Source organism: Schistocerca gregaria, chromosome 1 (genome assembly GCF_023897955.1).
Source record: "Schistocerca gregaria isolate iqSchGreg1 chromosome 1, iqSchGreg1.2, whole genome shotgun sequence".
Lineage (NCBI taxonomy): Eukaryota > Metazoa > Arthropoda > Insecta > Orthoptera > Acrididae > Schistocerca > Schistocerca gregaria.
The window spans coordinates 984,005,535-984,077,623 of NC_064920.1; the positions used below are offsets into that span (position 1 = coordinate 984,005,535).

Here is a 72,089-nt window from a genome sequence, read left to right on the forward strand (position 1 = left end):
GAAGGAGTCATGTTTCTTACGTTTATCTATCTACACAAATATTACTTTCTCTTCTTATTTTGTGAATTATACCCAATACAAATAAATGACTTGGATTGCAGTGAGCTAATGGGGTATAATATCCACTTCTAGCTCCAAAATAGTGGCTCGGATGTCTATTATCCAAGTGGCAAATTGTTTCATGAATATGAACTCAAATACGCTTTAAATTAATAATTTTTGTATTATTTTGTTTCACCTGCTGACCTTCTGCTGTGGTAAAACTAAACTTTTTGGATGTAACGTTATCTATTCAGTCACTATTGAATGCGAATGACCGTTCCTGTCTGATTAATCTGTGTGTTTCACTGCGACTAAAGCCTAAATAATTGTCATTCACTGTTAAAGCCCTTCCCACAGAACTAGCCGTCTTAAACATAGTACACTGCAACGTGGAACTAATTACATTAAGTTATTGCTGTTATCACATTGCGATAAGCACACTATTTGACTTATAGGCTCACAGGAGACATCGTTTCGATCAAAAACTGAGCTTTCATTACGGTAGCACTGTAGCAAAAACCGGAAACCGTTAGAAGCTCTGTTTTCTATAACTACTAATCAGTGAGTCGGATTCTCTGAAAAACGCGCAGTTCCACTTCTCCCTTACACCCGTTGACCAGGGAAAACGGCTATATGATATTTATCACTCGCTTTTTCAAACAGCATTAATTTTAACAGCGACCCCTAATTTTTAGAAGTAATTATGGTTTATTCAGCGACATTACTTCTAAAAGTAGCAGTATAACGGCGGTGGCAGTGGGCTAGATGGGGATTATAATTAGAACTTCTTCATCATAACTGAGCTCGTCACTGTATAATATTTTGGCTTCTTCTAATTTTCTAACTGCTTATTTTCTAACTGTACCATATATATGTTGTCTGAAGGGGTTACAAAAGGTTGTGAAGATATACCTCGCAGGCGGAAACTAATTTAAATAAGATTGTGGTCTTCAACTGAATTTGAGAGAGAAACGGTTTCGAAATTGTCTGCGTATGTTGTGGCTTGTGTAATATTCGCTGTCTGTAAACTAACAACAGGCTTCAACGAACGACGAATGATGTGCTTACGAGCATGTCATAGTGACGCACGATGAACAAAATGGATATTGATGTGGCTAAAGCTGAGCACCGTACAGGCTTTCTCCCTGTATAAATGCCCATTGCCCGTTTTCAGATAAGTGGACGTTATCTTAGGAGTAAACAAGTGAAAGCTGTTACTCAAAAGCACACCGCTATATGTTTTACGGCCATACCATGGAACCATTTCCCACAGGAGTAAACAAGTGAAAGCTGTTACTCAAAAGCACACCGCTATATGTTCTACGGCCATACCATGGAACCATTTCCCACCCTATTGCGGGCTTTCTGGCTACGAAATACGCATATGTCTGCTATGGGCATACTGCTGATCTCGGGATGCGAGGAGGAGCAGAAGGAAGCATTCATGGAACAATGGATTCAGCACTCTGCAAATTCTTCTGTGTCAGTCTGCTGCAGTATAGAATTAAGGAGTTAGCTAGTCTACGAAACGTAAAGGCACCAATAAGGCAGTTCTGACATAGCGATTCATAATGGAAGTAAGACTGAAGAAAGATCAAGACACTTTTACAGGACATGTCGACCCGGTAAACGCTTTGGACAGTGTAAAATGGTGCAAGATGTTCGAAATTCTAAGGATAACACGGATAAGCTACAGAGAGAGACGGCTAATGTAGAATATGTGCAAGAGGCAAGAGTGGAAGACCCATACGAAGTGCTCGGTTTAAAAAGTGTGTGACAGGTATGTAGTCTTTCGCGCGCACAGTTCAATCTATAGACAGAAGAAGCAAAGACGGAATTAAAGGAAGACTCAAGTGCGAGATTAACATTAAGGATGAAAGGATATCAGTGATAAAATTCGCTCATGACATTGCCATGTTCAGAAAAGCGAAGAATAATTACAAGATCTGTTGAACTGAATGAACAGTTTCATGGGAACGGAATTTGGACTGAGAGTAAATCGAAGACGAAAGTAATAAGAAGTATCAGAAATGAAAACAGCGAGGAACTTAACACCAGAACTAGGGATTACGATGGAGACGGAGTCAACAAATTCTGCTAGCTAAGGAGCAAAATAATCAGTGGAGGATAGAGCAAGGAGGGCGTAAAACCGGGACAAGTCGTGGTGGAAACTGACCAAGAGAAGTCTACATGTAACAATCGCAGGCTTTAATTTCGGGAAGAAGTTTCTGAGAATGCCCGTTTGGAGCACCAAATTGTGTGGTAGTGAAACAAGCAAAGTTGTAAAGCTGAAATAAAAGAGAATCGAAGCATGTCAGATGTAGTGCTACAGAAGAATCTTGAAAATTAGATGGATTGATAAGGTAAGGAATGAGGAGATTCTCTGCATAATCGACGAGGAAAGGAATATATGAGAAGCCCTCACAAGAAGGGACGGGATGATAGGACACTTGTTGAAACATTAGGGAATGACATCCATGGTACTAGAAAGAGCTGTAGAGGGTAAAAAGTGCAGGGGAAGACAAATATTGGAACGCTTCCAGCAAATAATTGAGGACGTAGGTTGCGAGTGCTGCTCTGAGATGGAAAGGTTGGACCACGAGGGAAATAAGGGAAAACATGCTGACGTCAGTGGCATCAACGAATTTCCGTTTCCTTGATGTTTCTCATAACCATTAGTACGGCTGTCGTCGCACAGGACAGATGTAATCCAACACATTTGCAAGAAGGTTGAATCTGTAAACATGTTGCTGTGCAAATTGTAAATAGCCTTTCGCTCCCTATATTTTACCCCTGCCACCTATAGAATTTGAAAGAGAGTATTCCAGTCAACATTGTCAAAAGCTGTCTCTAAGTCTACAAATGCTAGAAATGGAGGTTTGCCTTTCTTTAATCTTTTTTCTAAGGTAAGTGGTAGGGGCAGTATTGCCTCGCGTGTTCCAACATTTCTGCGGAATCGAAATTGAGTCATACTCATCATTACACTACAATACAAAAAGCGCTTCTAAAAAGAGATGAACAATTACCGTTACACGAATAAAGAGTCAACGCAAGATATAAGTATAACCTTAACTCATCATAAACGTAGCAACAAAAGTACATAATAAGCACTGCCTAATGGCCGAGCGGTTCTAGGTGCCTCAGTCTGGAACCGTGCGACCGCAACGGTCGCAAGTTCGAGTCCTGCTGATTTGCCCCCGCTGTTTACTGACTGGATAGCCACTGAATTGCTATTTATTTATTTACTGGGATAATAATAATTATTAAAAGGTGGCAATTTTATTTAAGCACCGTTATTGTTACTCTTTCAATTGTTGCGAGTCAGCGATAGCGCAATGCTTCTCGCTTTGGAGAATACACATTTTATATGAATTATTTTGTCCAGGAAACACTTTTGCGATCACTGTTGCGATTTAGACGGTATTCGCGAAATTGTACTAATTAAAAGTTATCGTTTCCGAAAGAAGCAGGTTCGATTAAAGCTGTGTGCACTTTTGCGCGTATAATGAAAATATTCATAACACGTCGCGTAACAAAAGGAAACATGCGAATCACAACCGTGATCAGACGAAGAAAATATATGATAACTTAAATGTTCTTCGCTGTTATTCAGGACAGGCTCAGATTAGACCTTGCAAATTTTAGTTTTAGGAAATGACAAGGCGTTACACTTAGGAGATATTTGTTTTGAATAGCTTGTATTTACCTTCTCTCTCTCTCTCCTTTTTACAGCCTTTATACCTTCACATCGATTAAGGAACTTTTTCTTCTCTCGCGACCAGTACCAGAACAAACTTCAGGCTCAACAAAATGTCTTACATCGAATTATTAGATGCTTAACCCTTAACAATCATACATAGTTTCGTAGTACAAACGATGCTAATTTCTTCCGTGCACTATAAAGTCTTTTAATACACTGAACACAAAAATGAAAATAATAAAATTATAATTACGTTTTTAATATCATGTATACTTCTTTAAATCATGCAATTAATGTTTAACATTGTCGTATAATTAATTTTCATCATTGTAGCGCTACACTGGCTTGGGCATTGATGTGTGTGATGTCCTTAGGCTAGTTAGGTTTAAGTAGTTCAAAGTTCTAGGGAACTGATGACCTCTGATGTTAAGTCCCATAGTGCTCAGAGTCGTTTGAAGAACTGCGTAAATACTACTTGAAGCGCGTATGCATATAAGTGGACGTTAATATACAGTTCAGAATACCAAAACCTAACAGACAAGAGTACTTCAAGGAAAATTAGTTCAATTACTCTTGGTGAAAGATCTAGCTCTCTTTAAGCACTCCAGGCAAAAAATTTTAAGTGCTAAGAAAATGTAAAAGTACTCTAGCAGCTACTGCCACACATTCATCGGAAGAGTTATGTTGTCACAACCCACAACACGACCGTCAAATTTAGAGGGGTTGGGGATAGGTTGTTTTGGGGGAGACGACCTGACAGCGAGGTCATCGGTCTCATTGGTTTAAGGAAGGACGGGGAAGGAAGTTTGCCGTACCGTTTCATAGGAATCATCCCGGCATTTGTCTGGAGGGATTTAGGGAATTCACGGAAAACGTAAATCAGGATGGCCGGACGCGGGATTGAACCGTCGTCCTCCCGAATGAGAGTCCAGTGTGCTAACCTTGCGCCACTTGGCTCGGTCGGATACAGAAATATAAAAGTGACTGAGATACAAAACTGACATTTTACCATATCATTATTTAAGGAAATAAAAAGAAGTATTCAAAGATACCAAAACAAACAGTTTTAACTTCTTGATATGCCCAGTCGTAGCACAGACTGATCTAAACGATAAAGAACATAAAACTGCGATCGAGCACTTTGTGTAACGCAAGACACGTTATTAAGAGTAACAAAAAATAGTACCTAAAGTATCAGAACGACACTAATTGCATTTCGCCTGATTCGCATACAACCCTCATAATGCAGCTGTCTAGCAGCTTCACTACACGGTACAGTCGTTTGACTATTGAAATTGGTTCCAACAAATCACCACTAGAAATCACTGCTCTGTATAGCAATAACTCAAGATGTGAAGTAGTAATACGATACTAGAAATATTAGGGAGCACCTTATCACAGATAAGACTGTTCTTAAGGCTTTTAAGCTCACATTTATTACAATAAATGACGTACCTGAAATGTTACCACACTCATTATTATATGAGATAGGCAATACACGTAATACGTTCGTCATATTCATGATTTCCATTTCCAAATAACATACCGTACTTATTATTTAACACAAAATGACATCAAAAATTTAAGTTTTTCACGAGCTGCTAGTTGAGAATATGTATTAACTTCAAAAGACACGACAAACCGTCTCGTTCTGCATATGAACTCAAACCCAGGTCATACAGACTAAGCAAAGATTTCGTAACTGACGGAAAGAAACAGTCATTCCCGACTAGGTATACAGAGAGTGATATATCTCGATTTTAAACAGTATCAGTTAGGAAATATCAACTTTAAATTACATTAAGTAAACACTTTTAACGGACGCGAATTTCCTACCCAGCATCTATTGTCCTCGTTAACGAACTACGAGAGATGTTAAATATTGCTTCTTCACAAGTAACATATATGAAATGCCGTGAGGTAAGGCTTTGTGTTGCATAGGGATTCGAACCCAGAACATAATCGGATTGTTATCGAAACACAATCAGCTGTGACATATCGGATTTTCTCGACAATAGCAAGATGTTTTAACTGAAATGACGAGACGAAACATTATTTTTTTCCTTCCCAGGACTCGAACACGGCACCTATCGCTGTTATATTCTAGAGAAAACGAACATTAAAAATGAGTTTGTTACACCAGCAGCGACATGTGAGCAAGTTTGAATTAGAAATAATATGACGAAGAGTTCAGTGCTGACTCGTAATCGAAACCCACACATATCGTTGTTGACTACACACGAAGAGACGTTAGCTACCGAATTCTTCTCCACCAGCAGGCCGGAATAAAATCCTTGAGCTTACAGTGATCTCTAAAATAGTTATGTGTCTCACTGGGAGTGAAAAACGTCAGATAGCGTTAGTGTTGACAACGAATGAAAATACATTAAAAATCAAAATTATTATTCGCCCTCAGATAGGTGTTCTCATGCTAGAGCTTGACAATACATAATGAAAGCTTTAGTGCCGGGCCAGGATTCGAACACATTCAGGCCCAATATGTGGAGATGTTAAGGAATCTGCAATTTTGAACAAACAACAAATTTCAGTCGAGCTGAATTGTAACGAAGGGATCAAATTCCGAGTTAAGGGTGGTCTGAGTAGCATTCTCAGTTCAGAACCAATTTTATCGACATTCAGAAGCTCAAATAAAAGATGGAATAAGTTTCCTGTGACCCTACAAAGCGTTTGTTTCGTCACTAGAAATAAATAACTAGTATAAGAAAAGTTACTGGTGATATAGTTTCTACATGTCACCACTCCTGATTTTGTTGTGGTTCAACCTAATGTCTACTTGGTAGAGAAAGAATATCATGTTGAATGTGAATTTCAGACCACAATGCAATTATACCTGCTTCACTTGGCGTAGCCAGAAGAGACTAGAATCTGTCTCTCCGTATCAAAAATCATCGGCAGAATTTGGAATCGAACCCAGACCGTGAGTATCTGAACCTCTCAGCTATCCAACAGACCACCAGATACGCTTCTCTGTGCCTCATGTTTCTATTATAACTCCATTGCGTCATACTGGATAAGAATTCTGACACAGAAGCTCCCTGTTGTGGTTTGCATCATGTTCAGTACATTCATTAACTTGTTTGTTCGAATCGCCATGAACTAGCTCCCTCGGCTACCCAGTGCATGCATTCGACTCTATTTTTTAATCACCGAAATAAAATAACGTAACTGCCACCTAAACAGAGCTGCCAACAGTGTAGGCTGCAGAAATTTAAACAGGAAGTGGTACTTTGCACTTGCGCTACTCTATTGCGCTTTCCGTTTGCTGAAAACGTCGTGCAGTGCAAAAGAAAAGCTGTTACTGTCTATCTCTCACAAGTCTACATCCGCCTATATACATTACCTCACAGCACTGTGGAATGCGGAAGTTCTGGAGGATTGTTGTTACCTTCTAGAGCAGGTGCAGCTACGGTTCAGCTACTAATGTAACGGTAAGTGTAGTGCACTGTAGACAAAATGTCGGAGTTCAAATACACTCCTGCAAATGGAAAAAAGAACACATTGACACCGGTGTGTCAGACCCACCATACTTGCCCCGGACACTGCGAGAGGGCTGTACAAGCAATCATCACACGCACGGCACAGCGGACACACCAGGAACCGCGGTGTTGGCCGTCGAATGGCGCTAGCTGCGCAGCATTTGTACACCGCCGCCGTCAGTGTCAGCCAGTTTGCCGTGGCATACGGAGCTCCATCGCAGTCTTTAACACTGGTAGCATGCCGCGACAGCGTGGACGTGAACCGTATGTGCAGTTGACGGACTTTGAGCGAGGGTGTATTGTGGGAATGCGGGAGGCCGGGTGGACGTACCGCCGAATTGCTCAACACGTGGAGCGTGAGGTCTCCACAGTACATCGATGTTGTCGCCACTGGTCGGCGGAAGGTGCACGTGCCCGGCGACCTGGGACCGGACCGCAGCGACACACGGATGCACGCCAAGACCGTAGGATCCTACACAGTGCCGTAGGGGACCGCACCGCCACTTCCCAGCAAATTAGGGACACTGTTGCTCCTGGGGTATCGGCGAGGACCATTCGCAACCGTCTCCATGAAGCTGCGCTACGGTCCCGCACACCGTTAGGCCGTCTTCCGCACACGCCCCAACATCGTGCAGCCCGCCTCCAGTGGTGTCGCGACAGGCGTGAATGGAGGGACGAATGGAGACGTGTCATCTTCAGCGATGAGAGTCGCTTCTGCCTTGGTGCCAATGATGGTCGTATGCGTGTTTGGCGACGTGCAGGTTAGCGCCACAATCAGGACTGCATGCGACCGAGGCACACAGGGCCAACACCCGGCATCATGGTGTGGGGAGCGATCTCCTACACTAGCCGTATACCTGTGGTGATCGTCGAGGGGACACTGAATAGTGCACGGTACATCCAAACCGTCATTGAACCCATCGTTCTACCATTCCTAGACCGGCAAGGGAACTTGCTGTTCCAACAGGAAAATGCACGTCCGCATGTATCCCGTGCCACTCAACGTGCTCCAGAAGGTGTGAGTCAACTACCCTGGCCAGCAAGATCTCCGGATCTATCGCCCATTGAGCATGTTTGGGACTGGATGAAGCGTCGTCTCACGCTGTCTGCACGTCCAGCACGAACGCTGGTCCAACTGAGGCGCCAGGTGGAAATGGCATGGCAAGCCGTTCCACAGGACTACATCCAGCATCTCTACGATCGTCTCCATGGGAGAATAGCAGCCTGCATTGCTGCGAAAGTTGGATATACACTGTACTAGTGCTGACATTGTGCATGCTCTGTTGCCTGTGTCTATGGGCCTGTGGTTCTGTCAGTGTGATCATGTGATGTATCTGACCCCAGGAATGTGTCAATAAAGTTTCCGCTTCCTGGGACAATGAATTCACGGTGTTCTTATTTCAATTTCCAGGAGTGTACATTCACCGCAACATTTTTTAAAACGCAATTCTGCTGTCTGCTGAAGTTATCAGTCTAATGGTACTTTGAACATAATTCCCTTCACTTCTCACCTCAAAATAGTCGAATGTGGAAAAAGGGCCAAATACTGCGACATTTTGTTCATTTCTGGTTTAATAGTCGGCCAGGCAGCAGATCCATCTCTAAACTTTGTTATTATGTATGGGGAGAGTGCATCGTCCCCAAATACGTCAGAAAAGTATTTTCTACATTAACTGTAGTGTGGTAGTGGCATTTTATTCTTCTTCAAACCTTGTTTTGACAGCTTTAACTTAGAAAAAGTAGAGAATTCGCATATATCGTTGATGATTAATTTCTCTCTCATGTTTACTATTGTTTTAACAACACTAAAAGAAATCTTTCGAAAACTGTGCACTGCATTATAAGAAATGAAATAAAAGTACCTACCATAACCTTACGACGAACGTCAGTTTAAATAAAGCTGAGTATTTGTACACAAGCCTGCCTCTATCTAACAGAATAAGTAAACTACTACTCACTTTGATTTCGATTGGGTCTATGTTTAATTGGTATGCTGTGTCATACTCAACACGTATGCAAATGTGGCATTTCAAAAAGAAAGTTATGTATTCCTAGAAACCCAAAATTTGCTTGTCAGCAACGGAAAGAGGCATTATCTGTTGTGCAGCATTGTAAGTTTTTCACAATTGCACTATGAGTGGAAAGTATTTTCTTGCGTTTTCCTTATCGATGTTTAATCTGACTGCTTGTAGCTCTTTCACACAAGGGATAAAAACGTCACAGTCAGCGAGACTGACACCGCGACCCAGGACTGACGCTGTTTTAGAGAGCACCATGCTACCACAGAGCTAGCGAAGAGGTATTGGTTCGGTGTTCCTATTCCAAGGCCAATAGTGACTAGAACTCGTAAATCGCTATTTAGAGGTCAAGATTAGTTGCGACTTCCACGTGTGACGACTTTCCTGGGCTGAAAACCGTACATGTACTAACTTCTGTTACACCTAAAGCGATAATAACTCAGATTATTCAATGGAAATGACAGGAAAAATCAAGTAAACTTTGAGGTTTAATTCTGTGCACACCAGGAAGTAACTCGTCGATCACTGAGTTGCCAAACATATCTTGCCTTGTTGCCAAATCTCATTTACAGTGCCAGCAGGAAGAAGACGAACCGATGTGTTCCTACAGAGGGCTGAGAAGTGACCATAGCTGGCATCTCAAAGACGCGGCGCGGCGTGGAATGCGTCTGATTCGCATTTCTGTAACTAGGTTTAGGGACTGGAGCGTAGTTACTAATAATAGTCAGACTACCTAATAAAACCACAATTCTACGTGGATGTATACCTCTATGCAGTTCAGTTTCTTTGACCTTTCGGCAATCGTTAGCTTCATTGTGTGATTTTCGTCCTATCTATCTAGTTCTCAATTCGTTCGAGCAATCAATCATTCATGATAGAAAACACAGTCATAGCTCAGTCACTCAAAATGATTCAGAAATTTTACTTCTTAGAATGAAATCAGGCGATGATTCTTCTTCTCTGCAGGCTCGTGCTTTGCGCCAGTCTGCTAATCTGTACAAATAAAATGTCTCGTAATTTTGGGAGCGTTGTATAATCAGTCGGGAAACCTCAGATCAAGCGGATATTTGGCTTTGATGAAGTTTAACCTTCCGAAGAAGTAATGGAGCTCTTGGATTATTAATTGCAGGTTCTTATCCAGTTTTCGGAAGTTCCCTTCTGATTAACAACTACGCAATACATCGATGAATATCATTAATTATCAATTGTCAAATACACACCTTTTGTTTGAAGGAACAATATATATATTTCTCGTTTAATCGTACAATTTCGTACCAGTTATCTTCGGTCATAAATCTCAATAATCAGATTAGTTTTTCAAACAAAGCTGAGGCTAATCGGCACGAAGACAATCTCAGAAGCTTTTTCTTCTAACAACCACCAGACAGAGTACTACAAAGAATAATTATGCGCTCATGGGATAGCTATTGTATGACACTATTTTGCGCATGGATTCTGCGAGTATGAAGATAGAAATTTTGTAAACGTCATTCAAGGTTAGAATTGTATCAGAATAATTCATAGAATATAAAGAGATATTACAATTGCCACCCGCAGCGAGCAAAGTTAATGATAATACACTTTGCGAGCTAACAGGAAAAGTTTGTTGGGTTGTTTATTCAAAAGAGGAATATTTTGAGTTAATAGAATTTTACTATACAGAGTATGGGTATCATGTTAAGACAGTAAGTTACGAGAATACCTAAGCTGTAGCTTTTACATGTACCGGGGTATACCCGCATCCCGAGTACATAACCAGGGTAGATGTAGATTGGTGTAATTACGAAAAAGGTCTACCCATTTGGGAACTGGCCTTCACAGGGAAACGCTGGAAAACCTGGAAGAATAGACCCCAGATCAGGTATTAAAGAAGATAGGAAAGCCTAAATCCAGTAATTTTGTAATATATAGAGGCCCCATAGATTAGATCGAAGGAAAAGTGCCTCATAGCCAAAAAAAGTTTACAATAGTGCTACAAAAAAAATTTCAAAATTCTTCTTTCGACGATGTAGCCGGCGATCTCGTTGTGAAGTCGATGGAACAGGAACACTGGGTACGGACAGCGGGTAGGCGACGCACAGTGTTTGGTGGAGGCGGTACGGAGGACAGGCGATGGCTTATGGCACAGGACAGAAGCTGGTAGCGTGCCGTAGAAACAGCAAGATGATCTCAGGAACAGATGGTCAGGGACGTGAACATGGAACAGGTTTAAAGTGGAATAAGAAAAGGTTCTGACTGAACAAAACCTTGGAAGAGAGTAGATTTAGGCAACGAAGTCCATATTTCATCGTTAAACTCAAAATCGGAGTCGATTCTTATATTCTTCCATCTCTACTAGACTGGAACATCCATCGTTCCTGACAATCGCGATTTTTTTTTATAGTCCTCAATACCAAAGTTCTTTTCCATTATAACTGCTGATTGTCCACAACATGTCCAAATAGACTGTGGGCATTTAAATTTTGTTGTAGCTCATATCAAATGTATTCCTCTCAAATTTTTTTCTAATCTTCGTTTTGTTATAGTGCAGGTGGAAGTAGAGCATTGAATCTGTCTGAGGTTTGTTTTCAATTACGAAATTATGGATATATATATGACATATGTTCATTTAACAAATCACCCACTCGCAGAATCTTCTTCATTCTCTCATGAACATTTATGGAAATATATTTCAACAACTAAGTCCATAATATGAAACACGCAAACTGCTATTCTTAAAATGTTCATTAAAATTCTTAAATCAATTCTCCTGGTAGAGAAGGCATAATGAAAAATCCAAAAATTATAATAATTTTCTCTCGCGCAACCTGAGTGTTTCTTCAATTTATTTGCAGCAGTGACATTATCGACTGTTGCTCCATTTGACAGCTCATTTGTTTTCTCGCTCGAACAGCGCACATCATAGACACAGCGTATTTACCTACATACCCCGCACTGTTCAAGTTTCACACGCAATTCTCACATAAGTGCCGTGTCTTGAGGAAATGTAGATGCACTTTCATTGTATATCACTAAGGTTTCTGCTCATAGTTCACACTTAAAACACTAGTATTTAACAATTTCTTCTATCTATTTTAAAATTTTGTGCTAAACTATCACAGGAGTAATCTCACTGTCTCTTAACCTATCACAGGAGTAATCTCACCGTCTCTTACCCTCTAGACAACATAAACTTCTTGATATTTATATACACATTCGACTCATAGTCAAATTCTACTCTAAATTCTTCTCCATATTTGGTATCACAGGTCTACGATCCTTCAAAAAATTTCTTAATATCATTATGCGGAAATAATCCCTTTATTCTTTTCGATTCGGGATATGCCAACAAGTATGATCCAGGAGTAGGTATATTTACAATAACATATGGTCCGGTATAAATAAGATTCTATTTCTTCATGTTTTTCATCAGTTTCGAGGAATGGATGTGTCGCCTCAATAAAACGTTTTATCCAGGATGAAACGTCTGAATCCGGTGAATCCGTTTGTCATATGCCAATTTCCTTTGTATTGACTTTTTAGTTAAATTGACAAGTGCGAGTCGAATCTTTTCCTCCCATTTTAAATTCTGGTCTTCATACTTTGACAGATGGTTTATCCAGAAATTCTTTTCAATCTGGCTAAACATAAGCTCTGTTGGAGTAAAGTAAGTTGAGGTATGTGTCAGATTATTAAATATTTGTTCAAATTCTGACAAATAATCAGCCCATGATGTTTGTTTACTGTGACAGTATGTACGAATCAATCGGTTTAGTTCTCGGAAAACTCGTTCTATTGGACTACCTTGTGGATGGTAACATGATGTCAAAATTTAAATCCGGTAAAAATTCTGGCATTATCTGTAATTATGGAGTTCGGTAAACCTACATGCGGAAGATATTCATGCACCAATCTCACTACAATAGCTCTGGCAGTATCACGCTTTAGTGGATATAGTTTTACACATTTTTTAAACACGTCAAAGAATCCAGCAATGAATTTGACTCCTCTTGATCGTGGGAGAGGCCCGCAGATGTCACACGAAATTAACTCCCTTGGCTCTCGTGGAATAACTGAATGCAGAACATGCTTACTACCTCTATTATCCGGTATTGCCTTTTGACAGAGTAAACAGTTTGATACTGCTTGGTGCACTTTTCTCCGAATATTCGGAAAATAACAGTATGGTCCTATTTTATTGGCACATTTAATTACACCAAAATGTCCCCATGATAAGTGGGCAAACCAAATTAATTTTTCCTCATATTCCTCCGGGATACATACACACCACCGTGGATTGTTGTCCTTCCCACATCTGAAGAATAATACTCCATTTACTAATTTATAATGATCTAAACTAGCCCTCCAATTTTGTTGTTCCTTTAGCTGAATTATCTTCTTCCATCGAGGATCTTTTCGTTGTAAATTTCTCATATCTCTACAAAGATGTACATAATAAGTCTTGTAGATATTGTCCTGCAACAGTAATACTGGAAAATCCGAAGTATTTACTGATTCTATTTCCGGCGTTAAACCTTCTCGGGATCTTGACAGTGCATCCGCAATCATATGTTCTTTGCAAGACACATGAATAATTTTAAATTGGTAGTGTTGTAGTGTCATTGTCCAACGTGACAGTCAGGGATGTAATGATTTACAGGTTTGCAAAAAGGTTAGTGATTGATGGTCACAATACACAATCGGTTTAGAATCATATAGATAATAGTTAAACTTCTTGAATGCCCAGATAACCGCAAGTGCTTCAAGTTCTGAGGTCGTATAGGCTCTTTCACAGGGCGACTAGCAAATGCTATCGGGCAGAATATTGGTACCCCCTTTTATTTTCCATATTTTGAAGAGACAGGCACCTAATCCAAGATCCGATGAATCCGTGGACAGACAGATCTCACAATTCATATCAGGGTGATATAATTAGGATGCGTTAACGAGTCGGTCTTTAATGTCTCGAAAAGCTAGTTCACATTCTTCAGTCCATTGCATGGCACATCCCTCTGTAGAAGCCGGTTTAATGCCGCATAATTCATGGCTTGAGTCTTTATGAAACGACGGAAGAACGATGCCATACCTATAAATCCCTTCAGCTGTCTTTTATTCCGTGGTGATGGAAAATTTCGAATTGCACTTATCTTCTTCTCGGTAGGCAAGATACCTTTCGCATCTATCATATGTCCTAAGAACTTAATTTGTGGTAAAGCAAAATAAGACTTTTGTAAGTTTACTGCTATTCCGGTTTTCTTGAAAACAGCAAAAGTACTTTCCAAAATATGCAAATGATCTTCCCATGTTTTCGTGGCTATTAATAAGTCGTAAACAAACAGAGTTATACGACTACGCAATTCTGGTCCAAGAACATAATCCAACGCTGAAATAAATATTCCGGCACTAATATTAAGTCCGAACGGGACAACTCTAAATTGGTAACTACTCCCAGCATAGATAAATGCGGTATATTTCCTAGAGTCTTCATCCATTTGGACCTGCCAATACGAACATCTCAAATCAACACTAGTTAAGTAAGAAACATCCTGGAAATTTTGAATTAATTCATCTATATTTTCCGGATGAGTCCTTACAGGTACTATTATTTTATTAATCTCTCTCGCATCCAGAACTAATCTAACGTTGCCTCCAAGTTTTGGAACTACTAAGAGCGGAGAACAATATGGACTAGTTGATGGCTCATTCAAGTTCCATTCTAACATTCTATTTATCTCCCATTGAACAGATTGCTTTAAACGCCAGGGGATCGGATAGTGTGGGTAACAGTAAGTCTGATGTGGCTTCACTTGTAGGTGACAAACATACCCTTTAATAATTCCTGGTTTCTCATCAAAAGTCTCTTCATATGCCTCTAACAAATAATGAAGCTGCTGCCTTTGCTCTCCGGTAAGCTGATTTGATTCACTAGCTTTTATCATTGTTGTTTGGTTAAAGTCCTCCTGTTGTACCAAATCCTTTGAAAGCTCCTTTCAACGACCGTTTGTAGTGTCAATTAACTGAATTGTGGCACCGCGACAATATTTCTCATGCACAGTTTCCTTTCTATTGAAACCCAGTGCTATCTCTTCTCCATTTAATCTAAATTTTACTATTCCTCCCAAAAAATCAATCTGACAATCGTACTCCTGCATACTCCCAATACCAAGCATACAGTCCACTAATAACTTCTCCACTACAAGGAACGTGCATTTTATCGCTACAGTTCCCATTTTCATCTCTAATTGTGTTCGTATTTTGACATTGGGAGAGCGTGCTCCAACAGCTCCGATAATTTTGCAGGTCTGTACCGGCTAAATTGGTACATTCTTCCTCCTAATAATTCTCTTAAAAAGAGCGCCTGAGATAACATTGGCGGAAACGGCGGTGTCTAATATCACATTTGTTGGAACTTCCTCAATTTCAACAAATACCGGAACACTCGATCTGTCGTTATGACACGTTATTAAATCCTTGGTTAACTCTTCAGTCAACAGCTCACCACCATTATATCTTAACAATTGTAATTTTACTGTTTCGCCCCTAACACATCCCCTGACCGCTCCTCCGGGGCACGATGCGGTCATGTTTAGTTTGACTGATTGTTGGTCCAATTGGTATTTGTCTCTTCAGCTACTTCAGTGATTATCGGTTGTTGTGGTGAATTCGGTCTGTATTGTCTTGCTTTATTCGTGTAATTATTGTTGTTGTTCTGCTGGTGTTGGTAGAACTGTCCTGTGTTGCCATGCATTGGATTATATCGATTAAAATTCCTTTTGTTACTAAAATAGCCCCTCGCTGCACCATTACTCAAGTTTCCATTATGATAATTACTGTTTGCATTTTGTCCATTTCTAAGTCTCCTCGGAGAGTGTAGTTGGTTATGATTATTGTTACTGCTACCATTACTGCCATTCCCATTCGAGTTGCAGCTCGGATTCGCTTCTATTACCCTTATTTGATATGACATTTCTCTTGCCCTTTTATTGTCCTCCTCAATTATATCAATATGATCAAGCGTAGTCATAAATGAGTCTATATCCTTATTTATATATAACAGCTGATTCCTTATACTGGTGGGTAGTCTGGACTTGAGTATCCTAAGTATATCCGGCAAAGGAATCGGTACATCCCAATACAAAGATTTATTAATGTATTTCTCAATATATCTCTTTAGAGATTCTCTAGAAAATCCGAAATGCTCAGGATATAATACTTCCTGCCTAAGTCTTTCTTGTATTCCAGCAGACCAATATTTTGCTAGAAAAGCCTGCTCAAATTCTTTATAACATTTACAAGAAGATGTTTGTTCGGATGCCCACAATGCTCCTGATCCTTGTATATATCCAGATACAAAACTAATCTTTTGCCAATCTGTCCAAGATGGTGAAAATAGACCTTCGAATAAAGACTACAGGATGAACATTCCTTTTGTCAGGGTTAATCATTTGAAACTTTCTCTGTTTCATCATCATCCCCCCAACGTTACTACGATTCCAAAAATCACCCTGTGCGTACTTTTCGCTGTGGCTATCCGTTATATCGAATCTAACTTGTGACGTTCCAGTTCTATCTACATCGGATCTTGACGTGGACGCAATGTCACGCGCAGATTGAGAATTTTGTTTCCTACTTCTCGCTGTTTCTAAATCCTCCTGCTAGAGATTTAGTGATCTTTCTATATTTTCTTTCCAACGCGAGAATTCTTCGCCAAGTTGTTCACGAACTTCCTTTAACCCTTTGTTGAAAAAAAGCTCTTTGAAACTGACTGTAAAGCTACTTTCACAGTTTCTTCTATCGTTTCCGAGGGAAAATTTTGGCGCTCTAACGTCATTTCTGAAAACTTTCCCGCAAGTACATTCATTCTATGTTCCACTGTCTCGTGTTTTTCCTTCACTTCGTCAAATTGCTTCTTTAGATTATCTTGGGATTCTATAATTTGTGGTATCATAGCTACGGAACACTGTATGTCCTCTTGAGCTTGTATTGCGTGAGGAAACAATTCTACTTGTTTTTGTATCGTGTCAATTTTGACGGATACATATTCGGTTAGTTCCGCTTTTAATTTACTACTGGTTTCTTGGCATTGTTGGCGGACCTGCTCAATTTGAGCAATAAGATTCGTTCGGTCCTTTCTGCCTGTTCTTTTATTTCCTGTGTCTGGGCATTTAATCTCTGATCTAGTTCGTTAAATGTTGCTCTTAATTGATTTTGTAATTCTGTTTGATTTTCGGCTAATTGATTTTGGAGTTCATTTTGTATGGCGGATAAGTCTCGTATTACCTCCGCTTGGCCTTCGGCTAATAGAGACAATTTGGGAGCGTTGTATAATCAGTCGGGAAACCTCAGATCAAGCGGATATTTGGCTTTGATGAAGTTTAACCTTCCGAAGAAGTAATGGAGCTCTTGGATTATTAATTGCAGGTTCTTATCCAGTTTTCGGAAGTTCCCTTCTGATTAACAACTACGCAATACATCGATGAATATCATTAATTATCAATTGTCAAATACACACCTTTTGTTTGAAGGAACAATATATATATTTCTCGTTTAATCGTACAATTTCGTACCAGTTATCTTCGGTCATAAATCTCAATAATCAGATTAGTTTTTCAAACAAAGCTGAGGCTAATCGGCACGAAGACAATCTCAGAAGCTTTTTCTTCTAACAACCACCAGACAGAGTACTACAAAGAATAATTATGCGCTCATGGGATAGCTATTGTATGACACTATTTTGCGCATGGATTCTGCGAGTATGAAGATAGAAATTTTGTAAACGTCATTCAAGGTTAGAATTGTATCAGAATAATTCATAGAATATAAAGAGATATTACAATTGACATGCACAAGTTACCATGGGATGCATTCCTCCTTTCCTCTTTGCACACGGCTATGGGCTAATAAAGGACACACATGAAAGTTTTTTGCAGTCTAGAACATTAAAAACGTTGTACATACGAGTTGAAAGCTTAAAATATGACGAACAAAAAGCAATTCTAGTAGCAAACAAGCAATGTTTTTGGTGGCCCATCTTCATTTACTATCAATACAAATATAAAAACCTCTTGAATAAAATGCACTGCGAAAGCATCCCTTTCACATTACACTCTCCTCTTCTTGTTATTCGAAATATAACACATAAAAATAGCAAGTTAGATTAACGAGTCCAAATGTGTTGCTTTTCCTGAGCAAATGCGTATTCCAGAACAGTAAAAGTTCGAGATTGCCTTCCTTGGCGCTCGCGACGTAAATACGGAGCATGAAGCAGTCGTAAACAGTGGTCTGCTAATGTTTGGGGCTACTTAAAATAGTGGAAGGGCCCACCCCCTCTGGCTTCAATACAACGTACAACATAAATCTGCGGTGCCGCCACCCTTCTTTTTTGTCCTCATGGTTGCTACGTTGAGAGGATATCTGTGATTCGTAACGTCAATTAAAAAAAAAAAAAGAGAGTTAATCATATCTCTGAAAGTGCGACACAAAATAAATATTACTGCTGTCTAGCATGCTGCGTTTACCAGGTTACACACAACTTGGTTGTGATTTTGGAATGGAAAGATATTTATGCGTTATTATCAAGCACGACGTCTCATCCTTTTTTTTATTTAATTTTTTATAAAAGACTTGAACATATCCGTTTCACCGTTGTTTAGCGAGTGCATTGTCGTGTCGCAGAGTAGTACAATGGAAGATTATATTTTGTTGCTGTGAGTTGTGAATTCTAGTATCCGATTTTCAATCCAACGTAAACTATAGTGCATAGTATTTTTCATTGACGCTGAGGTCGTCTATGCTGGCGGTTGGTACAAACCTTGCAGATATTGTGATAGTCAGATGCATTATTAATATCATACACTACTGGTCATTAAAACTGCTACACCAAGAAGAAATGCAGATGGTAAACGGGTATTCCTTGGACAAATATATTATACTAGAACTGTCATGTGATTACATTTTCATGCAATTTGGGTGCATAGATCATGAGAAATCAGTACCCAGAACAACTACCTCTTGCCGTAATAACGACCTTGATACATCTGGGCATTGAGTCAAACACAGCTTGGATGGCGTGTACAGGTACAGCTGCCCATGCAGCTTCAACACGATACCACAGTTCATAAAGAGTAGCGACTGGCGTATTGTGACGAACCAGTTGCTCGGCCACCATTGATGAGACGTTTGCAATTGGCGAGAGATCTGGAGATTGTGCTGGCCAGGGCAGCAGTCGAACATTTTCTGTATCCAGAAAGGCCCGTACAGGACCTGCAACATGCGGTCGACGATTATCCTGCTGAAATGTAGGGTTTCGCAGGGATCGAATGAAGGGTAGAGCCACGGGTTGTAACACATCTGAAATGTAACGTCCACTGCTCTAAGTGCCGTCAATGAGGACAAGAGAGGTGATCGAGACGTGTAACCAATGGCACCCCATACCATCACGCCGGGTGATACGCAAGTAGGGCGATGTTCTGTATCCAGAAAGGCCCGTACAGGACCTGCAACATGCGGTCGACCATTATCCTGCTGAAATGTAGGGTTTCGCAGGGATCGAATGAAGGGTAGAGCCACGGGTTGTAACACATCTGAAATGTAACGTCCACTGCTCTAAGTGCCGTCAATGAGGACAAGAGAGGTGACCGAGACGTGTAACCAATGGCACCCCATACCATCACGCCGGGTGATAAGCAAGTAGGGCGATGACGAATACACGCTTCCAATGTGCGATCAGCACGATGTCGCCAAACACGGATGCGACCATCATGATACTGTAAACAGAACCTGTAGTCATCCGAAAAAATGACGTTTTGCATTTCGTGCACCCAGGTTCGTCGTTGAGTACACCATCGCAGGCGCTCCTGTCTGTGATGCAGCGTTAAGGGTAACCGCAGCCATGGTGTCCGAGCTGGTAGTCCATGCTGCTGCAAACGTCGTCGATCTGTTCGTGCAGATGGTTGATGTCTTGCAAATGTCCCCATCTGTAGACTCAGGGATCGAGACGTGGGTGCACGATCCGTTACAGCCATGCGGATAAGATGCCTGTCATCTCGACTGCTAGTGATACGAGGCCGTTGGGATCCAGCACGGCGTTCCGTATTACCCTCCTGAACCCACCGATCCCACATTCTGCTAACAGTCATTGGATCTCGACGAACGCGAGCAACAATTTCGCGATACGATAAACCGCAATTGCGATAGGCTTCAATCCGACCTTTATCAAAGTCGGAAACGTGATGGTACGCATTTCTCCTCCTTACACGAGGCATCACAACGACGTTTCACCAGGCAACGCCGGTCAACTGCTGTTTGTGTATGAGAAATCGGTTGGAAACTTTCCTCATGTCAGCACGTTGTAGGTGTCGCCACCGGCACCAACCTTATGTGAATGCTGTGATAAGCTACTTATTTGCATATCACAGCATCTTCTTCCTGTCGGTTAAATTTCGGGTCTGTAGCACGTCATCTTCGTTGTGCATAAATTTTAATGGCCAGTAGTGTATCATATTCCGGTAGCTACCACTAGCCCCTGAAACCAATAATAGTATATGTGGCGATTTTACAGTGCTCAACATCATTATACTGGTACGTAGTGCGGGATATAATGAGAATGTCAACTTCCTAGTAAAGGTGTCTCGTGTGTGATCTGTACAGACGATCTTTCCAATACATGAGTCTAAACAGGCTGGTTATCTTAGGTGTAATTTTACATGTACAATCGAGTAACATACTTCCACGATATAAATGACGTAGCAGATTCTTGTCATGCGCTTCTTAAGTACAACTGAGTGAAACTAAGGTATTGATTTCAGCAGTTCGACGTTTCTCTCACTTTATTTGTGTCACTGTGCTTCTGTAGTGTCTAATCGTTTGATTTCTGAGTTTGGTCGTTTCTGCAGGCTGGCGCAGTACTGTCCCACATGTGTACATGGAATGATACATGGGATTATAACTGAAATCAAAGATTCAGCAAAACATTTTGCAATACAAGCCATAAAATTCAACATTAACAACCAAGATGCTTTCATAAACTTTACTAATTTCGAGTTCCAACCAGAAACTGATAACATTACATTTTATTTCCAAAAGCGGAAAAAGGTGGAGGCCCTTGAAGATATACCAGATGATCAGATGGACTTTTCTTTTTGGAATCTTAGGGAACGCCTGCTTTGGGGGAGGGCCAGTGAGAAGCGCACCCTGTAGGGCTGATGGTGCAACATCAGCCACCTGGAGCAATTAAGATAATTCAGTGGTCTTGACACCATCTTGGAAGATGGTGGGATTCAGTAGTTGATCATTGCCAGCTGTGTTGAAGTTGCTCGACGTGGTGGGAGGCAGTGACTCAGCAGGAATAGTGTAGTCAGTGCCCAAGGCGGTGAACAGCTTCAGATCATTAGTGGACGTGCAGTAGCCACCATCCAAGATGGAGGGACATGGTGGCTTAACATCGGCAGACGCTTCGTCGCTGCCCAAGGTGGTGGGGGGCAGCGACTCAGTGGTATTGGAGTCGCAACTTCCAGGGTTTCTGGGAGGCAGCAGCTCACTAGTGGATAAGGCATCGCAAACATCCAAGATGGTGGGATGCGGTGGTTCATCGTTGGTAGCCTTGTTGCCACTGCCCAGTATCGTGGGGGGCTGCAGTTCAGCAGTAATAATATCGTCACTGTGCAAGACAGCAATATTAGAGTCGCAACTGTCAGGGTTTCTGGGAGGCAGCAGCTCACTAGTGGATGTGGCATCGCGAACATCCAAGATGGTGGGATGCGGTGGTTCATCGTTGGTAGCCTTGTTGCCACTGCCCAGTATCGTGGGGGGCTGCAGTTCAGCAGTAATAATATCGTCACTGTGCAAGACAGCAATACTAGAGTCGCAACTGTCAGGGTTTCTCGGAGGCAGCAGCTCACTAGTGGATGTGGCATCGCGAACATCCAAGATGATGTGATTCGGTGGTTCGTTGTTGGGAGCCTTGTTGCCGCTGCCCAGTATCGTGGGGGGCTGCACTTCAGCAATAATAATATCGTCACTGTGGAAGACAGTGGGGGTCAGCAGTTCATTAGCGGCTGTAATGTCACTGCCTTCGAAAAAAGTGGGGTGAGACGGTTCACCGTCGTCAGTGTGGTCTCCATTGTAAAAGGAGGTGGGGGGCTGCAACTCAGCAGCATTACTATCTCCACTAGGCGAGGTGGTGGGGGCCAGAGAGTCATAAGCAACATTAACATCGCCACTGCCCAAGTTGGCGGTGGGCAGCAGCTCATCAGTAGTTGTGGTCTCGCCGCCTGAGGTGTTGGGAGGCGGCGTTAGCGGCGGTGAAGGCGGGCGTGGCAGCGTCGGTGGCAGCGGCTGCTGATCGGTAGTGGCAGTGTAGTCACTGTACATGGTGTCGGAGACATCATAAGCCTGGAATCAGAAGGATATTCTGTATTAGGATTGACTTCCTTGTATGCAGTACCGGTTCAGATTACGGGCTTGTAATATCTGTTTTTGTATGTTCACTGAAAAGAGAAAAGCGAAACACGAAAATATAATTATTGCTGATTAATGAAAATGCGATAATGCATTTGTGTAAGTAAAATATTTTCTGATAGATATTACAAGATCGCAGATTAATGGAAGTGTGAACAGGCCACCAGAAATTTTAATGATACATGCAAAGTGTGGCAAACGGTTCCCGTGAGATCACCGAAGTTAAGCGCTTTCGGGCGTGGCCGGCGCTTGGATGGGTGACCATCCAGTCGCCATGCGCTGTTGTCATTTTTCGGGGTGCAGTCAGCCTCGTGATGCCAATTGGGGAGCTACTCGACCTAATAGTAGCGGCTTCGGTCAAAGAAAACCAATATAACGACCGGGAGAGCGGTGTGCTGACCACACGCCCCTCCTAAGCTCATCCTCAACTCAGGATGACACGGCGGTCGGATGGTCCCGATGGGCCACTTGTGGCCTGAAGACGGAGTGCTTTTTTTTTTTTCAAAGGTGTGTGCATTGTGTTATACATATGCCACATATCAGTTTGTGGAATGGAGATCGATGCCTGTGTCGCCTGGTCAGTCAATTCAGTTAATACAGGGACCGCTACAGACAGCTTTAGATCACACTGGAGTTGTCGATGGATAATGCCCCATATGATCGATTGGAGACAGATCTGGTGTTTGGGCAGGCCAAGATATTATGTCGAAACCCTGAACATCATTTTGGGTTACAACCGCGGTATGTGGTCGAGAATTAACAATTTTTGAAACAAAGCCTTGAATGCTGTACATAAACGCCAGCTCAAAACGTCAGACCAACAGACTGATGTACAAATTTGCGTTCAGGGTGAGTGGGATAACCATGACAGTGCTCCAACTGTGACATGAAATTGCAACTCAGACGTTTGCTCTAATGGATCAAGCACACAGACAGACTGCTTGCAGGACCTCAACTCGCTCTTCCTTCTAACCAGCTCACGACCAACACTAGTATGGAGGTAGAACCAGCTTTCGTCATGAAACACTATAGTATTCCACCGTGCCATGCGATGAGCTTTCCCCTAATTCCAATGAAGTCGTATATAAATGTGTTTAAGGGTCAGTGGAATGCACGTTACATGTTGTCTGCCTCGGCGATCTCCTTGAAGTAAACGATATTGTTGCTCATACTGGTGCTGCAGAGTCAGTAGTACATGTGAGAGCCATACGCCGCACCCGATGGTCATCCCACTCTGTCGTGTCACTTGCCCATTCGGGGCCTGGTCTTCTTGCGACCATACGATTTCCTGACCATCTCTGGCACCAATCAAGTACAGTAGCTACATTCTTTCCAAATATCTCTGCAATTTTGCAGAAGGAACATCCACCTTCTCTTAGCTGTATCACATGGTCCTATTCTAACTAAGTAAGATGTTGACAACGAAGTTCTTTACTGTCATCTACTATCCATGTCTCGTCTCAAAAATAATTAACTTTAAGACCGTTACAGCCTGTATTTAAAGGAAACGTGATTGAAGACTCATAGTGGTGCTAGTAACGCCACTCTCAGGCGATGCGTGAGAAATTTAAATAGTCATCTTGTTTCAGACGTAGAAAGACGGCTACCAACTTCCGTTTATGTCATCAAACTCCTCGTTAGTGCTGTCAGTGTATTCTGGTGAAGCTACGTTAATCAGGTCATATGGGGTGCTCACCAATTTACTATTTTAAGGTGTGCGTGAAATTATACATTTGAAGTTGTGTAGTTAAAATGGGTTACTTCAAAACGAGGTCACCACAGTCGAAATGATACACAGCAAAATACTGCAGCCAATGAGGACCACTAGGCTTTCCTGTTGATTAACATGGTAGCAACCTTTTGCGCCACTTCAGGAGATGAATCAGTAACGTTTTAGGGTTTCATAGGATAACTTCCGGCAAAAGAACTAAACCTTATTCTGAAAACCACTTTGTCAAAGAGGGCAGAGGAGCAGACTGACGTTCATGGCATACTCTTGCCCTTGGGGCGGAAAGCTGCCCATAAAGGTGGAACAAAAGCAATGATCAACGGCTTGAGAGTGCAGAAGGCAATGGAAACCGCTGCATTATAGACGCATTATGTGTATCCACAGGATCTGTAAACTGTGAATTAAAAAAGTGTCATGATGCTCTCCCCACTGGCTAAAGACACCGGAGACTACGAAGATGAAGGTGACCGTGAGAAAAATATTAAGTCACGAACGAATGGATAATGTTCTGAGAGCGGGATTTGATTATGTCCGAAGTCTGAACATGGTAGAGACGCTATAAATTCTGAAACTGGAAATACAATCTAGATATAGTGGGGGTCAATGAAGTAAACGGGAGGAAGACAACAATTTATAGTCAGTTGAATATAGGATAATATCAACAGCAGCAGTGATTGGTATGATGTCAGTAGGGTTCGTTATGAATAGGAACGTTGGACAGAGAGTGTATTGCTATGAAAAGTTCACTGGTAGGGATGTTCTCATTAGAATAGACAGCAATTAAATACCGAAAATAATAGTAGATGTACACATGCCGACGTCGAAAGCTGACAATAAAGAGATGAAGTTTACGAATATAGTGAACGGGTATTTCAATAAGTAATAGGGGATGAAACACTGTTAGTAATGGGGGACACGAGTGCAGTTGTAGGGGAACGAGTAGAAGGAAGGGTTACTGGAGAATATGGACTTGGTGTTACGAATGAGAGAGAAGACAGACTCAGTGAGTTCTACCAGTAAATATCAGCTACTAACATCATTCTCCAAATTCAATATTTAACGTCGGTTACTGTCTGCCATCGATGCGCAGACGTGAGCGTTGAAATAGAAATTAGCATCGAAGCTTCACCATCATCGTGCATCCCTAATCTGAACATTTTCTTATGATATGAGTTGATTTTGTGAAGAATTGTGCCATCTGTACCGACACAGTAAAGCGATTCGCTGAACGCAGCGACAGCTCTTTTTGCGGCTTGAAAGATTTTAATAATGTGTGTCACTACAATTAGTCTGTGTTGTAAAGGATCACCATCCTAAATGGGGAAAGTTTATTTTATTCATACTCATTTCCTTCGACGTGTCTGCACGTTGCTGTAACTACGACTGTAGATTGTAGATTCCTCTCTCGAGGTCTTATAGGGTGTAGTGCCTGTTTACGTCGTCAACGACAGTGTGACCCACGGGTATGATAGCAGCTAGTCACGAAAAGTGAGCAAATGCTCAGCGTCCGGTAAGCGACATCCTAGCAGTAGCTGGTCTGCACCGTCTATAGCTCGCGCATTGTCCTTTCTACATCTGTACCCGGACAGGTCCCATTACTTCTGTTGGTTATGTCAGTCGTTCATTTATCCTTTAAGCAGTCGTACTCGGTATATGCTGACGCCAGGCAGAACACGTAGGCATTTGAGAAAGTCACTGACTCTTCTATGAAGGAGAGTCAACTGTCAGAAAACAAAGTGGAAGTTCGTATTAATTATTTACTGCCAATATACCGCTGTGTAAGCAAAGTATGAATGGTGTGAGTGAGCTGACTACTTTGAAAAATCTAAGGCTTGTTTTACTGCTTTCTAGCGTCTATCCCGCGCTAACAGCGTCGTCTTGTTGGTACATCTGACTCCATTCGGATCTGTCAGGTGCTTCTGTGTAGGTGGAATTGATGAATTCTGTTATCTTTCTTGATACGGTCCAGCCATCGTGTCATGGATCTGCCACGAGGTCGTCGGCCATTTGTGCCCAGGTGCATAGCTATTCTTGCCTCCGAGTCTGCTTTAATTCGCATGACGTGTCCGTATCATCTTAACCTGCTTTCCCGTAGTTTGTCTGAGATGGGTGTAAGTCCAAGCCGTCGACTGAAAACCCCAGGTCTTCATCAAACATAATAAGGCTGATGCTTTTCTTCTGCTATTCGCATGATATTTATTCGCATACCTACTAAATAATTATCAAAGGCATTTAGCTCCAACAACCGGAGATAATCTCGTATAATAATAGAGAATAAAAGTGTGTAGCATCCGTAGATTTACTCCGTAATCAGGTCATTGCAGTGAAAGGGTAAGATATCTGGAAGTGCACTTTTACACATCGAATTTCGCTTAGTGTCCGACTAACTTGTGCGGCTGGTCCTGGCGGAGGTTCGAGTCCTCCCTGGGGAACGGGTGTGTGTTTGTACTTAGGATAATTTAGGTTAAATAGTGTGTAAGCTTAGGGACTCATTACCTTCACAGTTAAGTCCCATAAGATTTCACACACATTTGAACATTTTTTACCACAAACGAAAGGCAGCCCTACCATATTGCCGACCTGCGTTCACCTACAGCATCAAAAATTCTCATCTACTGGGTAGTCAATCTTGCAAACACATTTGGCGTGTTGCCTGTCCGAGGGTGCAAAACGAAGGTTGGTATTGGCAATAGCCACATCGATGGACACACGCAAATCGTCATGTAAAGATGTATTTCAAGTTTTTGGTTCAAGCAACTAAGTATGACACAGGGAGAGATATCCTGCCGAGAGTAGGTTTTGTATGCTATTGGTGTGACGTAGAGAGCCACTACTCACCTGCGCCTTCTTGTTCTTCAGCTTCTTCCGCTCGTCGCGGTCAGCGGCACGCCGGCGGATGCAAGGGCACAAACGGCGTAACATCTGCGTCAGAGAAGACCCGTGTCTAGTACTATATGCCATAACATTTCTACACTAAACAGTGCCCATTACCTCCACTCAACCATATTAAACGCTCCGTCACGTGGGGTTTACTAGTTTTTGCGTCATGATTGTCCCGAAATTGAATGAGCGCAGTGAGGTGTTCAAAAGACACGATTGAGGACTTTGTGGCCGCATATTCATGACGAGGCACGGGGCGTGTCCACCGTGCCCGAATGCGTTCTGGGTGAATGTCTGCCGTGGCCTAATGGCTTATATTACAAAGACGTGAATCAGCTCGCCAGCCATGATCTGCAAATGTCGACGGCGTATACAACAGCTCTGGCGCTTTTCCTTCAATTTCTGATGAATTATTATTGACGAGGGCAACGAGTGATCGGAAGCTACCGAAATAAAGAATTTCATACTTATGTTTCACTGAAAATGACAACTGAGATACCTCGTTAGTTTACGTAATTCCCAAAAGTACAGGTAGCGCTGCATTGACTGATACCCTGTCTCTCTATTTCTGGAAGTGTTCTATATAAGTGTCGGACATTCATAGAGTACTAGCAGTATCAGAATTAGCATGATAGGCTTGAAGAATCTAGCTAAAAATTTAAGTTAGTACTAATTACAACACATCGTTAAAATAGGAGTATAGTAGATCCTACATAAAGATTCTTGAAGTGTTTAAGGAAAATTATCTATTCCTTGTTCAATCTTTAGTTACGATCTTTCAGTAGCTTGGTTACCCTCTGACACTGTTAATGAACCCTCTGTGTCTTCCAAAACGACTCCCATTTCTTCTTATATCACTTCTGTAAACAGCTCCTTCCCAGTTGAACACATTTAACAAACGCTTTCCACTTATCGAGCCCTCTTCTGGGTTCCACTGTGGAATTCCGTATGTGCTCTAAATCTTGAGGCCATTTCTCTTGCCTCTGAATTATGTACACGCTGAACCCGACATCCTGAAGACCATTTCCTTTACGATATCTTAGCATTGTTCCCGAACCTGATCGCTTTAGATTACTTGAATTCCTATTCATTTCATTGATAAGTCAATTACATAGCTATGGTTTTTTCTGAAGATTTTTGTACCTCTTTCAGTTACTTCATGTTTGGGTTCACAGCTTCGAAGTAGCTTCTAAATGATGAAACCTTTTTAAACCACCGTAGGCTGTCAGTTTTGTTATGCAAAGTGCGTTTAATGAACCAATTATATGTTTCACATTACTAACCAGTTTCAGCCCTTGGCCGTTTTCAAATGTGTAGCGATCGTTATGTGGGTGTGGGTGACACATTTCAAAATGTGGTGGGTGAGGGTGGGAGGGAGAGTCTACCCTCACACTCTCGCTCACATTCCGCTACAGAGTGAAATCTTTGGTCTGAGAAGTGTAGTAAAATAATTTATATTGCAATGTCGATAAAATACACTACAACTACAACTTAACACAGCTGTAAATGAAATTACGTGTGTGTAATTACTTTACATCATAGTTAAGTAACGGAAATGTTAGAGATTCAGTTTTATACACCTTACAGTAGTCTCCCATTGACTGACATACTACTCTCGAACTAACAAGATTCGAAACTCTATGTTGCGAACTTCCCACGGAGCTCCATGACAGGCCTGCTGCCTCCATTATCACACAGTTTCATATCTCAGCCCTCAGAGTCTAAAATAATAACTATCAGCATCATCAGATAATGGCACGAAAAGTAGTTGATAATTAAGGTAGTCTCCAATGGAATAAATTTACGTAAGTTCCAGAATGGCTCACAACGTTAACGTTTAATTCCTCAGAATGATGCTACCCAATAGCATACGTTGCCTCCAGCCACTGATTATTGCTTATGTCTTCGTAAGTCACCACTGTTTAGCAGTCAGTAATGTGAGAAAGGACACACCACTGCAGAAATTTTTAAACGTGACACATACATCACCAATGATATTTATGTTGGATAATGACAAAGAGCTAAAACTGGTAGGTAATGTGTATTATATACATGTTGGAATAAAGGAAATTCGACGCGATAAAACTGTCACGCTACGGTGGTTGTAAATAATTTCCTCTTCTTTTTCGTTCCTGAAAGTTGTCTCTTATGTTAACCATTGTTCCTTCCCACTTACCTCGCTTCCACTTGTGTTTGTTCTGTCTACCTTCCTTTAGCGTCCTTTTAAGAGATGTCCACTCTTGTTAAAGTGAACAGCCTATTGTGGTATTCTCTATCGTAGCATCTGCAGCCTCAGCTAATATCTTCCCCTACGTCAGAATTCGAGTAACTTTTTTCTATCTTTTGCTTATTCTTCATCATTGCTAATTTGTGATCTGATTCTAAATCCTTTTGTGTATGTCTTAAACCCCAGTATCTGACTTCGAAATATCTGTGTCAGTAAGTTGTAATCTACGTGCCATCTTCTTATACATTCGAGCCTGTTCCAAGTAGATCTCTTTCTGTTGTGATTCTGTAATTGTGCATAGCATTTACCAACATAAATTTATTTCACATCTCAGGGTGTCTTTATCCTCTCTATTTCTAATACCGACACCACATTCTCCCATAATTTCTTTTTAAATCTTATGGGACTTAACTGCTAAGGCCATCAGTCCGTAAGCTTACACACACCCATGCCCGAGGGAGGACTCGAACCTCCGCCGGGATCAAGCGCACAGTCCATGACTGCAGCGCCTGAGACCGCTCGGATAATCCCGCGCGGCCTCCCATAACTCTGTTGTTCCTTTCTGCACCACAGTGTTGCAATCCCTATAGTTATTAGCTTTAGATCCTCCTTTCAATGTCGTCATACTCTGTATCCATCTCTTCAACTTCTGCTCGTCACTCAACATGTATATCTGGGCTACATTCGTTGGTGATGGTTCCCTGTAGATTCTGTTGAGGTTGTCCATGTCACTGAATAGTTCATAGTAATTGAACTTTGTGTCCTACCTTCCTACTCGAAATGAGTTCCACCCTCGTTACATCATTTTCTGGTACTGTTAATACTATTCTTCATTACTCAAATGGGTCAAATGGCTCTGAGCACTATGGCACTCAACTTCTGAGGTCATCAGTCCCCTAGAACTTAGAACTACTTAAACCTAACTAACCTAAGGACATCACACACATCCATGCCCGAGGCAGGATTCGAACCTGCGACCGTAGCGGTCTCGCGGTTCCAGAATGTAGCGCCTAGAACCGCATAACCACTTCGTCCGGACATCATTAGTCAGAACAGATATCCGGGAGTTCTTTACATTTCACTTCATCTACATAACTACACTCCTGGAAATGGAAAAAAGAACACATTGACACCGGTGTGTCAGACCCACCATACTTGCTCCGGACACTGCGAGAGGGCTGCACAAGCAATGATCACACGCACGGCACAGCGGACACACCAGGAACCGCGGTGTTGGCCGTCGAATGGCGCTAGCTGCGCAGCATTTGTGCACCGCCGCCGTCAGTGTTAGCCAGTTTGCCGTGGCATACGGAGCTCCATCGCAGTCTTTAACACTGGTAGCATGCCGCGAGAACGTGGACGTGAACCGTATGTGCAGTTGACGGACTTTGAGCGAGGGCGTATAGTGGGCATGCGGGAGGCCAGGTGGACGTACCGCCGAATTGCTCAACACGTGTGGCGTGAGGTCTCCACAGTACATCGATGTTGTCGCCAGTGGTCGGCGGAAGGTGCACGTGCCCGTCGACCTGGGACCGGATCGCAGCGACGCACGGATGCACGCCAAGACCGTAGGATCCTACGCAGTGCCGTAGGGGACCGCACCGCCACTTCCCAGCAAATTAGGGACACTGTTGCTCCTGGGGTACCGGCGAGGACCATTCGCAACCGTCTCCATGAAGCTGGGCTACGGTCCCGCACACCGTTAGGCCGTCTTCCGCTCACGCCCCAACGTCGTGCAGCCCGCCTCCAGTGGTGTCGCGACAGGCGTGAATGGAGGGACGAATGGAGACGTGTCGTCTTCAGCGATGAGAGTCGCTTCTGCCTTGGTGCCAATGATGGTCGTATGCGTGTTTCGCGCCGTGCAGGTGAGCGCCACAATCAGGACTGCATACGACCGAGGCACACAGGGCCAACACCCGGCATCATGGTGTGGGGAGCGATCTCCTACACTGGCCGTACACCTCTGGTGATCGTCGAGGGGACACTGAATAGTGCACGGCACATCCAAACCGTCATCGAACCCATCGTTCTACCATTCCTAGACCGGCAAGGGAACTTGCTGTTCCAACCAGGACAATGCACGTCCGCATGTATCCCGTGCCACCCAACGTGCTCTAGAAGGTGTAAGTCAACTACCCTGGCCAGCAAGATCTCCGGATCTGTCCCCCATTGATCATGTTTGGGACTGGATGAAGCGTCGTCTCACGCGGTCTGCACGTCCAGCACGAACGCTGGTCCAACTGAGGCGCCAGGTGGAAATGGCATGGCAATCCGTTCCACAGGACTACATCCAGCATCTCTACGATCGTCTCCATGGGAGAATAGCAGCCTGCATTGCTGCGAAAGATGGATATACACTGTACTAGTGCCGACATTGTGCATGCTCTGTTGCCTGTGTCTATGTGCCTGTGGTTCTGTCAGTGTGATCATGTGATGTATCTGACCCCAGGAATGTGTCAATAAAGTTTCCCCTTCCTGGGACAATGAATTCACGGTGTTCTTATTTCAATTTCCAGGAGTGTATATCTACATTGAGCCTTTACAGTTACCTTTTTCAGATCTTTTAGTTTCATATCCGAAGTCGTAGAATATAACGGCATTGTGGTAAGTTAAATCATTTTCTCATGGTCACCTGGTTTTGGAAAGGTCCATTCCTGCATATACAAATGATAAGCTAGATCTGACTCTTTTGCCAATGGAGAGACAACCAAGACACTTTCTCAGTTAGAGGACACATTTCATGTGTACTCATGTTATGTGTTGTTAATAATATGTTTTGCACTGCAGTTTGCTCATTCATACCGTTGACCACTAATGATTATTCCTCATTACTGATAGTTCCCACACCAAGATTCAAAGGTTGCACAAAACCTCTGCCCACGTCACCAGTATAACTGTCAATCCTGTTGAAAAGCACTCGGTGCCAATGCTGATGATCTATAGATAAAATGTATGCATTTGCTGCGGTCTAGCCCGGCACCTAGAGCTTTTTGATCCTTAGTGCAAGACGCTACCGCTTTTTTTCTCCCTGAAAATCACTTATTTAAGGCAATCAATTAAAAATAAAACAACATTGGCCATTTCAGCAAAAACAAAATGGTTAAATAAGATAAACGTATATGAAGGAATGTGGCGTTAATTTTAACGTGCCCTCACCTTTTTTTCTCCGTCGCTTCGATATATAAATGGCTCTGAGTACTATGGGACTTAACATCTATGGTCATCAGTCCCCTAGAACTTAGAACTACTTAAACCTAACTAACCTAAGGACATCACACTACACCCAGTCATCACGAGTCAGAGAAAATCCCTTACACCGCCGGGAATCGAACCCGGGAACCCGGGCGTGGGAAGCGAGAACGCTACCGCACGACCACGAGTTGCGGACACTTCGATATCTTGGAACATTCAAATCCAAACAAGAGTGGCCACAAAAGGGGGGGGGGATTTCGACTCATCCAACTCCTTGTCGATGAAAAACAAGATACAGCATATAGGAAAAAAGCTCTGGATAACGTGGCATCCTAAGCCACGTCCAATGGGCTGTGGCCATACATTTATAAAAGGCAATCGGATCTGCGTGATATCCATTCGCCACCACGTAGTGAATATAATGTCCAACAGGCGGCATGATTTCACTGTTCTTCGACCGGGAAAAGAACATTGAATCGGGACACAGGAGAATCTCCGCCTAGATAGCCGCCTCCGACGTCCTGAGGAGAATAAGCTAGTTGTCGGCGAAGCCGAAGGAGATCAACCGATGATATAATGTATCAGTTTCATGGAACGAGTGCTACGATCCCTCACACTGAGGCCAATAGGAAAAAGTCGCACGTTGGTAGGTACAATATCAGGAACAACTTGGCACCACAAGGACGACACTTCCATCGGGAAAATCCGGAGGCTAAAGTTAGACCAAACAATCTTCCAGTTCGTTTCTCTCGACAGAGCTTCCACAGACGGAATGCTATGACGAATTGGCGAGCGGCAAAACAGCATTTTTAGGGAGAAATTCGCCTGGGAAAGGATATTTACTCCTAAATAACTGACTTCAAGAAAAAATTCCTTAACGTCCCTAATCCCACTAATATATATCGGAGGTGTTAAACTCGCCTATCGGATACAGTCATGAAAGTGAGCTGTAAGTGACTGGGGAGCGCGTAGACATGTTAAAACGGTGCGACGGATGAATAAGGCAGAAGCCTTACCTCGAATGTCAGGGTGGCCCAAACTTCCGAGGCGACGGAGGCGCGCCATGACCCAACAACGCAAGCGAAATATAGAGTTGGACCAGATAAACATGCCAGTTAAACTTTACAACTTGCGGTACATCATTGCAGAAAGTGGAAAGATTCGTGCAGTAAAATAAGCCTTACCTAACACATTCGTTTCCATGGCCCGGACCTTATGAAGAAGTGGGAGAGAGCGACGCTCGTGTTCAATGATTCCTACCTGAATCTTATCCATGACAGACTTCCAGTTTTCGTAGCCACCTTTAGCGGACAACTGTCAATTATAACACCTAACGATGGATAGCGGGTGATCTTAAAAGCCCATTGAATTTCAACAGCGTCAAATCCTCGCAAACTGAGTAAGTGACATTTCTGTCATTAACCCGCGCTCCAGTAAGACGACAAAAAGCATCCGAAACTTCCTTCAGCCGTGGTATATCATCAGGGGTACGGAGAAGAACCATAACGTCATCAGCATATGCACGAACAGTAAACCTTTCTCCCAACAGCGACCAGCCACCCAAATGAGCAGTTATAGATCGCATAAGGATTCCAGAAACAGAACGTTGAGCGACTCAGATAATGGACTCCCTTGAAGGACGCCCTCACACACCGCGATGGGGGAAGGAAGGCGGCCAGTTACGTCAATGGACACCCGAATACCAGTAATTAGTGAGCTAAACAACCGTCGCGCAGCGTCGTTAAAACCAACAGTCATCGATACTCGCATGAGAAAACCATGATTAACGCGGTCGAACGCATGGTAAAAATTAATGAAAAGCAAAGCGCATGGCACGGGAATGGTGGAAGCAATCGAAATTAGATCACGACATTCAGCAACGGGATTCAGGAGGGTACGACCCGGAAGACAACTAACATGGCTCGCGATGATGGTAGCCAACAACACCGATAGTCTGCTATTTACCATTTGCACCACCATCTTCAATCATAGTTGAAGAGGGTTAGCGGGCAGACCTCGTCCACACGCAAACGTCACGACTTCTTGGGGATCAGGATAATTTTAGCAGCTTTAAAGCTGGGTGGGGTAAGGTCTCCGTGGAATACTTCATTCACCTTAGAAGTTATCGTATCTCCTATCAAGGGCCAAAATCGAATATACAATTCCCTGGGAAGGCCATCGAAATCAGGCGATTTGTGGTAGGGAGTACGAGCCACAATATCAACCATATCATCGCGATGGAATACAGAGATAAACTCTTCCTGGAAAGCTGGCGTTACAACACTAAGTAGGAGGGAGGTAAAATCAACAGACGCTAGACTGTCTGAAAAGTAAGGTCAAAAAAGTAATGGTAAAGTTCACGCATGATAGCAGATTGGGAGGACCACTGACGCCCATCTAAAGAACGAATGCTAGTAAGACACGTCCTTGGAGATCGTTTGTGAAGCCGAAGAAGATGATAGAGAGAGGCCAACTCATCCTGTACGATTGAAGCAGGCTGGGAACGTAAGCAGACAACATCGATGTGCGTACGTTTGAGATGTAGAAGTTTTACCTTCACACGGTGGACGTCTAAGACTCTCAAGGGGCATCACGAGTATTATCGTAAATATGGCAAAGTGCAGCATAATAAAATTCCCTGGTTCGCCTTATTTGAGCCGCTTTCGAATCCGAGGTTTAGCAAAGGTAACCCACCACTCTAGAACTGAGGGATAACGCGCCTGGGACTGGAATGTCAGCCGCCGTATGTCTGCGATGATGCCTTCCAGAGAGGGGTCCGTGAGATGTAGTACTTAGCTTCCATAAAGGGCGCAAAAGATGGACCCGCTGTGGGACGTGGTTAAAAGTAATTGAAACAGCACAGTGATCAGTGAAACTGGCAGGACTTCCATCAATCGATAGAACCTGACTACATATGGGGGCGGATAAGTAAAAGCGGTCCAGTCGGCTACTTCAAGTGGCTGTAAAAAACGTAAACAGCACCAGTGTAGGATATCTGCATGCCCAAGCATCTTGGAGATGCAAAGACGCCACCGTATCATTAAGTTCACGACAACATGGGTAATTAGGGTCTCATCTACACGACGTAAGACGCAGTTAATATCCCCCCCACACCACCAACAAGACCTTTCGCTGTTTCCGTCGAAGTAAATAAACAACTTCTTGCTTATAAAACAGTGCGCGGTCGGATGAACGATCGGATCCAGACGGAGCGTAAAGAAAAAAAACTACAGCCTGTACCGCGGGCATCATCTTGCATTTCGAAGTCCGTCAGCGGGATTCCATCTCGATAAAGCAAAGCCATACCGGTAGAATTTTCAGGCGCAACATTGAAAAATATAGACTATCCAGGAAGACAAAACACATCAAATAACACCTCTTGTAAACACACGATATTAGCTTGGGAATCGTAAATGAACTGGCGTAATGCAGCAAGCCGTAATTGGGAACATATCTTATTAATACTGAGGATGAGAAATGTATATGCCTGCATCCGTTATCATACACTCCTGGAAATTGAAATACGAACACCGTGAATTCATTGTCCCAGGAAGGGGAAACTTTATTGACACATTCCTGGGGTCAGATACATCACATGATCACACTGATAGAACCACAGGCACATAGACACAGGCAACAGAGCATGCACAATGTCGGCACTAGTACAGTGTATATCCATCTTTCGCAGCAATGCAGGCTGCTATTCTCCCATGGAGACGATCGTAGAGATGCTGGATGTAGTCCTGTGGAACGGATTGCCATGCCATTTCCTCCTGGCGCCTCAGTGGGACCAGCGTTTGTGCTGGACGTGCAGACCGCTTGAGACGACGCTTCATCCAGTCCCAAACATGCTCAATGGGGGACAGATCCGGAGATCTTGCTGGCCAGGGTAGTTGACTTACACCTTCTAGAGCACGTTGGGTGGCACGGGATACATGCGGACGTGCATTGTCCTGTTGGAACAGCAAGTTCCCTTGCCGGTCTAGGAATGGTAGAACGATGGGTTCGATGACGGTTTGTATGTACGGTGCACTATTCAGTGTCCCCTCGACGATCACCAGAGGTGTACGGCCAGTGTAGGAGATCGCTCCCCACACCATAATGCCGGGTGTTGGCCCTGTGTGCCTCGGTCGTATGCAGTCCTGATTGTGGCGCTCACCTGCACGGCGCGAAACACGCATACGACCATCATTGGCACCAAGGCAGAAGCGACTCTCATCGCAGAAGACGACACGTCTCCATTCGTCCCTCCATTCACGCCTGTCGCGACACCACTGGAGGCGGGCTGCACGATGTTGGGGCGTGAGCGGAAGACGGCGTAACGGTGTGCGGGACCGTAACCCAGCTTCATGGAGACGGTTGCGAATGGTCCTCGCCGATACCCCAGGAGCAACAGTGTCCCTAATTTGCTGGGAAGTGGCGGTGCGGTCCCCTACGGCACTGCGTAGGATCCTACGGTCTTGGCGTGCATCCGTGCGTCGCTGCGGTCCGGTCCCAGGTCGACGGGTACGTGCATCCTCCGCCGACCACTGGCGACAACATCGATGTACTGTGGAGACCTCACGCCCCACGTGTTGAGCAATTCGGCAGTACGTCCACCCGGCCTCCCGCATGCCCACTATACGCCCTCGCTCAAAGTCCGTCAACTGCACATACGGTTCACGTACACGCTGTCGCGGCATGCTACCAGTGTTAATGACTGCGATGGAGCTCCGTATGCCACGGCAAACTGGCTGACACTGACGGCGGCGGTGCACAAATTCTGCGCAGCTAGCGGCATTCGTTGGCCAACACCGCGGTTCCTGGTGTGTCCGCTGTGACGTGCGTGTGATCATTGCTTGTACAGCGCTCTCGCAGTGTCTGGAGCAAGTATGGTGGGTATGACACGCCGGTGTTAATGTGTTCTTTTTTCCATTTCCAGGAGTGTATGTAAGGTCAATGAAATAACACTAAGGAAAAAGCGGTCATCACGCCCTTCTCTCCTAAAAGTCGGAGGTGGTGGAAAGAACATATCATTCTAATCCTCAGCACCGGGAGCCGAGGAATCCTCGTTTTCCTTTCTACGACCACTCTTGATGTGGTAGGGTTGGGGGCACGTCAAGCTCCGATCTAATAGAGGAGCCATCTCCACTGGACCCATCGGAAATCTGATAGCACAATTCCGAACGATTTACAGCAACATCAGATACAGAAGAGACAGGTCATGTAGTGCCGGTGTCGGATTGCATCACCTCATCATCAGGATGAGAACCCGTAGAATCCTGGTGCCCCACCGTCTCAGCGTGGGGGACGGGTGGTATTTCACTGGAACACTGTAAAGACTGGCCAGCAGGCAACGTCTCTGCGGGAACATTGCCTGTTTATCCTGTTTTCGATTCTACACACAAATCACGGTCGCCAGCCGTTTATAAATACTGTGAGGTGAAAAGTGTCATGCCCTTCAATATCGTGTGGCAATTACTTGTGCCGGGCATAGTGCAGAAAATCGATGTGGCATGTCCTCAACAAGTCTTCGGAAGTCCCATGCAGAAATATTCAACCTTGGGTGCCTCTATAGCTGTCCAGAACCTCGAAAGTGTTGCCGGTATAGCATTCTATTCACGAACTGACTTCTCGATTACGTCCCATAAAAGTTCGATTCATGTCGAGCGATGTAGGTGACCAAATGATTCATTCGAAGTGTCCAGAATGTTCTTCATACTAACTGTTAACATATGTGACGACAATTCTATCGTTGTTTGTCAATTTGAAACTCATGAATCGGTGAAAATGGTCTCCAGGTGTTCGAAAATAATCGTTTCCAGCCATTGATCTGTTCAGTTGGACCAGAGGTCCCAGTCCATTAGATGTGAACACAGCCCACGACATTGTGGAGTCGTCTCGTATGCAAAACAGCCCACAGTTGCACTAATTATTTTGATCCTAAACCTTGACCATGGTTTCTCCTATAATAATATAGCCTTCTTCAGATGTCCTAAGGTGATCAAAATAACATCTAGACCAGTAATATAATCTACACATGAACTTATAAGTTACGTATATGATAACAAATTATTTACATGTGCTTTTAAAAATAAGAAATGTGTTTGCCGAGCGGCTTCGTCAAGATCAATAAAATAAAATAACTTCAACAGACATAAGCTTTTTTCGATCGTAAGTAAAACTGCATGTAGCACCCTATGTCCTCCGCCACTACATTTGTTATACTAGGCGCACGGTCGTCAAATGCGCTACGTCCTGCGCGCCATAGGTGGCGCTCGCCACATCAAGCTGCATCGGACCGTTTATCACGAAAATAGCTAATATCTACGATAAAATTTTAATAACAAGCCTACAACGGCAACTGAAGGACTATATACTTTTTAATAAGACTGTCCAACAGTTAATACAATCATTAAAGTGGTCAAACATTAACATTATGGAGTCACCACAAATTGAACAGTGCCTTGGGACCAAGGTTCATAGCGTCTGCGCCACACTCGAAACCTAGCATCAGCTATCAGACTATGCTGATGCAATAGCTCCATATTTAACAATTATATACAACCGTTCGCTCACAGAAAGATCCGTACCTAAAGACTGGATAATTGCTCAAGACACATCAATATCCAAAAACGGAAATAGTAGTAGTCCGCTAATTTACAGGCCATATCACTAACGTCGATTTGCAGTTGGGTTTTGGAACATATGTTGTGTTCGAACATTGTGAACCACCTCGAAGGAAACGATTTATTGGCACATAGTCAGCACAGTTTCAGAAAATATCGTTCTTGTGGAACACAACTAGCTGTTTATACTCATGAAGTGCTATCGACAGGGGATGTCCAACTGATTCCTTATCTTTAGATTTCGAGAAGGCTTCCGACACCGTTTTTCACAAGCGTCTTGTAACTAAACTGCGTGCCTATGGAATATTGCCTCAGTTGCGCGACTTGATTCATGATTTCCTGACATAAAGGTCACAGTTCGTAGTAATAGACGGAAAGTCATCGAGTAAAACAGAAGTAATATCCGGCGAGAAGTGTTATAGGCCCTCTATTGTTGCTGATCTGAGTTGCCCTCTTTGTGTTTTTCAAGGTGATGCTGTCATTTACTGTCTTGTAAAATCATCGGACGACCGAAACGAATTGCAAAATTATTTAGATAAGATGTCCGTACGGTGCGAAAACTTGCAATTGACCATGAATAAAGAAAAATTTTAAGTTCTTCGTATGTCTGCTAACAGAAATCCGCTAAATTTCGATTACACAATGAGTCACACAAATCTGAAGGCCGTAAATTTAACTAAATACTTAGGGATTACAATTACAAATAACCTAAATTGGAACGATGACATAGATAATATTGCGGGTAGAGCAAACCAAAGACTGCGATTCATTGGCAAAACACTTAGTAGGTGGAACAGATCTACTAAAGAGACTGCTTATACCACGCTAGTGCGCCCTATTCTGCAGTATTGCTGTGCGGTGTGGGATCCGCTTCAGATGGGACTGGCGGATGACATCGAAAAAGTACAAAGAAGTGCAGTTCGTTTTGAACTATCGCGAAGTTGGGGAGATAGTGCCACAGACATTATACGTAAATTGGAGTGGCCATCATTAAAACAAAGGCGTTTTTCTTTGCGACGGGGTCTTCTCATGCAATTTCAATCACCAGTTTTCTCTTACGATCGCGAAAACCATTTGTTGGCACCCAGCTACACAGGTAGAAATGATCACGATAAAATAAGAGAAATCATGGCCCGCACAAAAAACTTCAGTGCTCGTTTTTCCCGCGCGCTGTTCGAGAGTGGAACGGTAGTGAGACAGCTTGAAAGTGGTTAATTGAATCCTCTGCCATGCACTTTATTGTGACCAGCAGAGTAATCATACGGATGTAGGTGTAGCCCTTATCTACCGAAATTCGGACTCATCTGACCACGTCACTGTTTCCCAGTAGTCTAGCGTGTAATCGAAATGGTCACGAGCCCAGGAGATGCGATGTAGACGGCGCCTGTTAGCAAAGGCATCCGCGACGGTCGTCCACTGCCGTCGCCTATTAACGACACATTTCGCCGTACCAACCTAACGGATATTTCGTCGTACGTACCAAGTCGATTTCCCCGGTTATTTCACGCGTTGTTGCTTGGCTGTTAGCACTGACAACTCTGCACAGACTATGCCGCTCTGTTTCGTTCCGTGAAGATCGTTGGGCAGTGCGTTGTCCGCGATGAGAGGTAATTCCCTGAAATTTGGTATTTCGGCACACTCTTGATACTGGAGAATTCGGAATATTAAGTTCCCCAACTATTTCCGAAATCGAATGCCTCATGTGTCTAGTTCTATCCACAATTCCGCGTTCTGAGTCTATTGATTCCAGTTATGCGGACACAGTTATATCGGAAATCATTCCACATGAATCATGTGAGTACAAATGACAGCTGTGTGAATGCTACCTGTTCGTTCCGAAGCGCACGACAGCACATTGCATTCCCTCTATACTAATCCAGGTGTAAAAGAAATTATATCTCTACAAATTCTTCCGTCATTAGTAAATAACAGAAAATTTTGTGGAACCGTATTTATCTGCATTATAGCTGCCTCCCCTTAATACATATTCACCTCTGCGACTGCCAAGAATCTGTATCTTCCGAAATTCCCATAGTGCGCCCCAGTAGGCCTATACAAAAGACTGCGTCTGTTATCGCACACTTTTTATGTCTCAGCCTTCATATTGTGAATAATCGCTGACAGTTCAAGTGGACAATGAAATTATAGACAGTTGATACTTACATCGGACGCTAAGAGTCTTCACTGGATCACGCAACTGTCAGAAAGCTCCGTACGGCTCTTTACTCGACTGTTGGATTCCTCAGACTGATGCTAAGCAACGGTTTACGTTACCCCCAGCCATTTACTATTGTTGAAGTCTTTGCTCGTCACCATTGTTAACAATGAGCAATGAGCTTCTGTGTCGCCAGACACGAACTGTTTACTTCAGCATTGGTGCATGCGATCGCGATGATAATGGCATTAGTTTTGGGAGCATTTTCCTTCGATAGCAAACTCAGTGGTTTCACGTACACTCAGGCTCACTGTGTATCACGTATTTCTTTTAGTTACGATCGTCATCCAATCTTGTTTCTCAACTCGGCTTAATACATCACATGCTGAAACATGTATTTTCAAAATTCATTTAACGAAATTAAACAAATGTGACAGACCATCCCGTGCCGAAAATATGTAGTAACATCTTCAAAATAATATTGAATGTATTTTACGTATCTCTGTGTTGGTACTGATAGCAGAGACATAGTCTTTGCTACTACCAGTAGCTTTTCAAGCATCAAAGAAAAATCATACTAATACTTATTGAGACACTTTATGGTGAGATATAAATTGCTTATGCTCTAGACTAAAGTTAAAATAGTAGACAGAAGAAGGCATGAAAAAATGAGAAATATTCGAGAATCAGAAACACAATTTATTGTCGGTATGTGGTAGATGCCTGAGTATCGAAGATATCCTGTTCATTATTTTGAATGTGCTATGCATTATTCTAAGATACAGCTTTTAGTTCCACATCCTAAATCATTCCAATATACGTCATGCAGGGTATAGCGATACTTTAAAGCAATGATGAAGGACCTTCCATTTAAATATCCAACTCTGTATTGCTTTCATCCAATCTCTTTCAGAACATATTTGTCTCCAGAAACGCTTGTTAGTCTTTAAACGAGAGATTTATTAAATGAAATAAAATGAAAATAAGATCATAATGTTCTAGCGATGAGGACTGTATTTAACTCAGTTATTTAACACAGATATAATTTCAGTTCTGTATGAAAAAATGCAAGACATTATGGAAGTAAACATTTTACTTATCCGATCTCTAAAATTATGTGATAGCTTCGTATGTCACCAGTATTTTAAATTTATACAAGCTCTGACGTGGCCAAAAGAAGATAAACCACGCGTTATGTAGTAGCACTTTAGTACACATTTACATTCATCATTCTGCATGAGAAAATACAGCGAGAAATTGGATGATATAATATACGTGCCTATTTCGTCCTAGTGACATAAAGAAGGACAGTGTTATATTTGACTCTGTATTCTGAGGTAATCTGATGACACGAAGCTTGGCGCTGAAAATAGTTTGAGTTCTAACAGTATCCTATGTTTCCACAGAACTTATAAAATCCACATTTTTATCTGAGTAAGTGCACTCGTAACTGGTTAATAAAATCTGGGATAAAAAATTAAAATTAAGGAATTATCCGAATATACCGGAAATCGGTAGCTGCAATATATATGTACAGACAGACAACTGACTAAAATATCAGAAATATTGGACAATTTATTGAAGCTAAAGTGCTCCAAAAATTGAGCAAGCCAATAACGAGTTGGTCCATCTGTTGCCCTTATGGAAGCGGATATAGGGCTAGATGAACAAGGCTATTTGATGTCCTCTTGAAGGATACTGAACCAAATTATGCCCAATTGGCGTGTTAGAATGTCAAAGTCCCGCGATGGGATGCTACAAACATTCTCAATTTGGGAGAGATCAGCGTTGTTGGCCAAGGTAGGATTTTGCAAGCACAAAGGCAAGCAATAGAAACAATCGCCGTGAGCGGGCGGGTATTATCTTTCTGAAAACTTCCCATGAAGGGCAACGAAACTGGTCGTAAAATCTCGTCGAAGAACGGCTGTGCTGAAGAGCTGCCGCGCATGAAAATCATATGAGTCATGCTATTAAAAGAAATCGCACTCCAGACCTCCAGCCCTGGTTTTCAGGCCCTACTGCGTGCTACAGGTTGCTATGCGACATTTACGTTAGTGTCCCATCGCTGTCCGAGGCGTCTCCAGACGCACCTTCGGCCTGCAATCTCATTGACTGGAGTCGAAATTTCTTCCCCTCGGGGGACTCAGCATTCATTTGCTGGGTATGGACGTGGCGAACCCGGAGTCCTCGAGCTGTGGACTGGTGTGCGCCACCAGACCTCTAACACAATAAGCTCTGGGTATGCTTCAGCGACCACCATGTGGCGTAACGGTGGAATGTTGTGTGTCGCAGGGACCGGGGATCTTGGCTTGATACATATACCTCTATAAAAAAACTTCAATCTTAACGTGTGCTGCGCGCCGTTAAGATGTATGGCTGTTGAGGTGGAACAGCAGCTAGCGGGCGACCACTTCGGAACCCAGGCATGCGGGGCTCTGTCTGGGCGGACGTTTAGTTCCCTAGCTGCCCGTGGGACGCACATGGCAACCACGTATTTCCCTTCAGCAACTTCGCAATCAGTAAAACGCATGAGGGAGGCTAGTCCTCCAGATAAGCAGATAGAACTGAGTAACAGGGCTCATGGAGGCATTAATGACAATGATTTTATCGTGATTAAGGTGAAGCGGGGCTCATTTGGAAACGGTCTCGTTTCTATATACATAAAGGTTTAGAAGGACTCGCAGGTATACTGAAATCTATCAAACGCCTGAGGAATGGCACCCTGTTAGTTGAGACTACTAGGGCAAAGCAAGTGGAGCTGCTTCGACAGTCAACCAAGTTAGGCGAGTATGATATTACTGTCGAGTTGTAACGTAGTTGTTGAGAAACTAGCCACCTTCATTGTGACTTTCAATTCACCTGTCTTGCCTGAATACGCTTATGGCCGGTTTCCTCCGACTTAATGTTAGGCCTTATATACCTAATCCTATGAATGTTTCAAATGTCAACGATTTGGCCATACAACGATGAATTGTCCATGTCCAGAGTAGCAGTCTCCACCACCGATACCTGTACCTGCGTTTGTACCTGCCAGAGCACAACCAATAAAGATATAGCTATTCAGGCTACTCCGACTAAACCAAACGCTATTGCAGAGAAAGCTACAGTGAAGACTTCGATGGCACCCCAGACACCGAATGCCTCTCCACTTCCCCCATCCCCGACTTCCACCAAGAAAAAGGGACCAGGGAAACGGGCACGACGTTTGGCGTCAAACCTGCCGAAGGCACCATCGTATGTCGCTATGGTATCACCCACTGATGAGGAGGAAATCATCATGGAGTTTGACACCTCTTCACAGAACCTGGCAGCCCCTCTGCTGTCACTCGCTCCACAAGTGTCTCACCAGCGCGGCGCTAAGACAGGGGGAAATCTAAACTGAACCGCTGATATGGCTCCCATACTTCAGTGGAATCTGAATGGAGTCAGAACTCGCTTTGAAGAATTGCGGCTTTTAGTATAGGAAAACCCCTTTTGCATCTCTTTGCAAGAGACACACTTTAAAGAGAATGACACCCCTGTACGTAAAGGTAATCACATTTACAGTCGTGCTCAAAAGTATCCGAACGACCTGAATTGCATTTCTCCTGATACGAATGAAACCAACATAGCGCAGCTGTCTAGCAGGTCCTCTAGTCGCCCCTCGGTACAGTCGTTTGACTATTGAAAATGGTTCCAACAAGTCACCACTAGAAAACACTGCTCTGTATCGCAATGACTCAAGACGTAAAGTAATACAAAGGTACTACAAATATCAGGGAACATGTTATCACAGATAAGACGGTCCTTAAGGCTTAAAAGCTCACATTTATTACAATAAAAGACATACCTGAAATGTTACCACTCTCACTATTACGCCAGATAGGTAATTCACATAGTAAGTTCTCTGTTTTCATGACTTCCTCTTCAAAGTAACATACCGTCCTTATTATTAACACAAAATGACCATAAAAATTTAAGTTATTCACGAGCAGCTAGTTGAGAATATGTATGAACTTCAAATGACACGACGAACCGGCACGTTCTGTATATGGATTCAAACACAGGTCATGCAGACTAAGCAAAGACTTCGTAAATGGCGGAAACTAACAGTCATTCCTGACTAGGCATACAGAGAGTGATATACCTCGATTTTAGACAGTATCAGTTAGCAAATATCAAATTCAAATTTACATAACGTAAACATTTTTAATGGACGCGAATTCCTACCCAGCATCTATTGTCCTTGTTAAGGAACTACGATAGATGTTAAATATTGCTTCTTCACAAGTAACATACTTGAAATTCCGTGAGGTAACGCTTTGTGTCGGACAGGGATTCGAACCCAGATCCTAAATGGATTGTAATCGAAGCACAATCAACTGTGACATATCGGATTTTATCGGCAGTAGCTAGATGTTGTAACAGAAATGACGAGACGAAACATAAATTTTTTCTATCCCAGGACTCCAACCTGGCACCTATCGCTGTTTTATTCTAGAGAAAACGAGCGATAAATATGTGTTTGTTACACCAGCAGCGACATGTGAGCATGTTTGAACTAGAAATAATATGACGAAGAGTTCAGTACTGACTGGGAATCGAACCCCACACATATCGTTGTTGACTGCACACAAAGAGACGTCAGCTACCGAATTTTTCTCCACCAGCATCTCGGAATAACATCCTTGAACTTAACAGTGATCTCGCAAACAGTTCTATGTCTCACTGGGACTCCAAAACGTCAGATATCCTTAGTGTTGACAACGAATGATAATACATTAAAAATCTAAATTATTATCCACCAGCAGATAGGTGTTCTCATGCTAGAGCCTGATAATACATAATGAAAGCTTTAGTGCCGGGCCAGGATTCGGACCTTTTCATGCGCAATATGTGGAGATGTTGAGAAATCTGTAGTTTTGAACAAACAACAAATTGCAGTCGAGCAGTATTGTCACAAAGGGATCAAATTCCGCGTTAAGGGCGGTCTGAGTGTCATTCCCAGTTTAGACCCAATTTTATCGATATACAGTAGCCCAAATAAAAAATGGAATAAGTGTCCTGTGACCTTACATAGCGTTTGTTTCGTCAATAGAAAAAAATAACTAGTATCAGAAAGGTTACTGACTTTATTGTGGTTTAATCTAACGTCTACTTGGTAGAGAAGGAGTATTATGTTTAACACGAATGTCAGACCAGAATGCCATTATACCTTCTTCTCTTGGCTTAGCCGGAAGAGAACAGAATCAGTCTCTCCTTATCAAAAATCATCAGCAGAAGTTAGAATCGAACCCAGGCCATGAGCATATAAAACTAGCATTAATCCAAGAGACCTCCAAACTATCACTCACTTTCCCATCGTAACAATGTTGCGCCAAACTGGATGAGAATTCTGACACACACACAGGATCCATGTAGTGGTTTGCAGCATGTTCAATACATTCATGTACTTGGTTGACCGAATCGCCATGAACTAGCTGCATACTGCATAGCATACTACCCAGTGCACACTTTCGAGTCTATTTTGTAAACACCGAAATAAATCACTTAACTGACACCTACACAGAATTGCCGACATATAGCATGCAGAAATTTAAATAGGAAGTGTTCCTTTCGACTTGAGCTCCTCTATTGCGCTATCTGTATGTTGAAAACGTCGTGCAGTGCAAAAGAAATGTTGTAACTGTCTGTCTCTCAGAAGTCTAGATCCGGCCATATGCATTATCTCACAGCACTGTGCAATTAGAATGTTCTGGAGGAACTGTTGTTAACTCCCGGAGGTGTTGTGGCTATGTGTCAGTTAGTAGCGTAACGGTAAGCGTCAGGCACTGTTGATAAAACGTCGCGAGTTCACGTACATTGACTGCTACGTTTTTTAAAACGCAATACTGCTGTCTGCTCAAGTTATCAATCTAAAGGAACTTTGACATAATTCTCTTCACTTGTCAGCACAAAATAATTGCATGTGGAAAAAGGGCTAATTTCAATGAAATTTTGTTATTTTAAGGTTTAATAGATAGCCAGGCTGCAGATGCATCTCGAAACTTTTGTGTTATGTATGGGGGGAGCGCATCGTGCGAATATACGTCAGAAAAGTATTTTCTACATTAGCTGTAGTGTGGCAGTGGCATTTTATTCTTCATGAAACTTTGTTTGACAGCTTTAATTCAAAACAAGTTTTCTACATGCATGTAATCAGCAAACTGTATGTGCATTGTGAGACTGCTATAGAAAACATCAGAGAATTCGCATGTATTGTTGATTATTAATTTCTCTCTCATGTTAACTAATGTTTTTACAGCGCTAAAGGAAACCTTACGAAAAATGTGCACTGTTTTATAAGAAATGAAATAAAACTGCCGACGATAACCTTACGACGAAAGTCTGTTTGAATAAAACTGAGTATCTGTGCACAAGCGTGACTCTATGGGCACGAATTAGTAAAATACGAACCACTTAGATTTCGATTGGGTCTGTATTTGATTGGTATGCTGTACCACACTCAAATGGTAAGCAAATGTGGCATTTTATAGATAAAGTTATCTACTTCTAGAAACCCAAAATTTGCTTGTCAGCATCGGAAAGAGGCGTTACCTATTGTGCAGTGTTGCAAGTTCTTCACCATTGCACAATAAGCCGAAAGTATTTTCTTTCGATTTCATTATCGATTTGTGATCTGACTAGTTGTAGCTCTTTCTCAGAAGAGATATAAACGTTGCAGTCAGCAAGACTGGAACCACAAATCATCACAGACGCTTTCTCATAGGTTAACACGTCTCCACATAGCTAGGAAAGAGGCATGCGCTAACGTTTCCTCTTACAAGACCAATAGTGGCTAGAACTCGTAAACCGCTATTTAAAGGACAAGATTTGATGCGATTTCCACTTGCAACGACGTTCCTGGGCTGAACACCGTAAATTTACAATCATTTGTTACAGCTCAAGCGATAACAACTCAGATTATTCAATGGAAATGACAGGTAAAATAAAGTGAAATTTCTGGCTTAATTCCGTGCACACCAGCAAATAACTCGTCGATCACAAAGTTGCCAAACATACCCTGCCTTGTTGCCAAATCTCAGTTACATTACCAGCAGGAAGAAGACGAACCGATGTGGTCCCACAGCGGGCTGGGAAGTGCCCATAGCTGACGTGTCAAAGACGCGGCTGCTACGGCCTGGAATACGAAATCCGTCTTATTCCCATTTCTGTAACTGGGTTTAGGGACTGGAACGATGATACCAATAATACTCAGAACTGACTGCAAACTAAACTTTATAACTCCGTAACTCTCATAATTGTTTTTATATTTCCTTCATAAGTGTACTCAAAACTAAGAACGTCGTTGTCGGACGTTTTCGTTCCTCGCCGATAGTCGAGCACAACTAACAAATAAAAATAAAACAAGAATGTGTGTGTGTGTGTGTGTGTGTGTGTGTGTGTGTGTGTGAGAGAGAGAGAGAGAGAGAGAGAGAGAGAGAGAGAGAGAGGCTCTGGCTCTGAGCACTATGGGACCTAACAGCTATGGTCATCAGTCCCCTAGAACTACTTGAACCTAACTAACCTAAGAACATAAGAACATCACACATCACCCAATCAGGACCGAGAGAGAGGGAGAGAGAGAGAGAGAGAGAGAGAGAGAAAGAGAGAGAGAGAGAGAGTAAAAAATTGTTGCAAAACACTTAATCAAGGTATGTAAAGAAATCTTTCATTAAAATGACACGTTCCATAGATCATGAATACGACATTTCTTAATGATGTCTAACAAGTATTAATCTAAGCTAATCTAATCATATAATATTGCTGATTAGTCCTGAAGAGGCATGAAATACAGAAATTTTCGCCAAAATTAGTAACCAAATCAAAACTTGAAAATAAAAGGCGACAGTTTTTTAAATAAACCGGGACTCCTATAAAGACCTTTTCGTTTCTTTTAACTACCCACGTAAGATGTGTGATATAGCTATACTGTTCCGAGAGATGCAGATCCTCGACAGAGGTTCAAATGGTTCAAATGGCTCTGAGCACTATGGGACTTAACTTCTGAGGTAATCAGTCCCCTAGAACTTAGAACTACTTAAACCTAACTAACGTAAGAACATCACAAATATCCATGCCTGACGCAGGATTCGAACCTGCTACCGGAGCAGCCGGGTGGTTCTGGACTGAAGCGCCTAGAACCGCTCGGCCACCGAGGCCGGCCTCGAAAGAGGAGATACGAATTCGAATCACAGTCCAGCACCAAATTTTTCAACGTCTCTAGTTCAATCAAGTGCAAGTAAAATAAGAGCCCTGTTTCTTTAAATGGTTATCTGTTCATCATATAAAATAAAATTTTCTAATGTAAGAAAGTTTACTGGAGACAGTATTTCTGTTTACTATGACTTCCCAGTTGCTAATGAAGGAACGTGATGTTTAATGCGGATTCTGGATTATGACGTCTTTCTCTTGACGTTACCAGAGGTAAAGTAAATCTGTTTGTGCTTCTTAAAAGTAAATCCCTGAACCCACGTAATGCACCAATGATAGTTCGTTCCACCTGACCATTGTGGCCACATTTCCCAGCCCCAGGAGTGTGCAGTAACTGATGATGTACTTAGGTTACATAATTAGTTACGGTGGAAAAAATGCGAGTCTATGAAATGGTTGATAGAAGCAATCTTCTAACTTGGAGATTAGGCTATTCTCATGTCAGCAGGATATAAAGACTCTTCTAGGCATCATAGCCCCGATATGAAGCCATTTTGAAATTTTCACTAATTCAGCAAATTTCTTAGTTCGAGAAAATCCACTGTGAAGTGTGAAGTTACCGTATAATTCTATTATTACCGTCATTATTACTATCACTTTCTTCATACCATTGCTGGAACAAATGTGCTTGAAGATCATTAAATGCCTTTTGGTCACTATAGAAGTAGTTTCCCAAGAAGAGGCTCTTGCCCTGTCCATGGGGTCTTTTTCATGTTAATATCAAACATCAGCAATTACTCGCTGTTTACATTAAAAGTGAAGTATTTGATGAAGACGTTACTTGATAACAAAAACGCGTTGTTTTTCTTAATTTACTTGCTCCTAGAAATGGATGTCCAATACTGCCAAACCAAAAGCACAGGGATCTTACTGCCTTCCGATATACGTCGCTGTCAGTTCTTCCACAAGATTTGGTCGACGTGACCTGTTTCATGTTGTGTATGGCAGAGAATATTTTAGAAAATCAATTGTTTTCCTTTGCAATAAACAGAAAGATCTTCATTCTAAGCTACCCAAGTTCAAAATTTTCTCATTATTAGTTCAAATTTAATATTCGCTCCTATAATGTAGGAAAGTATTTCACAGTTGCAAGACCCGCATCAGACTCTTTGACCTTATACTTACTCGCTGACCATAGGTTCTGGCTCAGAGTGCCACCAATTTAAGTAACCTCATGTATCGAAGACTGTTTTCCAGTGCTCTTTCTCACCGGAAAATATGCAATTCAGTCATTGGACTCCAAAAGGGATATGACACTTTAATTATAGCGCACTGGATCACAATGAAATTAAATCTGTGCGGCATTGGTGTATTGCACACTAGTGTAATAAAATACTCACCAAATAAAAACGGTTTTGTACTCCTAATGCAATAGAGTGTGAAACACAAATTGTAGACAGATTTTGTGGGTCACCACTCAACAACAATGAAGCATTTTACATCGTTGGGAGTGAGGAGTGGAGAAGACGTTGCCGGCAGAAGGCGTGGCAACGCAGTCCCTCAGCCCCCGCCGGTAGGCAGCAAACGGATCCCAGAGAACTCAGACGCATGCGGTGTTCAGAGGCGGATGGTCGGCCAAGAAATCTCTAGCTAAAATATTGTTGAACCAAACTGTTATTACCAATGTGACAGAAAGCGAAATATTTTGTAGATTCACTTGAAATACACTCATAGCTTCAGCATCGAGGGGAAAAGGGCGACAAAAATTATGTCAACGTGTGCTGTCGGTTGCCAGATGTCGTATTACATAGTCCTGCGTTTCACCTCAAGACTACAGTCGCAGTCCAAAATTCAGTACTCAGACTGCAGTCAAGATTGCGTCCAGGAAGTGCTGCAGTCTACAATGTAGCCAGATCAAGCATATTGCCGGACATAGAATTTTCAGTGCAGCGCGATTGTATTGCCCACCTTACGGACAATTTTTTTGTTTAACACTGTATTTACAACACATATTACACGCTGAAGCCCCAGAAAAATTAACAAAAAAAATTATTTTATGAGAGCAATGTTCGAATTATTCATAGTATCGTATACGTGTGTGTAAATGTCTTCCAATGCCACTCAAGGAAGACATGGATACACAGTCTAGCTTCAGTATTATAAATACGCCTCAGTTTGTGGATGAACTCAGACTTAGGATGATAATCATTTTGAATATTTAGCAGTACTGTACCCACTGATATTAATCTCGATTTCACGCAATGATTCCCACAGATACAGGAACATTACTTGGGAAGTTTGTTTTACAACCATCGTACCTGGCTAAAGAGCTCTTCCTATTTGAGAGCCGGCCGCAGTGGCCGTGCGGTTCTAGGCACTGCAGTCTGGAACCGAGAAAACCGCAATGGTCGCGGGTTCGAATCCTGCCTTGGGCATGGATGTGTGTGATGTCCTTAGGTTTAATTAGTTCTAAGTTCCAGGCGACTGATGACCTCAGAAGTTAAGTCGCATAGTGCTCAGAGCTATTGGAACCATTTGAACCTGTTTCAGATATCTGTAAATGTTGCTGCATAAGACGATTTAAGAAGAAACTAAATTCCCTCAGCTACGACAATGTTTAAAGAAATCGTCTTAACGGCACTAAATCGTGGTTTGTGAATCGTTTACTGGCCGTACACTGCCGCATTTCGTTAGTTGGAAGGCAAAAAGCTTAATGACAAATTTCACACAAGGGAAAGGGGCACGAAATGTCTCCCACTGGAAAGTCATGTTGTTTTATTTAAATGATTACACAATCAGCTAAAACGAACAGTGAAGCTGTCAATATAAGCACATTAATGTTGTTAGTATGATGTTGCACTCCCCAGGGCCTGTAATGATAAAGGGCCCGTTTAGGTCAGGCATATTATGTACTGAAGTGGAAGAGAGAGCACCACTAAATTCTACAATCCGCATTCATTGCATACACACAGAAATTATTGTTACAGTGTACTATTGGAGTCCAACGACTGAATTGCATATTTTCCGGTGAGAAGGAGCACTAGAAAACAGTCTTCGATACATGAGGTTACTTAAATTGGTGGCACTCTGAGCCAGAACCTATGGTCAGCGAGTAAGTATAAGGTCAATGAGTCTGATGCGGGTTTTGAAACTGTGAAATACTTTCCTACATTATAGGAGCGAATATTAAATTTGAACTAATAATGAGAAAAGTTTGGACTTGGATAGCTTAGAATGAAAATCTTTCTGTTTATTTCAAAGGAAAACTATTGATTTTCTAAAATATTCTCTGCTATGCACAACTTGAAACAGGTCACGTCGACCAAATCACGAGGAAAAACTTACAGCGATGTATATAGGAAGGCAGTAAGATCCCTGGGGTTTTGGTTTGGCAGTATTTGACAGCCATATCTAGGCGCAAGTAAATTATGAAAAACAACGCGTTTTTGTTATCAAGTAACGTCTTCATCAATTACTTTAGTTTTAATGTAATCTGCGAGTAATTGCTGATGTTTGATATTAACATGAAAAAGACCCCATAGACAGTGAAAGAACCTCTTCTGGGGAAACTACTTCTATAGTGACCAAAAGGCATTTAATGATCGTCAAGCACATGTGTTCTAGCAATGGTATGAAGAAAATGATAGTAATAATGAAGGTAATAATCGAATTATACGGTAACTTCACACTTCACAGAGGATTGTCTCGAACTAAGAAATTTGCTGAATTAGTGAAAATTTCAAAATGGCTTCACATCAGGGCTATGATGCCTAGAAGAGTTTTTACATCCTGCTGATATGAGAATAGCGTAATCTCCACGTTAGAAGATTGCTTCTGTTTAACCATTTAATAGACTCGAATTTTTTCCACGTATCTAATTATGTAAGCTAAGCGCATCATCCGTTAAAGTACACTCCTGAGACTGGGAAATGTGGCCACAATGGTCTGGTGGAACGAAGTATGATAGGTGCAATGCGTGGGTTCAGGCATTTACTTTTAAGAGGCACAAACAGATTTACTTTACCTCTGGTAACCTCAAGAGAAAGACGTTATAATCCAGAATCCGCATTAAACATCACGTTCTTTCATCATCAACGGGGCAGAGCCGGTTTACGTTGGGAAATGACATAGGCGGAAGTCATAGTAAACAGAAATACTGTCTCCAGTAAACTTACTTACATTAGAAAATTTTATTTTATTTGATGAACCGATAGCCATTTAAAGGAACAGGGCTCTTATTTTACTTGTACTTGATTGAACTAGAGACGATGAAAAACTTGGTGCTAGACTGTGATTCGAATTCGTATCTCCTCTTTCGAGGGTCTGAATCTCTCGGAACAGTATAGTTCAATGATTTCGTTCCCTTTCCCAAGACTGCAATCTTCTGTAGGTCTCCTCCAAAGGTAAGTATGTGGGTGCGAATCCTGATCCAGTACAAAAATATTCATAATTTCATTTCAAGCTTGATCACGTGCATACTAGTCTGCTAGTGAAAATTAATGTGCATTTTTAATATCTGTTCATGTGTTGATAACAATCGCAATAGGTGTCGTTATTTCTGGTCAAACACGCACACATCTTCCTTTTGGTGAGTAAGCAAGTGTTACTTAAGCCATGTTCGTGAATGATAAAAAAGGTCGATAGGTATACGGTTTGTTAACTGCTCAGGCACAAAAATTTGTATCCTTATTTTAGTTTCAAATCCCTAGAAGCTGGTAGAAAAAACTGATACGTAACATTTGATTTTACTTAGTAAACAATCCGATTGTGTGATGGGTTTGCATGTCTGTCAATGAACTTCACATCATGCGCTTCATCTTTAAATGCATGAACACTTTGTTCCTTCTGAATGGAGGTGTATCACACATCTTTCGTGGTTAGTTAACAGGGACGAAAGGGTCTTTATAGGAGTCCCGGTTTATTTCAAAAACTGTCGCCTTTTATTTTCAAGTTTGGATTTGGTTACTAATTTTGGTGGAAATTTCTGTAATTCATGCCTTTTCAGGGCTAGTCAGCAATATTATATGACTGGATTAGCTTAGATTAACACTTGTTCCATAGATCATGAATACAACATTTCGTAATGATGTGGAATGTGTCATTTTAATGAAAGATTTCTTTACATACCTCGATTAAGTTCTTTTGCAACAATTTTCTCTCTCTCTCTCTTATTCTTTTTTATTTCTCTCCCTCCCCCCCTCTCTCTCTCTCTCTCTCTCTCTCTCTCTCTCTCTCTCTCTCTCTCTCTCTCACACACACACACACACACACACACATTCTTGTTTTATTTTTATTTGTTTGTTGTGCTCGACTATCGGCGAGGCACGAAAACGTCCGACAACGACTTTCTTAGTTTTGAGTAAACTTATGAAAGAAATATAAAAACAACTGTGAGAGCTACAGAGTTATGAAGCTTAGTTTGCAGTCAGTTGTGAGTATTATTATTATCTACGCTCCAGTCCCTAAACCCAGTTACAGAAATGTGAATAAGACGGATTTCGTATTCCAGGCCGTAACAGCCGCGTCTTGACATATGGTCACTTCCCAGCCCGCTGTTGGATCACATCGGTTCGTCTTCTTCCTGCTGGTAATGTAACTCAGAATTGGCAACAAAGCAGCGTATCTTTTGCAACTCTATGATCGACGAGTTACTTCCTGGTGTGCACAGAATTAAGCCCCAAAGTTCACTTGATTTTACCTGTCATTTCCATTGAATAATCTCAGCTGTTATCGCTTGAGCTGTAACAATTGATTGTAAATTTACGGTTTTTTAGCACAGGAAAGTCGTTGCACGTGAAAATCGCATTTAATCTCGTCCTTTAAATAACGGTTTACGAGTCCCATCCCTTATTGGTCTCGTACGAGCTCTGTGGAAACGTGCTAAACTGCGAGAAAGCGTCTGTTACGATTTGCAGTACCAGTCTTGCTGACTGCAACGTTTTTATCCCCTCTGTAAAAGAGCTACAAGTAGTCAGATCACACATCGATAAGGAAATCGCAAGAAAATACTTTCGGCTTATAGTGCAATGGTGAATAACGTACAGTGCTGCACAACAGGTAACGCCTCTTTCCGATGCTGACAAGCAAATTTTGGGTTTCTAGAAATACATAACTTTATTTATGAAATGCCCCATTTGCTTACCACTTGAGTGCGGTACAGCATACCAATCAAACACAGCCCTAATTCAAATCTTACAGATTAGTATTTTCTAATTCGTGCTGATAGAGGCACGCTTGTGTACAGATACTCAGTTTTGTTGAAACAGACTTGCGTCGTAGGTTATTGTGGGTAGTTTATTTCATTTCTTAAAAAAAAAGGTTTCCTTTAGTACTGTTGGAACATTAGTTAACATGAGAGAGAAATACATCATCAACGATATATGCGATTCTCTGATGTTATCTATAAGAGTCTGACAATGCACATGCAGTATATTGATTACATGCATGTAGAAAACTTGTTCTGAATTAAAGCTGTTAAACAAGGTTTCATGAAGAATAAAATGCCACTGCCACGCGACAGATCATGTAGAAAATACGTTTCTGACGTATTTTCGCACGATGCACTCTCCCCATACATAATACAAAAGTTTCGACATGCATTTGCAGTATAGCCATCTATTAAACCTTAAAATAACAAAATGTCGTAGAAGTTAGCCTATTTCCACATGCGACTATTTTGTGTTTAGAAGTGAAGGACATTATGTTCAAAGTTCCATTATATCGATAACTTCAGCAGACAGCAGTATTGCATTTAAAAAAATGTAGCAGTGAATGTACCAGAACTTCCGACGTTTTATCAACAGTGGGCGACGCTTTCCGTTACGCTACTGGCTGACACATAGCCACAATACCTCCAGAAGTCAACAACAATTCCTCCAGATCTTTCGTATCGCACTGTGCTGTGAGATAATGCATATGGCCGGATCTAGACTTCTGAGATACAGACAGTTACAACTTTTCTTTTGCACTGCACGACGTTTTCATCAACCAGATAGCACAATAGAGGAGCTCAAGTCGAAAGGAACACTTCCTATTTAAATTTCTGCATTACATATGTTGGAAGTTCTGTGTTGGTGTCAGTTACGTAATTTTATTTCGATGATTACGGATTACGAAATAAACTCGAATGTATGCACTGTGTAGCCGAGGCAGCTAGTTCATGGCAATTCGGTCAACCAAGTAAATGAATGTATTGAACATGCTGCAAACCACTACATGGAGCCTGTGAGTGTCAGAATTTTCATCCAGTGTGGCGCAACATTGTTACGGCAGAAAAATGAGTGATAGTTTGGTGGTCTCTTGGATTGATGCTGGTTTTATATACTTATGGTCTGGGTTCGATTCTAACTTCTGCTGATGATTTTTGATAAGGAGAGACAGATTCTGTTCTCTTCTGGCTACGGCAAGGGAAGAAGGTATAATGGCATTCTGGTCTGACAATCGTGTTAAACGTGATATTCCTTCTCTACCAAGTAGACGTTAGGTTGAACCACAATTAAGTCAGGAGTCGTGACATGTAGAAACTCTATCAACAATAACCATTCTGATACTAGTTACTTATTTCTATAGACGATACATACGTTATGTAGGGTCACAGGACACTTATTCCATCTTTTATTGGAGCCACTGTATGTCGAAATATAGGTTCCGGTTTGGGAATGCAACTCAGACCGCCCTTAACGCGGAATTTGATCCCTTTGTGCCAATAGTGCTAGACTGCAATTTGTTGTTTGTTCAAAACTGCAGATACCTCAACATCCCCTCATATTGCACATGAAAAGGTTCGAATCCTGGCCCGGCACTAAAGCTTTCGTTATGTATTATCAAGCTCTAGCATGAGAACACCAATATGCTGGTGGATAGTAATTTTGATTTATGATGTATTATCATTCATTGTCAACAATAAGGATATCTGACGTTTTGGAGTCCAAGTGAGACACAAAACTGTTTGCGAGATCACTGTTAAGTTCAAGGATGTTATTCCGAGATGCTGGTGGAGAAAAATTCGGTAGCTGACGTCTCTTTGTGTACAGTCAACAACGATATGTGTGGGGTTCGATTCCCAGTCAGCACTGAACTCTTCGTTATATTATTTCTAATTCAAATGTGCTTACATGTCGCTGCTGGTGTAACAAACCCATTTTAATGTTCGTTTTCTCTAGAATATAACAGGATAGGTGCCAGGTTGGAGTCCTGAGAAAGAAAAAAAATTATGTTTCGTCTCGTCATTTCTGTTAAAACATCTAGCTACTCCCGATAAAATACGATACGTCACAGTTGATTGTGCTTCGACGGCAATCCAATTAGGTTCTGGGTGCAAATCCCTGTCCGACAGAAAGCTTTACCTCACGCCATTTCAAGTATGTTACTTGTGAAGAAGCAATATTTAACATCTCTCGTGGTTCGTTAACAAGGACAATAGATACTGGGTAGGAATACGCGTCTGTTAAAAATTCTTACATTATGTAAATTTAAAGTTTATATTTGCTAATTGATACTGTCTAAAATCGAGATATGTCACTCTATGTATGCATAGTCAGGAATGACTGTTAGTTTCCGTCATTTACGAAGTCTTTGCCTAATCTGCATGACCTGGGTTTGAATCCATATGCAGAACGAGACGGTTCGTCGTGTCATTTGAAGTTCATACATATACTCAACTAGATGCTCGTGAATAACTTAAATTTTTATGGTCATTTTGTGTTAAATAATAAGTACGGTATGTTACTTTGAAGAGGAAGTCATGAAAACAGAGAACTTACTATGTGAATTACCTATCTGGCGTAATAGTGAGAGTGGTAACATTTCAGGTATGTCTTTTATTGTAATAAATGTGAGCTTTTAAGCCTTAAGGACCGTCTTATCTGTGATAACATGTTCCCTGATATTTGTAGTACCTTTGTATTACTTTACGTCTTGAGTCATTGCGATACAGAGCAGTGTTTTCTAGTGGTGACTTGTTGGAACCATATTCAATAGTCAAACGACTGTACCGAGGGGCGACTAGAGGACCTGCTAGACAGCTGTACTATGTGGATTGCATTCGTATCAGGAGAAATGCAATTCAGGTCGTTCGGATACTTTTGAGTATGACTGTACACTTACAAAGCAAACAAATACAGCGTGCGAAATCGTAAGTACGAATTCACAAATACGCTATAAGATTTGTATGATAACAATAAGAAGGGAATATACCGAAGTACTACGCTTACAACAGTATCCTTAAATGTATTCACAGAACACAGAAGTAAGTACACAAACTACATGCCATGTACGACGAGGGGGAAAAACGGTAATGAAAGCAAAGTTCGGGTCACGACAAACTCTTTAAAATTCATTAAGTATGTCTTCGAAGTTGCGAGTGTACTCTCTGTTATATAACACTGCCCATTTAAAGCATTGTCTGGTTGCCACTCTGAAAGTGTATATGCTTCCAGCTCTTATTCCATTTCCTACTCATACAGTCATCTGTTTCAGTGTTGTGGAGGATAGTAAGGTAGGTTTCTGCGTTATTGACGTTATGACATTTTCACTTGAGTTGAGTCCAGAAGAAGAAATATTATTCTCACTTAAATTAACATGTCCCCTGCAATTTGTAACGAATTTACGTTTCGTCTGACCGACGTAGCAGCATTCACACTAAATTTTAGCTTCTATGTGCCAGATTGCTGAAACTGTAGAACAACATAAATTCTCTTCAAAAGGCAAGAATTCAGTGTACTGTTAATAGTGAAACAAATACCAACCTTAGTGTCACGGAAGGCCTACGCTGTTTTGATAAACACTGCACCCGTATGTGGGAATGGGGCGTACGTTTTAATTTTGCGACGTGTAACTCTCTGCAAGGTAATTTCCCTCTTATCATTGGAGGTTGCACAGTACACTCTCCTATTATACGTTTTACACGCTTTTCTTTGGATCTGTTCATTCCTGCTCGCTATTTGGCTTAGGAACTTTAATTCCTCATACGCATCACTATAAGATAAAGGGACCTGAAATACTCTATCGTGGTTCTAAAGTAGGCATATTTATGCCTCGATTTGGCGTCGATGAGAATGTCTGTTATGGTCGGGTTTCTGTACATGCTGAATCCATGCATACTACCATTATAAAAAATTAAATCCAGAAAATTAATAGTTTTTTTGACTTCCCGTTCAATAGTAAAATACAGTTCCTTATGCAAGGTACCTAGTTTAACTGAGCTCGCTTGCAATTTTAGTAACAGAATATGATAACCACCAGGTTAGTTACTTGGGTCTTTCAAATTTTCTGCCACAATGCGTCTTCTGTAACATTTTTATTCATCACTTCTAGTCGTTCTGCGAGATCTTAATTATTCGTACTGCTTATTTAAAATAATTTCTTTGTAACAGAATTTCTAAGTTAGTTACTTACATTAAAATGTACCAAATGTCGACGCAGGTGGAAGTACTGTCATCATTTCTCTTGTTACTGCGTATAGTTGTAATTTTTTTTAATTGTAATTTTACCAAAAGGCTCTGAGCTTCATTCCAATTCACTGTTGATTGCCTCCTGTTGATCACGGGGATTTCCTAGCCTACAGTAGTGGTAGAAGGTTCTTGCAATGTCTTTCGCGGGAATGTTTACGTAAATTATGATTAAATAGAAATATTTTTCCATTAGAGCTCATGGAGTCAGTGTACTAGTCCTCTCATAAAGTATCTACACAGGCTTTTGTACACGTGAAAAGAACCGTTCATATTTAATAGTGTATCCAAATAGTATCAGGAGTGCTTGTGACGTAGTCAAAATTTGAAAGTAATAAACCTCCATATTTTCGTGATGAAACTGCTATTGTTCTCTCCCTTCACAAGTTCCGCCGCCCTTCTTAAATCTCCCAGAAGACGGAAATCAAAGCACTCAGAAATTTAAAGGAGATTTTCTTAATTTATTGCCTTTCGAGATGTGCCTATGCAGCCATCTCAGTAGCAGAATGTCAATTATGACGATGTTAACGTAAGTAAATACAACAAACAGTCCCCGAGCGGAGAATATCCCCGACCTGGTCAGAAATCTCTCCCGAGCCCATTAGGTTAGCAATCCGCTACGTTGAATCCGAAGCTACCGAATCGGAACTTAAAGGGTTTTTTCTTCTATCAGATTTATCATGAAAGGAAAGCAGTGGTGACTCCTGTATATAAGCAGGGTAAAAGAACTATATTATAGACTAGTATCCCTAACTTCGGTTTGCTGCAGAATCCTTGAACATATCCTCAGTTCGAATATAATAAAATGAGAACCTTATGTCCGTGAAACAGCATGGTATTATAAATATCGCTGGCGTTAAACTCAGCTTTCCCTTTTTCGTACATTGTACAGGGTGAGTCACCTATCGTTACCGCTGGATGTATTTCGTAAACCACGTCAAATACTGACGAATCGGTTCCACAGATCGAACGTGAGGAGAGGGGCTGGTGTAATTGGTTAAGACAAACCATAAAAAAAATGTACGGAAGTATGACTTTTTAACACAAAACTACATTTTTATGGAACCCCGTTAGTTTTGTTAGCACATCTGAACATATAAACAAATACGTTTGTTGCATTGTAAAATGTTAGTTACATCCGGAGATATTGTAACATAAAGTTGACGCTTAAGTACCACTTCTCCGCTGTTCGATCGTGTGTATCGGAGAGCACCGAATCACGTAGGGATCCAAAGAGAATGGTGATGGACCTTAGGTAAAGAAGAGACTGGAACAGCACATTACGTCCACATGCTAACACCTTTTTATTTGTCTTTTTCACTGACGCACATGTACATTAGCATGAGGGGTGAGGTACACGTACACACGTGGTTTCCGTTTTCAATTACGGAGTGGTATAGAGTGTGTCCCGACATGTCAGGACAATAGATGTTGAATGTGGTGGCCATCATTTGCTGCACACAATTGCAATCTCTGGCATAATGAATGTCGTACACGCCGCAGTACATGTGGTGTAATGTCGCCGCAGGCTACGACAATACGTTGTTTCATATCCTCTGGGGTTGTAGGCACATCACGGTACACATTCTCCTTTAACGTACCCCACAGAAAGACGTCTAGAGGTGTAAGGTCAGGAGAACGCGCTGGCCAATTTATGCGTCCTCCACGTCCTATGAAATGCCCGTCGAACATCCTGCCAAGGGCCAGCCTAGTGTTAATTGCAGAATGTGAAGGTGCACCATCATGCTGATGCCACATACGTCGACGCGTTTCCAGTGGGACATTTTCCAGCAACGTTGGCAAATCATTCTGTAGAAACGCCATGTATGTTGCAGCTGTTTGGGCCCCTGCAATGAAGTCAGGACCAATGAGGTGGTCGCCAATGATTCCGCACCATTCATTTACAGTCCACGGTCGCTGTCGCTCTACCTGTCTGAGCCAGCAAGGATTGTCCACTGACCAGTAATGCATGCTCCGTAGATTCACTGCCCCGTGGTTTGTGAAATCCGCTTCATCGGTAAACAGGTAGAACTGAAACGCATTCTCTGTTAATGGCCATTGACAGAAGTGCACTCGATTATTAAAGTCATCACCATGTAATTGCTGATGTAGCGACACATGAAACGGGTGAAAGCGGTTACGATGTAGTATGCACATGACACTGCTCGCCGACCGTGGCCCGTGTTTGTTACAACACGCAACTGAACGTTGGAAGTTTCAAGCGTCAACTGTAAATGGGAAATGCCTTCACAGTCGCTCCCATCAGCCATCGCGAGTGTTAATTTTGTTTGCGAGAGTAATATGTACTTCTGGACGACGAGTGTTCATCAGAGACAAGGGTATCTTCAGGAGTGATCCATGAAGCGTGATAGGACCCCTGTTGTTCTCTGTGTACATAGACGATGTGGTGGACAGGGTGGGCAGCAATATGCGGTTGTTTGCTGAAGATGTTGTGGTGTACGGTAATGTGTCGCAGTTGAGTGACTGCAGAACCACACAAGACGACTTATGTAACATTCCTAATTGGTGTGATAAGTGGCAGCTAGCTTAAATGCGGGAAAATGTAAGTTAATGTGGATGGGTAGGAAGAATAAACATACAATATTCGGATACAGGATTAGCAGTGTCCTGCTTGACACAGCCAAATCGCTTAAATGTCGGAGCGTAACGTTGCAAAGCGATGTGAAATGGAACGAGCAAGTGAGAACTGTGGTGGGGAAGACAATGGTCGACCTCGGTTTATTGGGATAATTTTACGAAAAAGTGGTTCACCTGTAAAGGAGACTGCAAATGTGACGCTTAATCGATCTGTTCTTCAGTACTGGTCGAGTGTTTGGAATCAATATCAGATCGGGTTGCAGGAGGACATCGAGGCAGTTCAGAGGCACGCTGCTAGATTTGGTACCGGTAGGTTCGAACAACAGGTGGTACGGAGGTGCTTCGGGAGCTCAAATGGCAATCCCTGTAGGGAGGCCGACGTTCTTTTCCTGGAAGACTGAAATGTAGGTAACCTCCTAGTTTTTGTACCAACGACTGCATTCTGTAACTTACAAGATACAACAGTGACTGCTGATGATTTGTCTCAGCCCTTATGTAGCCTGCCGAATTCTGGCAACATTACTCTGTCATCCATTTGTACCACAATGACATGCTCTTCTTCCAGGTTTCGGAGCACATTTCCTCCTTTGTACTCCTTTACACTACACGCTCTTGTTTTACAACAATGGGTTCCCATCGGCGCTTCGTAGCCTACCACATTTTACATTCCATTCTCGTCTACTCTGTATCTAATGATCTTGTCGTGAGAGGAGTGTTTCACTCTAATCGACTTTGATTCAGTTCCTCGTAATTACTCAAACCCTATTGTTCACTACGTATACGTTTGATACACTGATCGATCAGTGATCAGTTTTGTATTTATGTCATTCTCATCAGCAATTCCTCTTCAACTGACATGTCCGGCATGCACTTACTAAAGTTTAAATCTTCTCGATTGCTCGGCCGCGTTCGTATTTCCCCTAAAATAATCGACGTTTGTGCCCCTCTGCTGACATCTTGTTCAGAATCTTCCGGTGCCCACTATTTCTGGAACACTTATTATTTGTATCATTTGAGAGCAAACTGACTTATACCACGGACGTTTTTCAGGTATTGCCTGTTCGATTCCGTCTGGTGCTTTTCAGCTGATGTTTCACCAGCATGATTTTCTGGCACTGTCGAAGGTGTTCTCTCTCCATTGTTGTGGCTAACTTTTTACAATGCTTGCAGCTCATGGTAGCTGTCAGGAAATCGTTATACAGACGTTTCCCAACTGTCCCGAAACACAAACCAACAGGCAAGTGGCAATACGGCAACAAGTGACCAAGAAAGCCTTCACAATTTTTACATAAATTTTTGTTTCTCTGTTTCATTAGTTGGCTGATCTATTTCCTGGGTTACTGAAGACATTAGTGTTTGAGCTGTGGCTACACCTGTTATGTCATGTCCTGCATTAATTATTTCCTCCCTTACTGCATTCCACTCGACTTCCACCCTTTATCGTGCGCAGTTGTCAGTCAGTTTTCAGAGATCAATACTTTAATACTTTACACTTACTCTTCAGTCTCAGTCAACTGTTTTTTGACCGACAGCTTACGATCCACATCTATGAGTGGACTACAAGTCTGTAAAGTCGTAATTGTCATGTGAAACAGAAACACTGTATGTGTATCTCTTCTACGGCAGGGGTATTATCGACGGTTCACTTGGTTGCCGGTATGTGCACAAACTACGCTATCGTAGATCATTATAGAGGATCATTGTAACGGTCTGCGTAGTAATTCATGAGGGCACAAATGTATCTGTTGCTTCAGAAAATCATGAACAGTACCAAGCAGCTCTGCAACCCGTGAACAGACAGAGATCGGGACAAGTAGTCAGGGCCCCGTCGTTGATTGCGGACGCATCCTGCATGAGAAGTGGCAGAGGCGCGCCCGCGCATATTGTGCAGCTTCCGGCATGCCAATATGTCGATATGGGACCCGAAGGTGAGCGTCCCTGTCTCAGCGTCATCCAGCGTCGGAGTTATTAAGAGAAACTCTTATTAAAAACAGAACGGATAGCGTCTGCTATTACTATAGCGATATTACTTCAATATAAACGTCTTCTTCATTGCCGACTACGAAAGATGATTTCGGCAACTGTCTAGCATTTTAGTCATTAGCTAATATATACCTCTATCTCACTCTCACCTTTCATACTTTTTTTAAGCTATTCAGGATTTCGTTTCGTGTGTCTACATCGGTATGAGTAGGATCTCGTTAATTCTGTCTTCTCAGGGGACACGATGATACATACTGTATCTTCCGGCAATCGGTTTCAGTAGAAATCTGATCACTTTCGGCACTTCATGTTTTACTTTCGTGGTGTTGGGTCCTCATGCGGAGGCTGAATTACACTCAATCCTTGCTTTCATTATGTTTAAGAGGATACTACTTCATATTCATATAAAGTACGTTCCGAAGGTTCAGATTAAAGTTTGAACGTAAAACCACGACATATTAGAATAAATGCAGTGCTTATAAGCGGTAGATCAACGATAACTGACTGCCTCCCAGGCTTGATTGTTAGTTGCTCTAGTTTCAAAAATGGTTCAAGTGGCTCTGGGCACTATGGAAGTTGACTTCTGAGGTCATCAATCCCCAAAAACTTAGAACTACTTAAACCTAACTAACCTAAGGGCATCACACACAACCATGCTGGAGGAAGGATTCGAACCTACGACCGTAACGGTCGCGCGGTTCCAGACTTTAGCGCCTAGAACCACTCGGTCACCCCGGCCGGCTTCTCTAGTTTCAGAAGTGGATGTCCCGGAACAGATACCCAATGTCATCTTTGATCTATCTTCTATTGCAGAAAACCTCTGTAGCATACTCAAAACACGACTGTATGCACAGCCGGGAGAGTGGAAACGGAAGCTGAAGAATTCGTATAAAAGAGTTGTCAGGCATCGGGCTGACAAATAAATGAAATATTTACCTCCCACAAGCTGATACTCTGTAACCTTTATCTGAAAGGAGGAGTTAATGATTTGAATAAACAGCTAGTTTCTTTTATTTTTTCACTAATTTCTTTTTGTGCTAACCCCTGCATCTTAGAGAAATACTTACAGCCTATGTCGGCAGTTATTTGTTGGGTGTAATCCAGTTTCTGTCTTCCCCTACAATTATTCACTGATGTCTTAATACGTATCCTACCATCTTAGTATTCTCCTTACTGTCATTTCCTCGCCCGTTCTAAGGAGAATCGTTATCGGTCCACTTAAGTTTAAGCATCCTACCACTGCGTCACATCTCAAACGCTTGAATTACATACGGTTTTCTCACAACCATGATTTACTGTGCTCAAAATGTACATCACCTGAAATTTCTTTCTGAAGTTAAGACTTTTCCTTGTCTATTTCTTGTGTTCTTCTTGTTTGGTATCTCATTTGATACTTTCCTTCCGAGGTAGCACTCACCAATTTTTATGTAAATCTCATATGTCCTGCTACTCATTACTTTAGTCTTTCTTTACTTTACTCTCAATCCTCGTTCTGCAGTGATTAGACTGTTCGCTCCATTCAACAGATAATGTAATTCACTTCCTTCCACTGATGATAACACTGTCACCAATGATTCCTACCACCGAAATATCTCCACTCTGAATTTTTATTCCACTGCTGTACCTTTCCATTACTTCCATCATTGTGTCTTCGAAGTACAGATTTAACAGTAGGGTCTAAAGATTGCACTCATATTTTGAAACCTTTTCGGTTCCAGCATTTCGTTCTTAGTCTCCCATTTTTATTTTTCACCTCGATTCGCGCACATAGTGTATATTACGGTATTTTCCCGTAACTTGCTCCTGTTCTTGTTACACTTTCGAACGTATTATACCACTTTGCATTGTCGAACGCATTTGCTAAGTTCGCAAATCCTATGAACATATCTTGATTTTTCTAAGTCTTGTTTCCAGTACGAATCGCATTGTAAGGATTATCTATATGGTAGCTCTACCTTTCCGAAAGGCAAACTGATTGCCAGTTGACAGACCCTTAGTTTTTTATTCCATCCATTTTCTATTACTCTCCTCAGCAGCTCGCATGCATGGGCTATTCACCTGGCTGTGTAATGGATCTCGTACATATCTGGCCTTCCTATTTCCGCCATTGTGTGGATCATATTCCTCCGAAACTGCTGTGGTATATCGCCAGCCTCATACACTGGGCACATCAAATTGAATAATCGTCGAGTCTTCACTTCTCCCAGTGACTTCAGAAATTCCGAAGGGATATTATCTTAACCTTTTAGAGTTCTGCATTTAACAGTGTAGTTCCCATTTCAGTCTTCACATTAACGTTTATGTTTTTTATGTCGCTGAAAGTTATTTTGATTTTCCTATACGCTGAATTACTCGTTTCGGGAATCTTTCCACTTACAAGTTTTATCCTTTTCCTCTGGCCATTTCGTCTTGACATCCGTACAGTTCCTTATCACTCCATTCATGAATCTCTTATACTGGTATGTTGCAGCAATCTTTTTTACATTTACGTATTTCATTCTTTCGTCCATCAACTGAAGTGCACGTATTTCTTCTAGCCAAGGTACAAACATATTTCATCATGTTCAGTATTTTAGTGCCCAACTTCTTCCTACAAAGATTTTTCCTAACAGTTCCCTTGAACTTCAGTATACGCTTCATTATTATTACACTGTGATCCGAATCTATGCCTGATCTTGAGTACGCATCACAATCCAAAATGTGAGTACGGAATCTCTGTCTCACGATTGTGCAATCTTACGTTTCTCCGGCCCTCTTGTGATATCTGACCATTGTTTTCGATATTACCTGCTGAAATTTATTGCAGAATTCAATTCTCCTCTCCCATTCCTTACTACCACCCACACATTCTTCCGTAATTCTATCTTCTACTCCGCTCCATACCACCGTGTTCGGGTTCCCCATTATTATTGTATCATCATCCCCTTTTACACACCAAATTACCAGTCAGAATCTTGACATAACATCCTTAACTCTTAATCTACTTATAACATCGGCATGCATAGCTGAACACATGTGGGTTTGCTTTTGATTCTGATGGGAACTATCCTATCACTGAACTCTCAGTCCCACCTTCTTATTTATAGCGAATACTACTCCCGTTCACCATTTTCTGATTCTGTTGAAAACTGCCCTATATTCGTCTGACCATATATTCTCCTCTTCGTTTCATTTTAATTCACTGACGCCCACTACATCTACACTCAGTCTTCGCATTTCCCTTCATAGATTTTCTTGTTTTCCTACCACGTTCAAACTTCTTCCATTCCACACTCCGACATGTATAATACTTCACTTTCATTTACGTCTACACATACACAGTGTCATTTCCCCATTTTCGCGTTGCAGTTGCGTATGGTAGGCGGGACGAACGACTGCTGGTAAGAGTCCGTGTAGGCTCGTACATATCGAATTTTATCCCGATGGTCTTTTCGCGACATATACGTAGTAGGAAGCAGCATACTGGTTGTGTCTTCTAGCAACGTATTCTTTCGAAAGTTTAACAGTAGACCATAGCGTATTGCAGAGCGCCTGTTTTGCAGCGTCTGGCACTTAGTCGGCTGAGCGTGGCCGAAATCTGTAACGAAACGTGCTGCGCTTGTATGCATCCTGTCTATTCCCTCTAGCAACCATCTCTGTTACGCATCGTGTAGTCATAAAGTAGAGGGTATTTATGGCTATGAAGTCGTAATATGTTTCACCTGTTTATGCTGAGCGTCGGTTGTCGCTTGGTGCAATAAGCGTCGATCCTGTGAGTGTCTTCCTGCATTTCGCTACAAATCGGGAGCGTTGCGTCTTCTCTGTGTACAACAGCATCCTCTGCGAAAGTCTAATGCAACTTCTGATGTTATATCCTAGGTCACTCACACGCCAGAATGAGAAATGTTCGTATCATAGCACAAAAAGGTGATTAGGCCTTAAGCTGCGTTAAGAGCGTAAAAGAAGGTAAATAGCCTTTCGACATACCCACCATCTTCAAAGACATTTATTTGTTATTTGTGCCCATATCATGTAACGTAATGCATCGTGTTAAGTAAATTAACATGATACGTGATATCTTCTAGTATAACAAGTGGCCGGCCGGAGTGGCCGTGCGGTTCTGGGCGCTACAGTCTGGAACCGAGCGACCGCTACGGTCGCAGGTTCGAATCCTGCCTCGGGCATGGATGTGTGTGATGTCCTTACGTTAGTTAGGTTTAATTAGTTCTAAATTCTAGGCGACTGATGACATCAGACGTTAAGTCGCATAGTGCTCAGAGCCATTGTTTATAACAAGTCACATGCCATTAATTCATGCAACATGTCATTTGTCATGTCGTGCAATATGACACAATGTATCATTAAACATTAGGAACCGTGCACCCCCCGCCCCCCCCCCCTCCGGGATACTTCTTATTACAGATTCACCCTCACTTTCGGATACGCCATATTGTAGACGCATCCCACTTTGTAGAGGCACATAAATTTGTGCCTGTTTGTTCATGGTAGGCAAATTCTTATCTGCCCACTTAGGCCTCAGAATTCTTTCGTAACAACTCTTTCCGAACTCTTTAATTCCCTTCTTTCAGCGTTTTCGCGCAGTCCTTGGCGCTCTTCTGTATACTGCACTGCTCCGTTACACGAAACTTTAATTAGAAAATTAAGAAGTAAATTCTTCCCTTTGTTGGAGCCACACACAAAACGGCACAAAGAATTCTTAACCAGTCTGCTGTCAAATGGCAATGCGCCATGTCGTCAGTCGTGCCATTACACTTGCTCAGTGAGCTGGCTAAACTGGCGACCTGCCATTTGGCACGTTCCTGTATATTACCTCCAGACATGGGCCTATATCTTCAGTCTCCCAACGTCGTCAATCATCTGAAAGCATTATGGCACGTTAGCAAGGCCGCAAAGAACGCCAAATTTCTTTATCGCCGTTTGTTATCAAGTCTCCAAAAATTTAAACGATGGCGCAAGATATTGGTCTTTGCTGAGTGGAGCTTTTATAAACTGTAAGCTATAGATAGGTATAGATGGGCTAGAACGACCACTTACTTCATCCATCCTCAATTAAATGAAGATCTCGGTTTTTTGAGGTGAATGCATTTCACCGGATTTTGTGATGCAGACCAGACAAAACGCGTCAAAAACGAACATTACACTCTCTGTGGCTATTTGTGTAGATAATTTGGTGGAACATTAACAGACACAGAGCGAGAGCTGACTGACATCTAGCACAAAATTCTTTTTAATCTTTTTCGTGTGCTCCATGTGGCTCTTCAACATGGGACTTATGCATTGTTACAAGGTGACTGAAGCAACGATGTAATCTGGAAGGCAGACTGATGACTATGAAATAGGACAACGCTGTACCCTCAGAAAGATTATTGGACCGTAATGTTTCTTAAGTATTTCATCTACTGTGCTGTTAGAGGCAGTTCCCAAATTCACAATATCTACAGGGTGATTATAATTAAAGTTAAACTTTCAAAACGCTGTAGAAATAACACCAGTGGTCAGAATGACGTCAAATTGCAATGGATTATTATCGGAGAATGGGGAAAACATATGGCGGAAGAAGAAAAGTGTGAAAATTGATCAATAGATGACGCTGTATGTGTCAAAATACGTAAATGGAAACACCTGTGATGCGCACGAGCCACTGAATTTGGTATAAACACGCCGGGTACACGACTTTTCCTCCTTTCGTGTCTGTGACGTTCGCCACGGCTGTCTCAATGCAGGATCGTGCTCTGCTTGTAAAAGTGTATTACAAGAATGATGACTGCGCACACATAGCTCAGTAGAAGTTCCAGACACTGAAGGGTTTGAAAAAAGGCGTTGGTTAGACGACTGCCGTGAGTCTGTAGAAAATGGCTCGGCGATTCGAAAATACGGGTTCTTTTGGTGTGAATCCTGGTACAAGCGAATTTATTGGATGTCAGTGAAAGCATTGGCCACAGGAATGCAGGAAGAGACGAATGTGGTGTGCAAAACGTGTAGTGGACGGAGAATAGCCCGAACATTGGATATACCCGTGAACATGTTGCGTAAAATCCTACGAAACATCCTTCTTTGCTAACCATTCAAAATTACTCACGTGCATGAGTTGCTGCCTGTTGACCTGTCAGTAAAAGAAACCTTTGCTTCCCAATTTGTTGCTCGCAAGGAAGTGGACAATGATTAGCCGTGGAAGATTTTATGGAAAGACGAAGCCCACTTCCATCTGATAGGGTATTTCAATAAACAGAACTGTCGCATATGGGCAACGGGAAATTCACACACAAATCAGTCAGCATGACTTCATGCTGATCAGGTCACTTTTTTTCGAAGGGGCAACTGCTTTCAGTGCTGTTACCTGTACCGCAACTGGTAAGCGCTATGAGTGTCTTTTGCGCAACCACGTCAATCCAACTCTCCAACAGCGTGGACGTGTGGATGGGATCATTTTCATGTAAGATGACGCAGCTCCGCACATTGCAAATCCAGTTAAGTAGTTTCTGAAGCGCCATTTCCGAAATGCTAGAATTATCAGCCGTGATTTCCTTCAGCCTGACCCTTCCGATCACCTGATCTTAATCCGTGTGACTTCTAGATGTGGGGCTATCTGAAAGATGTTGTGTTCAGTGTTCCGATTGCAAACTTCGCTTCATTGAAGGCACGCATTGCGCAACACATTCTGAACGTGACCCTCGAAAAAGTTCGATCAGTTGTGGAACATGCTGTTTCTCGATTTCAACTTGTTGCAGAAAACGGTGGTCAGCATATTGAACACGTTCTGCGTCAGTCACACGGAAATAAATAATAAGATTTGATTTTGATTTATGCTTTTTATGCCGTTTCTGGCTCAGGAAAATTAAAAGCCGATGTGAGTGATGCTTTTGATGCCGTTTTTGGCCTCAGGACAATTAAAAACCGAGTTTTCCATCCGATGTGATATGACCTTGTGTGTTGGATCGGCTTACGTACCTAACAGTGTCATACCTGTACACCCATGCACACTGAGTAATACAGTTTGTTTAACGTCAAACGTACACCTTAGGCATTGCAGTATGATTCATTTGTCATTTGTAGTCGACCATTATTAAATTATTATGCTTACAGCGCCATCTATTGCTACATTTTGTAACTATTTACTTTTCTTCTTCCGTACGTTTTCCCACTTATTCGATAACATTCCGTTGCAATTTGACGTCATTCTGACGTCATTATTTCTACAATGATTTGAAAGTTTAATTATAATCACTCTGAACATAACGGATATTCCTTGTCCGTACATCTCAATAACCTCCTTTGAATTATCATGTAATTACTACTGTCAGTAGTAAAGTTACTTTATCATTGCTCCCTTTCTTTCTCAAAACTGAACTATGCATTTGCTTCTAATGTAGCATTTGCGCAGAGCCTAAAGTAAAACACATCTT

At 42.1% G+C, this 72,089-nt stretch overlaps 1 protein-coding gene across 1 annotated transcript; it reads right to left on the bottom strand.

Moving 5' to 3' along the window:
• Positions 1-21,467: 21,467 nt before the first annotated feature.
• LOC126283948 (mucin-2-like) lies at positions 21,468-27,345 on the bottom strand. The gene is made up of 2 exons (XM_049982411.1): positions 27,262-27,345; positions 21,468-22,628 (listed from the first exon to the last, which is right to left on the bottom strand). The coding sequence occupies exons 1-2, from the start codon at positions 27,343-27,345 to the stop codon at positions 21,468-21,470; spliced, it is 1,245 nt and encodes a 414-aa protein (XP_049838368.1).
• Positions 27,346-72,089: the final 44,744 nt, after the last annotated feature.

Bases quoted from the DNA above. Each gene is read 5' to 3' on its own strand.
- LOC126283948 (XM_049982411.1), bottom strand. From the start codon at position 27,345: ATGTTACGCCGTTTGTGCCCTTGCATCCGCCGGCGTGCCGCTGACCGC. The intron at 22,629-27,261 runs GTGAGTAGTGGC...TTCTGATTCCAG, and splicing joins TGAAGAACAAGAAGGCGCAG to GCTTATGATGTCTCCGACAC.